The sequence below is a fragment of the Microtus pennsylvanicus genome, chromosome 8, assembly GCF_037038515.1.
Source record: "Microtus pennsylvanicus isolate mMicPen1 chromosome 8, mMicPen1.hap1, whole genome shotgun sequence".
NCBI lineage: Eukaryota > Metazoa > Chordata > Mammalia > Rodentia > Cricetidae > Microtus > Microtus pennsylvanicus.
The window spans coordinates 18379496-18451584 of NC_134586.1; the positions used below are offsets into that span (position 1 = coordinate 18379496).

General features: G+C 39.5%; 1 protein-coding gene across 2 annotated transcripts; it reads right to left on the reverse strand.

Moving 5' to 3' along the window:
* Nucleotides 1-9872: 9872 nt before the first annotated feature.
* On the reverse strand, nt 9873-51453 carry LOC142855954 (C-type lectin domain family 2 member D11-like). 2 transcript variants are annotated; one of them, XM_075982631.1, is made up of 5 exons: nt 51165-51453; nt 15326-15457; nt 13733-13911; nt 12878-12984; nt 9873-12014 (listed from the first exon to the last, which is right to left on the reverse strand). In XM_075982631.1, the coding sequence occupies exons 1-5, from the start codon at nt 51238-51240 to the stop codon at nt 11870-11872; spliced, it is 639 nt and encodes a 212-aa protein (XP_075838746.1). In that variant the 5' UTR covers nt 51241-51453; the 3' UTR covers nt 9873-11869. The 2 variants fall into 2 exon arrangements, with proteins under 2 accessions (XP_075838746.1, XP_075838745.1); XM_075982630.1 differs by lacking the exon at nt 51165-51453 and adding an exon at nt 20663-20863.
* Between the last annotated feature and the right edge of the window lie 20636 nt (nt 51454-72089).

A 72089-nucleotide genomic window follows, 5' to 3' on the forward strand; every position in this document is an offset into this window, starting at 1 on the left:
TCAATGACCAACCACAATCTCCTGTCAACTGATTCTTGACAGCAAAGCATCTATCCTGTGACAAATTGGAAATTAACTCACAATGTCGTTACTAAGGGTCACCACTACTGCCCTTGGATTTAGCTTCTATGAGATGGGAAACAGTGTCAGACTATAGGTAATAACTATGATAACTTGAATATCAAGGTATTTAGCATTAAGAAAATATTCTAAGGCTGGTGAGGGAGAATTTTTTGTATTTTTAGACACATTATGACTATCACAGGAGGACATGTCATCTCTGTCAACCAAGGACTCTCCTATTTGCCATAAGCATGGCGATGGCATGTTTTCTGAAGCTTCCACTTGCTGATATTTTTTTCTCTAATCGTGTCTTTCAGTTTGTAGATGTCTTCAGTTAACTGTGATTTCTTGGAACTATCAGATATCAGATCTTGCTATTTGATCTGTTAGACTGTGTCTTTTAATTGATTGTGTAAACCCATTTGCATTCTGGGTTATAATTGAGAAGTCTTTACTATTGTTAATGCCTTTGCTGTTCCTTGTTCACATTGGTTTACTTATTGGGAATTCCTTTCTTCCTTGCCTGGATGTGATAGATGTTTACTAATTTACTGCTTTGATTCATTTCTTACCAGTTCTCCTTTATTCATCTGTTGTTTTCATGGGTTGTCTTTTTTCCTGTGTTCTTCCTTCTTGCTCTTCCTTCTTGCTGAATAGAGTATTTCTTTAAGGATTTTCTGTGGTACTGACTTCACTGTCATAGATAAAATTAACTTGTGTTTGTCTTGAAGTAGTTTTATTTCTACATCTATTTTGATAATTTTTTGAAGTATAGCCATCTTGATCAACAGTAATTAGTTTTCGGAGCTTTGAAATATATCATCTGTGCTTCCCTAGCTTTTGTGATTGCTGACAACAACTCTAATGTTATTCCTGTATTTTTGCCTTTGCATGTTAGTTGGTGTACGTCTTATATCTTAACATTGTTCTTTTGAATGTATTTTTGAGATCTTAACGATTATATGTTATGGAGGAGTTTCTTTGGTCATGTCCTTTGTGGTTCTTAATATTTAAAGCATGTTTCTTGTGGCAATTTCTTGGGTCTGCTCTGCTTGCTAGAGGCAAGCAAGCACTCTCATCTAAGAGAGGCTTTCCTGACTCAGCTTCAGCTGCAAAACCCTGCAGCTCTTAAGAGGTCCTGCCACGAAACATTTAAATGGTGTTGATAAAAGCCTACTGAATGCTTGTTCGTTTTCAGCAGTAGCAGGAAAAAACTTGTGTTGTTTTAAAATGCCAGCTTTCTGGGCCATCCTGCCAGGGCAAACTCTGACTGTTTGAGGCAGGAGGGCCGACTACAGAGAGAGGACTTGTGTGTTGTCTGTGGACATAATGCTGCAACTTACTTGCTGGCAGGGACCTTGAAATGCCATAGAGTTGTGGCAGTAAACATGGCTACAGCCAGTACCTCAGCCATGAGGCTGGAATCTCCCTAGTGGGCCACCTCGTGGGCTACACAGATTATTAGAATGGTGCCCAGACATGTGGACAACTGAATCCATGACCCTGAGATTAAGAGTCTCATGCTCTCCTCTCCCGGGCAGATGCGATAGCTCTGCTCTCTGAGGCACACGCGATGAAGCTCCGACCCAGAATGGACATAGGCTAGAATCTTCCGGGTAAGTGCACCTTGGGATGCTACACACCTTATTAGAAATGGGCTAGTCCAGGTGTGAGAGTTAGCCGAGAAGAGGCTAGATATAATGGGCCAAGCAGTGTTTAAAAGAATACAGTGCCTGTGTAATTATTTCGAGGCATAAGCTAGCAGGCGGCTGGGGTGCTGGGGATGCAGCCCCTCCGCACCTATTACAACAAATATTCTCATGTTTGGATGTTTCTGCCTCTATGTTTAGGAAATTATCATTGAATAGCTAGTATAAGTCATTTGGCTTCATCGTTTATTTTTCTATTCCATGGAATCTTACATTTGGTCTTTCAGAAGATATCAGATTTCATGGACAGTTTAGTTATTATCAATGACTGTTTTTTATATATGAGTTTGTTTTCCATCATTTGAATTTGCAGGCATTAAGTTCTTGACCAAGGCTTATTTCTGGTGAAGCATACCTCTAGTGCATTCTTCACCCTGTTTACCAGTAGAGTGCCTACTTTGTAAAGCACATCCTGTAGAAGCTGTGAAGGATTGAGGTTGGCTTATCACACTTCTGTTCTCTGCCCTTGAGTTATGCACCCCACCCCCACCCATCACCCACATCCTCCCCACAGTTCTGTGGTTTACTGGCTTCCTGCACTGCAGGTGGGAGGATGTACTGAATTTAAGCCCCTTTAATCTTTCTTTGAATCTGCTAAGCATCTCTCCTTTGCTGAATTCTAGTAGGTAGAGACTAGATCCTGCCCAACTCTGTTCTTCCCTCGTCAGATTGTTTGGCTCGGAAGGTGACAGAGGAGGAGGATTGTGGGACATTGGATTTCAGATTTTCATAACCATCATCTCAAACTTGTACAAAGCTTTCTGGGGACCAGTTTTCCCTTCTCTACCTGAGTTCAGCCTCACACTTTAGTGTCTTCTGGTAGTGAGAACTGCTTCTCTGGTCCTGAGTATACTGGGTGCTTTCAGGTCACTTCCTTCATCTGGTTCCTTGAGACTGGAATTAGATCAACCCACCTGAGAAGCCAAGCAGAAATAACAAGCTCCAACTAGACTCCTCGTCACCTCTCCCTTGTTCCTTCTTCCTGATTATGAAGGAAAGGTGGGGGCAGTGTTTGCCAGGTGTGACCAAGCTCTGGAAACTTCTTAAGTGGAGGGTCCTGGGTGGTTAAACATCATTTTGTTTGTTTGTTTGATAGCTGTCAATTCTTTTCTCTCCCCCACCGAAAGTTCTTCCTTTATATCTCTCGTCTTCTAACTTTTTTTTTATTTTGACCCTCTCCTTAATTGGTACACTCTGAGGGGGTTTCTAGCTTATTATCTTAGGATGAAGCCCCCTCTAAATATATTATTAAGTTCAAAGTGGCAGGAAATGATAAGTCTATGAAGAATCTAAAAGGATTTTCACAAAAAGATGAATTATCTAGGTATGGAGCATTGCAAATGTTGCTGATTTTAGCTGTCATAGGCATTAGAAGGCTCAATTTAATATCACTTCTGAATGCACAGAGGTTTTGGTTGCCTCCTTTGCTTCATGTCAGACATACAACAGAACATATCTTCAACCATGAAGATCTCCTATGGCTCTTTTAGAGCATGCTCAATAAGGAAGATTTTGTCCCTGGGGAAAGCAAGCTCTATCTGATAAAATAAGTAAATAATAATAATAAAGACTGGAACATGCTGGAATAGCTACAAGATGATGAAGCATTAGAAACAGCAAGTTATCACCCCCCCCAGTAGTTTTAAAGATTTATTCTGTGCCTTCATGCATGCTTAATAAGGAAGTAATATAAAATTTATGCCTCTAGCCAGGGGGGAGCCAGATGGGCATTATCCAAATGTAAATAGGCTTTCTTTCAACTTCATATTTGGCTTTCAAACTTCAAATGCGTTGATGAGTAACTTTGGCTCAACGTTCATTCTGAGTAAATGTTTAATGTGAATAATGTTTAACTCAGTGATCTTGATAGGATTTCCCCTTAACCTCACCTTTTCCTGTAATCTAAGACAATGGTGGGGAGGCTGCCACCTACAATAAGGAAAAGAATAGCAAATAATTTTTAAGTCTTCTTCTTTCAATGAGAATATGTAGATACTTTACATATTCATAATGATTTAATCCAAGTAGTATGTTGATACAGTATATACATAATTGTTTCTTTCATTTCCTTTGTGCTGCAGCAAAGGATTTGTTTTTGTATCTTATATATTAGTAGCCCTTCACATCCCAGAATACTACAAAGTAGACCTTTTCTGACTGAGGGATCCTGCTTTCTTTGTGCTTCGTTTTTGGTGGTAATGAGGATTGATCTACTTATGTATGCTAGAAAGGTACTCAAGCCCTAAGCTATATCACTAATCTGTGGCAGGGAAAGGTTCTTCCAGAAGCTCACAATTAATGTTTTAGGAAATATTCATATTTTTAACAATATGCTTGTTATATTTTGTCAATAGAATATTTTGACCTGTCCTACAAATAATATCCACTCTATACTTAATGTACAGTTTAATCATTGTAGCAACCCTGGGAACTGAACAGCAATTTCATTTCTTGATATTATAAAACAGTTCAAATAAAAAGCCAGGACTCAGACCCAAGCAAACAATCTATCCTTATTCTGCCTCATTTGTGCTCCCCTATTCAGCACCAGCTATGTGATGAGCTATGAGGATGTTAACAAAGTAAGAGCAAGTATTTATTTAGTATGGAAATTATGAGAAATTCCATAGATATATCAGACTTGGGTATAGCTAGTGTCTTAGTGTTCTATTGCTGTGAAGAGACACCATGACTGCAGCAATTCTTATAAAGAAAAACATTTAATTGGGTTGGCTTACAGTTTCACAGGTTTAGTCCATTTTCATCATAGCAAGGAGCATGGAAGCAGGCAGGCAAATAATGGTGCTGAGAGGTTGAGAGTTCTTTATCTGTATATACAGGCAGCAGAAGGAGAGAGCCATTAGGCCTTGCTTGGACTTCTGAAACTGCAAAACTACCCCCTGTAATGTACCTTCTATCAGGAAAGCATAAAACTACAGCTTACTGCTACCCACTGTGCTACAGACATAAAATCACACATTTCAGTATATGTTGTAATTCAGCCAATAGGGCTAAGAGCAATAGTTTCACATTCCTAATGAGCTCTTGTGAAGAGGTTATTATGTCTAAATTCACTGTAAGTTATAAAGGTCATAGCTAAATGATCTGCTGGAAACTTCTGTAAAAATAAGGCAGGAAGAAAAGCAAAGGTCAGAAATGAATTTTTATGACTCTCAATGCTTATGCAAATGTAAAATAACTCAGTTTCTATATATCTCATACAATGAAACTTGTCTATACATGAGTTTTGGGGTTACAAAGATATGAATAATAGTTTAGCATCCATTTATCTCTAGACTCTGTTATCTGCCAATCTGCATGCCAGGTGTGACCACAGTTTGTAAGGAACTATGCTTGGAACTGAAAAGAATACCTGTGTTTGATTTGTCTTGGGAACTTAGAAAAGGTAATAATTTGCACCGTGAACACTAGTATAAGAAAACTGAGGGGACTGGAGAGATGGCTCAGAGCTTAAGAGGATGGACTGACTGTTCTTCCACAGGTCCCGAGTTCAATTCCCAGCAAACACATTGTGACTTGCAACCATCTATGAGTTTCTGGTGCCTTCTTCTGGCATGCAGCACACATGCAGGCAAGATGATATACAAAATAAATAAATAGATTTTTTTTTAAAAAAAGAAAGTTCAGAGGCAAGAACTCAGACAGGAAATGCTCCCACTATTTATAGCAGGAATATGTGTAGGAGTCATAACATTGTACAAGAATCCAAAGCCATCTGAGATGCCATGACTAGTGGTCAGAATGTCCACAGGAAGGTGCAGTGTGAAAGAAAAGAGCTGCATCGATGGCAATGTCACTTAGGTGATTTGTTTCTCCCTTCCAACATTTAAAATAAAGGGTCTATTTAGAAGACAGAAATTAGTACCTAACTGAATACAAAAGTAAAATGTCCTTTGAGCTAGTCATTACAATACCACAGAAGAATCTCCAGTGACTGATATCGAAGACCTGTTCTGAAAACTTGATTCTTTGCACTAGTTGAGCATAAAAAGGTTAAAAAAAAATAATGAAAATTTCTCACCCCAGTTTTTCTCTGCCCTACTGCCCTTGAACCCTCTGCCTTTGATAATAAAATGGGTAGAGATAATTCTCAGGACCCCATTGTCCTAGTTGGTGTCTGTGCTGATCAAAAGCAACTTGAGTAGAAAAAAGATGATTAGTTTATACTTTCCCATTACATTCCATCACTGAGCAAAACTAGGGAAGGAACCTGGATACAGAAACTGTTGCAGACCTGCAGAAGAACACTGACCACTGGCCTGCCCCTCATGGTTGGCTCAGCTTGCTTATTTATACAACCCACTGATAGGGGTAAGGCCAAGCACTAAGAACATAAAGGAAAATGTGGCATGACCTCCCTTCTATATAGAGCTGCAGTTCTCACATTGTAGAAGGTCAGTTCCTGAGCTAACAATCCTCACCTCGCTTGAGATAAGGCAGGGCATCTTACCTAATTCAAATATCAACACTGAATTGCCCAAAGACTGAACCCTAAGTGCCATGCAGCTGCCCTACCACCTTACAAATTGAAATATATTAACGGAAGTTTCAAACACCTGCTCAACAAGATTAGAGACAAGATTTCCATATGAGTAAACAGTACTCACCACCTGACTGTGGCTACATAGGTCCCTTACAAATGGGCAAGCATGAATAACCAAAGTACCAAGTCCCCATGAAAAATTAGTGTTTACAGAATAATGTCCTCCAGGAAAAGCAACTCAGGTGATGTACAAGACAATGATCTCAAAATAGCAATACTGAAAATAACCAAAAAACTCTAAGAGGGTATATGTAAATGCCAGAATGAACACCACAAAACATGGTTGAATGAAGTTACAAAAAGTCAAGAAATGAAAACAGAACTTAATACATAGAACCTCTGAAGAAAAGCTAAAAATGATATCATGTTTAAAATGAAAAATTCAAAATTTAAACAAAAAGATCAGAAAACAATATCATCAATAGATTAGATCATGTGGAAGAGAAAATGTCAGGTCCTGAAGGCAAGGTAGAAGAGTCAGATCATTTAGTGAAAGAAAATATCTAATCCAAATAATCCCAAAAGCCAAACAAGTAGGAACTCAGACATATGACAAAGACCAAACATATAAAAAACTGGGTACAGAAGGAGAGGCACAGGTCAAAGGTACAAAAGATTTTTGCAACAAAATCATAGGGGAAAAAAAAAATTCTTAGCCTGAAGTAAGATGTGCCTATGAAGATCTGACAGAAATATAGAACATCAAGCAGATATGACTAGAAAAAAAAACTGACCTCTACTATGAGATAACCCATTTGTAAATTGTAAATATGTTTTATTACCATTCGTTAATAAAGAAGATACTTTGGTCTACAGAAAGGCAGGATAGTGTTAGTCTGGACATCCAAGCAGACATACAAGGAGGAGAAGGGCAGATTTCTGGGGCAGATGCCAGCAAGCTATTGGAACAACAAGATGTACTAGACAGCAGGCAATGCCTGGAAGTCAGGTGGAAAAATATTGATTAATAGAAATGGGTTAATTTAAGTTGTAAGAGCTAGTTAGTAATATGTCTAAGCAATACACCAATTTGTAATTAATATTGAGCCCCTGAGTGATTAATTTAAAAGTGACTGCAGGACCAGGCAGAACAGAAAAGCCTCCATTTATACCTTTCATCATATCAAAATGCTAAATGCTCAGAACAACAACAACAACAGCAGCAACAAAATGATATTAAAAACAACTAGAAAAATCATGTCATATACAAAGGTAGACTCATCATAATAACAGCAGAATTTTTAATGGTGACTATAAAAAACAGAAGGGTCTAGACTAGTACTCATAACCTAAAGAACCAAAGCAAGTCTTAGCAAATATAGGAAAATTGAAATTACGTTTTGCATTTAATCTGGCAACTATGTAGTAAAATTTCACATCAACAAAAAAAGAACATGAATTCATGGAATCTAAGCAACACACTACTGAATCAAATTCATGGAAAGAAAAAAATCAAGAATGAAAATTAAGCATTTAAGGATTTCAAAAGTGAATAAAATGAAAAAACATAAGGCAATTTCAAGAATAAAACTTAACTCACTATATGCCTATATATAAAAAATTTTGAGAAATCTCAAATTAATAATTCATTGATTCATCTGAAGGCTTTAGAAAAATTTATAAATGTAATTAGCTTAAAAGATAGAAAACATATAATCATCTCATTAAATGCGGAAATGACCTAGAACAAAATCCAAAGCTTTTTCATAATAAAGGTCCTGGAGACACGATGGGTACAAGAAAAATATCTCAACATAATAAAGGTAATAAATAGAAAGTCCTCAACCAACATTATCCTAAATGGAGAAAAGCTCAAAAACATTTCCATCAAAGTCAGGAACAAGACATGAACGTCCACTTTCTTCATACATATTCCACAGTACTTGAAATCTTAGCTAGAGCAACAAGACAATTGAAGGAGATACAAATGGGAAAAGGAAGTAGTAAAAGTGCCTTTATTTGCAGATGATATGATACTGTGCAAAAGGCTAAAATATTCCACCAGAAATTCTCTAGATTTGATCACTATATTTAGCATTAGATCAATACATTGATACAAAACTATTATACAAAAATTGGTAGCCTTTTTATATGCAAATAAAAATCAAACTGAAAGAATTATGAAGAAAATATCTTTCATAATAGCCTCAAAATAAAATATTTCTGAATAAATATAACCAAGAAAGGAAGACATATAAGTGAAAACATTAATATATAAAAGAATCTGGGCTGTGGTGGTGCAAACCTTTAATCCCAGCACTTGGGAGGCAGAGGCAGGCAGTCTCTGTGAGTTTGAAGCCAACGTGATCTACAAAAACTAGTTCCAGAACAGTCTCCAAAGCTATAAATAAACTCTGTCTCAAAACAAAACAAAACAGAGAAAAAATATAGAAAGAAATTGAAGATACAAGATTGGAAAAGCTCTCTTGCTTGTGCTTTGGTAGAATTAAAATTGTGAAAATGATATTTTACTAAAAATAATATACAGATTCAATACAATCCCCACCAAATTTCCACTATGATTCTTCATAAAAATTGGAAAAATAATATTAAATTTCATATGTAAATGCAAAATATCCAGGATAACCTAAAAAATCCTAAAAAACAAAAGTTTGCTAAAGATTTTACCATCTCAGATCTCGTTATGTTACCAAGTTGTAGTAATAAAAACAGCATAAACAGCATGCTACTAGCATAAAACCAAACCCATTGATCGATAGAATAGGATAGCAGCTGCCTATGAACCCACATTTCTACACTCATTTGATTTTTGAAAGAAAGGCTAGCAATACACATTGGAGAAAATATAGTATCTTCAACAAATGTTGCTAGTCAGACTGGATAACTGCATGTAGAAAAATGAAACTTGATTCTCTCTTACTCCAAATGGATCAAGGACCTCAGCATAAGATCTGATACTCTGAAGCTGATGGGAAAAAATGGTGGGTGATACACGTGCCTTCTTTGACACAATAATGACTTTCTGAGTAGGGTCACAGTAGTGTAGGCATTAAGATCAACAATTAATGAATGAGACCTCATGAGACTAAAAGGTTTTGCACAGCAAAGGATACTATTACTCAGGAAGAGAGACAAGCTATAGATAGAATGAGAAAAATATCTTCATTGACCACATATTTGACAGAGGTTTACTATCTAGATTATAAGAATTCAAAAAATTAAATACCAAAGAACAAACAACCTTTATCTAGGTACTTTAAAGATAAAATACAAACAGCTGAGGAACATTTCTAAAAAAATATTTTACATACTTAGTAATCAGGGAAATGTAAATTAAAACTAATTTGAAGTTTCTCATCTCATCCTAGGTAAAATGGCTAATCTCAAAAGACAATAAATGACACTGATGGGGAATTGAAATCTGGTGTAGTTACAATGAAAATCCATTTGGAGTTTCCTCGATAAGCTAGAAATAGAGCTACTACATGGTCCAGCTCTGCCACTCTGGACATTTACCCAAAGGACTTTTGATAGTGCTTTTACTGCTGCAACAAAACACAATGACAAAAAGAAAATTGGGGAGGAAAGGATTTATTTGGCTTGTACTTCCTTATTATAGTTCATCATTGAAGAAAGTCGGGATAGGAAATGAAACAGGGCAAGATTCTGAAGGCAGGAACTGATGCAAAGGCACAGAGGGATGCTTCTTATTGTCTTGCTCCCCCCCCTGGATTGCTTAGACTGCTTTTTTTATAGAACCCAGTTCCACCAGTCCAGGGAATGACATGACCCATCATTGTCTGTGCTGTCCCCATTGATCCATTCCCAAAACCAACATGAGTTTACATGTCCAGTTTCGGGGTGATGATGCCTTCTGATCTCTGCCAGCTCAGGTGGTGTACATTTATCAGTTCAGTTCTGGAGAGCTCATTCCTTCTGAGCTCTGTCAGTCCAGGCAGTACACACACACACACACACACACACACACACACACACACACACATATATATATTTTGAATATTTTTTTTGAATAGAACATGTATTTTTTGAATAGAACATGGAGGAAAGGAAGAGATGAAGAGTTCAAGAGATGCTTCGCAACCTGCTATTTCGTCCTTTTTGGGACTCATCAGTACAGTGTAGCTGCTCTATAAAGATTTTAAATACCTTGATTTTAGGAGCCAATAGTACACACACTACTGAGAGATTAAGTTTTGAATGCCTGAGTTGTGTAACTCCCCTTTGATGTGACATAAATCCAAGCAAACCATTAAACAAAATGGCATTTGTTTTTAAGACGTACTTAGAAGAGAATAATTGGAAACAGAAACATTGAAAACTAAAATAGAGGAACAATTTGACAATGTCCTTAATGTTTTAAATTGGAAAGTATGAAGTAAATCTTAGTGTTAAATACTTTTTAAGTTCTTTGGCATGTTGGAACGACTTTTGAAAAAAATATTTAGTGTGTGTCCCCAAATTACAGGATGGTCAAATGGATTCTCATCTTCCTTATCATTTGTATTCTCATACTTTCAGATCCTATGTGTGACCCTCCTGTTTCAACCCTTAAGTACCTGGAGTTACAGGTGTAATTAATTATAGGTCCCAATCAAAAATACCCATTCTGCTTGCCTAAGTAACTGGATTGGATTTGGGAGTACATGCTTTTACTTTTCGGGAAACACAAGTAATTTTCTAAAAACACCAGCCCTTCTGCTTTTCATTTCTTCTTTTTCTTTTTTTCCCTGAAACAGGATGCCTAAGTGTAGTTTTGGCTGTCCTAGAACTTAATTTGTAGACAAAGCTGGCTTCAAACTCACAGAGATTCACCTGCTTATGGCTCCTGAGTGCTGGAATTAAAGACTTTTGACACTATTCCCTGCTGCTTTTCTTTCCTTCTTCTTCTTCTTTTTTAATTTTTTTGTTTTGGTTTTTGATACAGAATTTCTCTGGGTAACAGCCCTATCTTTCTTAGAACAGCTCTGGAGACCAGGCTGGTCTCAAACTCACAGAGATCCACCTGACTCTGCCTCCTGAGTGCTGGGGTTAAAGGTATGTATCATCACTGTCCAACTGTTTTTTAATTATTAAAGTCCAAGGGCAATTGCAATAAATTTAAAAGGAGGACTATCTGAACAAAAACTTCATTTCATAAAAGTAGTTCACTAACATTAATTGTACTTTTGGCTTAAGGTATGAGTGCCAAAAAGTATTTCAATCTAATCTATGTTCTTCTAAACCCTTGGTTGTACAGTTCTTCAATATGTTTCTCATTTGGATGTAAAGAAATATTCTCAATTATTTTTCTTTTAGATGGACATGCTTGTCTGTGTTTATGTGAAGATTTAAATCATGGCTGAATGTTTGATCCTGCAGAACACATACCACCTCTTGCCAAATACTTGCTGTCTCGGGAGCACTCTTGGACCTGTTGTCATCAGGGAGGCTGCATGATGCCTGGATGTTCATGTGACCCAGTTGGCAGTCAATTTTTTTATGACAATATTGGCAAACAGGGGATAGAGCAGCAACTGTAGATATTAGGTTGCAAAGCATCTCTTGACAAAGACTAGAAAGAGGCAAAAGGAATTTGGCATTCCAGGATATAGTTGTTGGGATTGCTACAGATCCATCTCCTGTCTGCATAGATCCTGGCACTGCTGATCCCATTGTTGTTCAGGTAGGCATAGTCTTCCACTCCTCGGATGGGAACCCTGAAAATAAACCAAAAACAGTAAATCTGCAGAGCCCAGAACTGCATTCGCTCCTCAGTGAAATCTTGTCTGTCTCTACTGCTTATTTGTAACATGATCAAAGGCAGAGTCCAGGAAACTCATCTGCACTAGTTTTGTATCTACTGTCTTTTTCATTCTCAGGGTTTGATTTGAACACAGTACCTTTGACATTCATCCAAGTTGAACCAACCCTTCAATTAGTGGACAAAGAATTTAACTAGTGCTTGCTACCCACTTCAAATGAACTACAGCCATAGCTGGCCTCTCTGAGAATGATTTCCAATTCTGTTTTAAAGCATTTCACATAGGGGAAAACCACTTCTTAGTAAATTTCTGAATGGACTTTAATAATGGACAAGACTGGGTCTATAATGCTCCATTCAAAGCATCTATGCCCACATTCAAAAATTGTCTTGGGTGCTCTCTAGTTAGATTTTAAAGGAGGTTTTCAAGGATGCGAAACTTCTGCTTCTCTGAACAGGTGCAGCCAGACATATGGTGGACTAATGGGTCTCGGGCTTGCCCTTCTGCAGTGGCTTCCTGAGGTCTCAGGACTCTCATTGCCCATCTAATATTATTTCTACATTACACACAGGACATTTATCAACAACAAAGAAATTTAAATTAGTGACGGAGAAGACAATAGCTACCCTAAATGCCATCATCATGCTAAAAATTTTGAGGAAAATCACACTAAGCAAAGGTTTTGGAAATGATGGCCAATATACCTCAAAGGCAGTACAGCTGGCTTCACATGACACAGCCATTCCTCTCTAATAGACACAACTCACATACTTCACAACAAATGATCACAGTAGTAGGAAAATGGTTTGAAAACATACGAGCTGTTATATTCTGTGTTGTCCATCCACCTCCAAGGGTGATCTGGTGACTCTCTGTGCAGGCCGATCCAGTAGTCAAAGGTCCCTTTGTATCTCTTCAGGAAATTCTGTCATAAGACATGGAAAGCAAAACTATGTGTCTCTCTGTTTCAGATGACCCTTGAGTGTCCCCAACCCACAACTTCCTCTTTTGATGACAAGAGGGTGTATCTGAGGGACACAGACTTTGGAGCTATAATAGCCCTGAGTTCTCAGTGGATCCAGTTGACAGTCATAATTCTTAAGTACCTCATTTGAATTAAAGTACCAAGTGTAACTACATATTCTTCATGGCTGGGTAAGTTCCTGGTTAAGCCTGCCCTTGGAGTTATTAACAGTTGTCACCTTCAGGATGCAGCATTTGTTAGCTTGGAGAAAAATGCTCATCACCAGCAGGTATCTCAGTAAAGTGGCATATCTGACCTTCCAGGTTGACTATGAGCACCACATGAGATAATGTTTCATGAATGTCTGAGGACTCCAATCAGGAATATTACCATCAGTAAATGGAACACAACCATGTGTTCCCCATGTCTCCATCTGCAAGGGGTGATCCTTCCTCATGCTTCATCTTTTAATAGTCTATCTCAAGGCAATACATATTCAATAGAACAAACTAATCAATTCTGATCCTTTCTTTTTTTTTTTATTTTTTGGTTTTTCGAGACAGGGTTTCTCTGTGGCTTTGGAGCCTGTCCTGGAACTAGCTCTGTAGACCAGGATGGTCTTGAACTCACAGAGATCCGCCTGCCTCTGCCTCCCGAGTGCTGGGATTAAAGGCGTGCACCACCACTGCCCGGCCTGATCCTTTCTTACCAGTTCCTCCATGTTGTCAAATTTAGCTAACTGTGCCTTTAGTTTCATGCAGAAATTCCAACTGAATGTCCAGTTGCTTGTGTCTTCAGAAAAATAAAAACATTTACTCCCAAATCCAATCCAGTTTCTTGGGCAAACAGCATATGTATTTTTGATTGCGACCTGTTCTGGCGTTTTTACTAAAATTTAGACAATAAAATGAGTTATAACAAGAATTGGCATACCCTACTGAGCTCAGATGTGAGGTGTGATTTTGACTATAGTTTTCCTAACTGATCTGTAGGAGTCTTCTCCTTAAGATGATGGACATTTAGCTAAAGGCATCCCAGCTTGGGCTTGTACCCCAATCTCCCTCAGGTGTTCAATGACAATAGGGGCCCAGAAAGTGAGTTCCTATAATATCATCACTTTTTTTGCTTTATTATTGTTCACTACAATTGGGCTGCTAGAGCAACAAGCACCCTGTATGGCCACCTACTTTGACAGTCAGCCTGATAACTTAGATAACAAGGAGGACTATTGGGAAGGCAGTGTATACAGTGTGGGCATGTTACACTAAGGGATTGCTCAGTGACTCATTAGAGGTCACAGTCTGCCATAGACGAGCAGCTTTCTCTCTAGCTTGACAATAAGGAATTTCCTCCTTCCCCAACAAAGTTCCTGCTCTCTGTCTAGTCTCATCTGGAGGATGTCGCTGGGCCTGGAGGACTGACATTATCTGAAATCTACCTCTGAACTAGATACCTGTTTTAATACCAGATGCTTGGTTCATCCTTAGCTTGCCCTTGATACAGAGCCCTGCTAAGAAGACTTATGCTAGAAAGTCTATTTTAAAGGACCCTACTGCCACAAACCAAGTCTTGTGATAGGACCACACTACAGTATGTCCCCAGACTCCTTAATCCTATATAAAATCCTTAATCTTTATACTTTGGAATAAAGTTGAGATGATCCACTTAAGTCTGTCTCCCAGAAGCCTCTCTTCATCTGTGCTCATGGACTGTATAAAAAACTTCCTGTCACCCCTTCTTTATTTTTTCCCTTTCAACTTGGTGGCCAACCAGCCAAGAGAGAAAGAGTACCACCTGCCATATGGCAACAGTACAAGTCTTTCATTACACTATTCTGAACAGTGTAGTTCTAAAACTCTATAAATTGATCACTTCAAAAACCTTTCATTGAATACTTTCAAAATATAGTTGAACATGGTAATTAACACCATGGGTACTAGGGGAAGGACATCATCCTGGACATAGTTCTCTTCTCTATCCTCACAGTTCCTTGAGCTTCCTTCTTTGCATATTGCTCCCCTTGTTTTCTATTTTGAATAGTTCCCAATGGTAGACATATGTCTCCTGCATCTGTCGAGAGGTTGCTCAATGCCATTTTCCCAGGGATGCTGAGCCTGGCCTCCTGCATACACCACAGCCTGTGCTGATCATTCATTGCACATTTCTGCTAGATCATAAGTTCCCAGAGAACAGGAATTTCCAGTGTGTTTTCTCTCCTGCCCCTCACACATTGCCTGGCTCACAGTGCTCACTAAGTGTGGATGTGGAAAAAATGCTGCAGGATCTGGAGAATGTCACTCACCTGACAATGACAGAGCAATAGAAAGTGCAATCACAGCTCCTGTGAGGACGATGATCACTGCATAGCAGCAGTAAAGCCTAGCAGGAGACACGGGGGAGACGATTTTGAGACATTTTCCTTGGAGCTTTTTATCTGAAAAATATAAGAATATCAATCTCAAGAATCTTTCATGGAAAAAGCTGCTTTTACTCAGACTCATTAGTAGATTTTGCTTGTACTCCTCCTCTGCAAACACTTACTGAAAGTCCTGGTCTGGAAATGATGTCTATGACTCACGGAGAAGTAGAAGAAAGGGAAGCAGAAGTGTTGCCATGTAGTCTTCCAGTTATTGAACTAAGAGCCAATAAACTGATTAGAAACAGAAAGAGTGGAGATCAGGATGAAAAAGAAATAACAACAAAAAGAACACCTGTAGAGTTAGTTTCTTAAGAATAGACTGGTTAGGAACTCAGGATGTCAAGGGGTGCACTGAGACAATGGGGATGTTCTATCGGAAACTCACCAAGGCCAGCTGGACTGGGTCTGAAAAAGCATGGGATAAAACGGAAATTGCTGAACATAGCAGACAATGAGGACTGCTGAGAAGTCAAGAACAATGGCACTGGGTTTTGATCCTACTGCATGTACTGGCTTTGTGGGACCCTAGGCTGTTTGGATGTTCACCTTACTAGACTTGGAAGGAGGTGGGAGGTCCTTGGACTCCCCACAGGGCAGGGACCCCTGACTGCTCTGGGGTGATGAGAGAGGGGGAGTTGACTGGGGGAGGGGGAGGGAAATGGGAGGCGGGGTGAGGAGGAGACAGAAATCTTTAATAAATAAATGAATAAATATATAAATAATTAAAGAATAGACTGGTTAGGACTGAGGGAAACATTGTGGGGGTTGGAGGTGGCAGGAATCAGCAAGAGGCTGGAGATATAGAAAACTGAGAAATTAGAAACAGTTGTTGCTCTTATAGAGGACCCAAGTTTGGCTCCCACCTTCCACATGGGACAGCTAATGACTGCCTGTATAACTCCTCTTCCAGTCAAAGAGACAGGTATGTGTGTACACTTCTGCAGTTCTAGTGTTAGAGATGCAGAAGTTGGAGAGCCATGGGTACGAGACCAGCCTTGGCTACAAAGGAGGTTTGAGGCCAACCTAGATTAGTTTCAAAAACCTTGTAGGTAAATAAATTAGTAAAGACATCCATAAATATAACAGAGAACATTAGAACCTAGTGAGTAAAAAAATTAGTAAACACACTTAAATATAGTAGAACACATTGACATAATTAATGGGTGAAATATGGGTAAATTTAAGATCTAAGATCAACTTCAAAACAAGCCTAAACTAAGGCCAAACTTTCATAATTAATAAGAAGTTTCTATGCCATCATTTGGGAGGTGGAGGGACAAAGAAAGACTCATTTTATGTCTGTGCATGATGTGCATGCCTGATCCAAAAGGAAACCAGAAAAGGGTACTGAATTCCTTGGATATGGAGTTACGAATAGTTGTGTTGGCCATGAAAGTACGAGAGACTAAATCTGGGTTCTCTGCAAAAGATATCAGTGCTTTTAACTGTGTTTAACCATCCTGCACAAGATAACCTTCAAATTGTATGAAAATACAAAAGTATTAGTCTAGCTGAGCAACTTAGAAAAATCAAGAGGTCAAATTTGCAGAAATGACACCACCTAATCATAGAGGGGCAGAAACAAAGATTTAAGTATGTTTTGGATTCTGCCTACCCTCTGAAGCAATCTGTATCACATACTAAAACTCACTTCTCCTACCTTCTATAAAATGCTACCCAAGAATGAATCCTAGGACTATAAAACTATCTGAGGAAAAGAGTAAAAAAAAAATCTTCTGTGACCTAGTGGTGAATAAAAGTGTCTCAGGTATAATACCAATATCCCAATCCACATTATAGAAAATGGAACACTTGAGTTTTGGCCTAATTTTAAAAATCTCTCTTTTCTGAGTCTTTCAAAGGGAATTCAAAAAACAATATTTGCAGGACATAGATCAAAAAGGAGTTGTATCCCGAGAGTTGTGAGAACTTATTGTTTTAAGAGAGAGAGAGAGAGAGAGAGAGAATAAAAAAGGACCAAATACTTGAATACTGGCCAATTAAGATCATGTATTAAATATGTTCAGCTTGATCAGGTTTGAGAAAAGACAACTGGAAACAGATCATCAGTTTATATAAATGAGAATATACTTACTATAAGTCCTGGCCCTGCTAGCCACATATTCCCCCAAGAGAAATAAAAACCCATATTTCCACTAAAACATAAAATATACATATAAATATTAACAGTAACTCTAGAGAATCTTAGAAAAAATATAAAATACTTTTTAAAAATCACATCTGGAATCAACACTGGTCTGCATGTGAGAAGTCAATTTTCATCAGTTTTCTATTCCTCTTGTCACCCCCATCCCCAAGATTACTTCTTTAAAAAAATATCAGATTTCTAAACACCTTCAAACTTGAAATGTTTACACTTACCTATGATTGTTGAGTTTAGAACTGTACTGAAAAATCTCTCCCAAATTGTGAATTAATAGTCCATACTCCTAGCCATTCCATCTAACTGTCAAGCAGTGTTATGCCCTCTGTGCCTGATTAATTTAACTTAGCATGTCACTCAGGTTTATGCATGCTGTCACAAAAAAATGTCATCTCATCTTCTCATTTGTATATGACACAGTTTTCCCCATTTATTCACTGATAGATGAAGGTGGGTTCCATGGGCTGGTTATTATGAACAATGTCACAATACATACATGGGAATTAATATCTCTTACAGGTCTTGGGAGAGTAAAGAGGAAAAGGGGCAATATTTGCTACAAAGAGGTATTAGCTCTGGCATCAAAGGCACAGTAGGATAGAGTTCACAATAATGTATAGTGTTCCTAAAAATAGCTGAGGGAGTTTTTAATGTAGTCACCTTAATGAAACAATAAAATTTTAAAATTGTAAAATATCAATTTAAAAAGAAAGACAGAAAAGATTGTGTTGAAGAACAATACGTGATATGTCTTCTAGTAGAGATTTCAAGCATCTAATCACCCAGATTTCAGTAGGACTTTACACCAGACATTTCATATACATTATCAACAGCAAGATTTACTGATAGTCTTTCATGTTTACAGTTGAATAAAATCTAATACTGTCTGTTTCATCTTGGTACATAAATGGTGTGACTTTTTCCTTTCACTGGGTTCAAACAGGATTTCATACCGGACATTTCATATATGATATCATCAGTAAGATTTACTGGTCATCCTCTGTATTTACAGTGGTATAAAATGATACTACTTGTTTCATTTTGATACATAAATGGCAATTTTTTGTTCATTTTCTCATACTGTATATACATGCATCTCCTTCTAAAACCTAACGCCTCCCATAGCACAGTTGTAGCATAGCTTTCGTGTCATATTAGGAAACAATATTAGAAATGATCTCTCAAAAAACAAAGAAATGAAACGTTGCTGATCTGGTTTTTAATTTATTTTTTTAAAAGTGGCAGGAATCTTTAATCCCAGCACTCAGGAGGCAGAAACAGGTAGTCAGATACCTGCATTTGAGACCAGCCTGGTCTATAAGAGTGAGTTCCAGTACAGCCAGGGCTACACAGGGAAATATTAAGAATATTTCTTAGATGAGCCTCTCCATGAAAGCAAATAAGTCCAATCAGACGAAATCAGACCAAATAATAAACGTCCTCGTTTAATGCAATGCTCCCTAGTGGCACCAAGAAAGCTTGGTGAGGGGAGAGAGAGAAGTGGAGACCACGTGTACAGTCTCTAGGGGGCAGTTTAAGTAGCCTGAGGGCGTGGTCTTGACCTTCCCTGGGGAGGAGTCACCATTTGGCAGGCCTTCTTCACAAGCTCTGGGGAGGGGTAATTCTTGGCAAGCTTTCTCAGAGGCGGAGTTTGGACTAAGGCAACTCCCAGGGGATTGAGCTTGAAATGGAGTTTCTGCCCAGTATTTCAAAATGGGTGCCGGGGGCTGGGATGAGGCCCCCGATTATAATTTTCCAGAGTCTTTGAATAAAGGGGTGTTAGGGAGCTAGGAAGCTTTTGACCAAACAAGAAACCCTGTCTTGAAAAACAAAACAAAGCACAACAAAACAAAAAGCCTGCTTCACTAACAGAACCAGCTATGGTTTCAAATGAGAGACAAGAGACAAATTACAAGTTGCGAAATGCCTCCAGTTACACAACATTCACCCTTTGGACAGAGTCACCACATTTGTAACAGGTGTGTTCCTATTGGGTAAGTATTTATTTTCAAAAGTCAACCTTGCTGGGGCAAAGGGAACAGGGGTTATCAGTCAGTTGGAATAAAGTATGAGACTGTCTCAAAGAATTAGTCAATCAGCAGCAGACAGAAACAGCAGCAGCAACAAGAAGAAAATAAATAATAATAATAATAATATAATAGCTAATAATAATGTTTCAGTTAGGAGAATACTCGGCTTAAGTGATAGGTGTTAATATTTTGTCATTAATTTTAAATTTTGGTAAATAACAGTCTTGTTTTGCCAAAATCCAGTATCTTTTCCTAAATGAAAAAAATTAAGGTGAAGGGACAGGGATGAAGAAAAAAAAAGATAAAAGAGTGAAATATAATGAAGCATAGACATTTTCAAAATTCAAGAAACACAAATTCACTTTCTTTCTGAATACTAAAGTAGAAAACCCATTATATTCCCTAGTATAATTTCCTAGAAGCTTAAAATGCAGAAGATTTGTTCCTAGGTGGGGTCAGCCTGGACCCCAGGCCTCCAGCCTTCTCCTTACATCCTTTTCCATCACAATGGATCTGCAAAGCAAAAGCTTCAGCTTCCCAGGCACCTTTTGTCACTGTGCACAGAGCAAAGCTGTTGTATGAATTTGCCCTTGCTGTGATACTTAAAGAGCAAGCATTTTCCACAGGGACTTGGTGTGATTCACCAGAGTGTAATTTACCAGATCCCTGGGAGAAGAGTGGACTAGCAAGCTAAGAACAAAGAACAACAACAAAAAAAAAAAAAAAGAAAGAAAGAAAAAAGAAAAAGAAAAGCCTTCACTAAGGCTTTTGTATAGCAATTCACTGTTCATTTCTCTTGTGTGAGAACTATGTAAGTGTTAAATATTATATGCTCCAATAGAATAACTAATGTAAAAACCTCTTAGCTAACTAAACTCCTGTCTGCGTTTTCTGGTTCTGCAGAAACCCCCTGTGGCAGGCTCACAGTCCTGAGGTTCAGCTCCTCTGCCTTCTGCTTCTATTCCCGTCCCTGACAAGCAGCTCTCTGCTCTTGTAGGTCCATTCGAATATGCATTAAATACATACCGATCTCGCCTTCCTGCAGTCTGTCTGTGGTACTGAACATGCCCAGAAAAGGCTCTGCAGGCTTTGCAGGCTCTGCAGCACTCATCTCAGAGCTGACAGGCTGAGTTTCAGCTACAACAAGAAACTGAAAACGTTGAGAGGGAAGAAATGCCATTTATGCTTGGGGCGGTTCCACTCGGTCTGGTTGTCGTCAGCAAGCTTTATGCCTTGGCTCCCACACAAAGGGGAGGTGATTCTCTTGAGTGGTGAGCCCCATATTGCTGCAGCTGTGAAGTTTGAGGAAATCATTTAAGAAGCAGGCACATAGCCAGGACAGAGGATTCTGTGTGCTAAAGATCCAGAGACTGAATGTATGGGAGACAAGAGTCAGAATGGAGAGAGCTGGAGACACACTGTCCACAGTCAATGAACACATTTCTCTCCTCTCCGGGAATAAGAGATCGTTTTTTTCTGGAGGCAATTATGAGTCATTCAGGCTGTCTCAAATGACAGTTTCTGATATTTGATTGGTGGCTTGGGGACAGAAAGACACATCCCACTGTCACCTTCACCAGTCCAAAAAATGCCTCTAGATCAGTGGTTCTCAATCTTCTTAATGCTGTTCCCCATTAAGACAGCTCATCATACTGCAGTGATAGCCAATGATAAATTTATTTCATTACTACTGTAGTATTGCTATTGCTCTGAATCAGAATGTAAATATTGCTATGCAGGATATCTGATATGTGACCCCTGTGACATGGACATTCAATCCCCTCCTGCCAAAGAAGTCACAACTTACAGGCTGAGACTGATTTCTCTAGATTTTCAGGAACCTTTGACTCAGGCCAAACCAAGATTCATAGCTTTGATGCCAAGAAGAATTACTGGGATAGACAGTTTATGAAACAGAGTTGGAGTTTTTCTAAAATTATTTGTGTTGGTTTAATTATATGTGTGTGGGTATGCCTTTCTGTGGGTCTGTGTCTGTGAGTACAGCTGCCTGCAGAGGTCAGAAGCGCATGTTAGATTGTTTCAGAGCTGGAATCACAGGCTTGAAAAGTTTGGATTTATAATGCAGGTGCTCCAGAGATATAGCAAAGGAATATCATCATCCTAAAAAAAAAATCAAAAACCAAGCAACAAATTTGCATTTTTTTTAATATTTATTTATTTATTATGTATACAATATTCTGTCTGTGTATATGCCTGAAAGCCAGAAAAGGGCACCAGACCCCATTACAGATGGTTGTGAGCCACCATGTGGTTGCTGGGAATTGAACTCAGGACCTTTGGAAGAGCAGGCAATGCTCTTACCCTCTGAGCCATCTCTCCAGCCCCAAATTTGCATTGTTTTCATCATTTAGAACATATGCCAAGGAGAATTGTATACATCTCAGGAAATTTTTAAAATGCTAGAATAAAATATTTGGGTGATGGGTACAGTGGCATATGACCCTGACCCCAGAACTGGGGAGGCTGTGATAGATGGATCTCTATGAGTCCTAGGCTAGCCTGGTCTACAGAGGGAGCTTCAGGCCAGCCAAGGCTAAGTTAAAAAGTACTCCAAACTTAGGGGCCGGAGAGATGAATCAATGGTTAACAGCACTGGCTGCTCTTAGAGAGGACCGAAGTTCAATTCCCAGAACCCAGCTCACAGCTTTTTAACTCCAGTTCCAGGGGATCTGACACCCTCACACCAATGCTTAAAAAGAAATCAGTTAAAATAAATGTTTTAAAAAGTACTACAAATTTAATATATTAATTATATAAAATATGCCAATAACATGTAATCAATATAGTAATATAGCATTATATATAAACATATTATATATACTACTAGTATGAGTTAATAGATATGTAGTCAGAGAGGCTTTGAATTCAGGTATTTGGGGCACTCAACTATCAATGTAGTTGGAGATGAGTGTCACCCAGATTTTCTTATGTCCAGGTATGCTGCAGGATATTTGTTTATACTACATAAAAATATGTCCGTTTTGCCTCACCTGCCTAAGACACCTGATTGATTTAATAGAAATCTGAATGGCCAATAGCTAGTCAGGAGAGGATAGGCAGGGTTTCTGGGAATAGAGAGGAACTCTGGGAGTAAGAAAGGAGGAGATGCCAGTGAGACACAGAGGGAATTGGACATACAGAATGGACAAGAAGTAAAAAGCCACATTGCAGAATGAAGACTAATAGAAATGGGATAAGTTATAAGATCTAGTTGGGAACAAGCCTAAGCTAAAGGCAAAACTCTCATAATTAATAATGTCTCCACGTCATTATTGGGAGATGGCAGTCCCTCAGAAAAAGTCTGACAGGAAAGGAAAGTCTTGTTATAAAAGTAATTATTTCCCCAGACATTAGCACAAGTTTGAGGTACAAAACGAAAATATAATAGTATATCTCCTGAGGTTTTATAGTATAGGAGGTAGCTAAATGTAACCCAACACCAATTTTTTTTTCTGTATAAGCTGAAGGCAATCTTTCATTAGTGTCTATAGTAGACACTAATGAAGTCACCTGGCTTTGGACCTCATTCATTTCTTCCTCATCCTCTTGGCCTAAGACAAAGCCTGGTATCTTAAAACAAAGTCATAGAAGGCTTTCAATCTAGCTAGTAGCACACCATGTCTTCCATAAACCCACACAAAAACTTCAAATCCTGATCCTTTTCCCTGTCATACTCTGTATAGCCTCTTCTGCTTCTCTTCTTTCTCTCTCCCCTTCCATTCTCTCTCAATTCTGTTTCTCCCTCTCCCTCTCTATATCTCTTTCTGCTTCTCCCCCTTTCTCTCTTCCCCTTCCACTCTCATCCCTGTGCCCTCAGCTCCCTCTCTTTTTCAATCTCTGGATCATAAAATCCTGCTGGAACACGACAAGAGTCCACGGCAGCCATGGTGGCACCATCTGAAGACTGACTCCTGTTTTAGTGATTAACTTTGTGTTTCGTTTCTCTTCAGAGCTCTGACTTGAAGTGAAACTGTAACTTACTAAGCCCCAAGGACTTTCAACTTTCCCCTAGCTGGAGGCCACTTCCTCTTACCCCATGATTTTGAGCCAGAGATAATAGATCATAAGTTTAGCCTGACCCAGTGATCAGGAAAGCCTGGCACAGGGATGAGGACAGAGCGAAATCTAGCCCAATGATAAAAATCTACAGTCCTCTTCTTATGCCAGGTCTGCAGCAGTTCTTGGAGTTGGGGAGCCCAAAAAAGGCATAGGAAGAGCCAGACTCCTATTCTGGGTTGGGGAGACATAGCACTCGTATGGGATACAAAAGCCATCTTGGGATACATACTTTTGGGATACAAAAGCCATCTTGTATCCCAAACAGGATCCGGTGATGGGTTGATGAGGGAGACAGGAAAGTAAAGGAGGCTTGAAAGTGTGGACTCCATTACTAATGACATTATATGAGCTCATTAGTTAGACTAATATATCCCATTAGTGTGGGATGTTAATGATATAAAAACTGGCTATGAGTATATGGAAACATGCCTTCCTCAAAGTTTTGTTGTTATTCAAACACTGATCTAAAACAAAAGGGGAATTGTCTGTTAGAGTAGAGGGAACTACAGTCAATGCCTGTTAAAAGAGGTGAGAATTCATCTCCAGGCTCTAACATGTTTCTATCTTTGAAGCCTCAATATCACAGAGCCATCAGACAAAGACAGATGAGCTGTCCTCAACTGGAAGTGTATATTCTGAAGGATGTCAGTACTTACTTAAATGAGAATGAATGAATTTTCCATACTATGGTCTAACATGTGAATTTAACCCTGAGAAAAATCACAGCCCTTTTAGAGAATTGAAGTTTTCCAATTCAAATACATCACTGAAATTTAAACACTATTTTGTATTTGTGATTCACAGAGATTCCATCTCTGACACATATTTGCCTTTCATGCTGTCCTTTGACATCATGGTCGATCCCCTCAAGAATGCTTGTGTTCTATAACTCTGAAAAATAAGAATCACATGACTGGCCTCAAAGTCGTCCACCAGCACAAAGTGTCCTTTGACTAGCTTGAACCAGAGCTTCATGGATGTGGAACATAAAATTAGCTATCACAAGTCCACTTTGTCTAGTACCTTGTGACTCTTATTAAGGGGTATTTAGTCTCTAAAGTTAAAAATCAAGCAACAGCTGTGCTGCGTTTCCACAAGAAAAAGAAGCAAATTCCTAGAAGGATGTTGACCATTCTCTTTGCATCCCATAACCTGTATACTATGACATAAAATTAATAGGATTTCAATGCTATGTCTTATATTTCATGATAAAATAAGGAGAAAACAAAAGAAAGACATTCATTCAATGTATTTACATTTGTTTACAGACAATACAAGGCCATGCCTGTTTCTATGGCATATGGTCATAGCCACTATTTACAACTCACTTCTTTTACTGTTTAAAAATATAGAAAGATGTATGCACAGCCTAAGCAGTATTGTCAAGGTGTGTTCCATCACTGATCTATCTTTGTATCCAGCCTCCCTTGCAATGTGGTTGAATAACTTGCCAGACCTGCCTGAAATCCCCTCCTAAGAACAAGTTCCTCCACTGGAAGTTCCCAATGTCTCAGACTTCTGTTTCCATATATTATGGGATTTCTGGGGAAGTTTAATTGTTTGTATATTTGGTGTCAGTGGTATGGTACCTGATGGAAAGGCCACCAGGTGTTTTTCTTCAGAAAAATCTTCTTTTCTTGTAAGAAACAAGGAACACTAAGAAGAAGCTAATTGAACAACAACACTAGAAAGATTCCAGTTAAAATATCCTAACTGTATCTGTCATATGCACCTACACTGCTAGGTCATACTTTTTAAAACAAAGTTCCCTGCTATAAGGTCACACATGATGATAAATAAAAGGCTGCACAGAGTGACACCCAGAAAACTATGTGTCTGCTTCTATGTGGGAACCAAATATGGGGATTGCACTCAGGCACCTAGAACTATTAGGCACTATGCAAGACAACTACAGGCAAGATCAAGCACAAGACAGAAGCAGGAGTAATCCTATGCCTTCATTTGGAGTCTTCTGAGGTGTAGAATGGTAATTTATCACCAGAATGAATGAGGGGGAGGTAAAACTCAGAATGATAAGTGTTGAATCCAAGCCAGGCCTATTCCTACCTCAAAAGCTGAACCAGGAGAATCAGAGTTCAAGGCCTGCCTAAAGTACAGAGTGAGCACAAGGCTAGCCTGTGCAACTTAGTGAAGCCTTTTCTAAACATAGAAGGTAAAACAAAGTCTGGGAATATAGGTCTCTGGAACTATACTCACCCAGTATGTACAAGGACCTAGATTCAATCCATAGCACTATAAAAAGAAAGAGAGAGAGAGAGAGAGAGAGAGAGAGAGAGAGAGAGAGAGATCAGATGGAAAGAAAATGCTGGCTCCATACCACATCAATCTCTGAAATGGGTTCTCAGAAATTATGGGAAAGTTAGATCGTCTTAGCTATAGTTCACATAAGATAATCTTATTGAAAATATTCTTCACAACACATACGATCTATTACCCAAATTTATTTCAAAAAATTACATTGTTTAATGGAATGAAATTGCTGTTTAGTCATTTATGAGCCAATCTCTTAATACAATACTACTACAGATAAAGCCTGTTTCCTCTGCTAAGCTATGAGTTACTGCATGCTTGTGTTGGCTTTTATTTTGCAGACATTGAAAATTAGCAGAGTGTGATTAGTGAGTGATATTGGACACATACTCATATACCTGTCAGCCATTTCTATGTCTTTTGTATAAAAATCTATTCAAATCCTCTATCCACCTATAATTCAGGTTACTCATCCTTTGCTGTGTCATCTATGCATAGAGTATTGTGATGGTTGGTGTTTGGCTGTTATTAACTTGACTGGATTAAGAGTTATCTAGGATTGAAGAAACATACCTATGTTTGTGGGAGTGTTTTTCCAAAGTAAAATGTTTTGCACAGTAACTCGGGCAAAGAATACGCCTTCTGTGTGCACATAATTACATCCAGGTGACTGCATGGAAAAACAAACACAGAAGGAATTAGCCACACCTACAAGTTTTTTCTTTATGAAGAAGTGTATCTACTGCTGCAGCTGTTGATGTTGGTCTTCATGATTGATGTGGGATTCCTCTCTGTATGTTGTAAATACCATTGGTTAAATAAAGAAACTGGTTTGGGCTGATAGGGTAGAACAGAACTAAACTGAATGCTGGGAGAAAGAAATGGCAGAGTCAGAGAGAAGCCATGTAGCCTGCCAGAACTTAACCTGGTAAGCCACAGTCATGTGGCAATACACAAATTAATAGAAATGGGTTAGATAAATATGTAAGAGCTACCCAATAAGAAGCTAGAGCTAATAGGCCAAGCAGTGATTTAATTAATACAATTTCGGTGTGGTTATTTCACGAGTCTGGGCAGCTGGTAAATGAACAAGTGGCCTCCATAATACAAATGATAATGATGGGGTAGTGGTGAAGGTGATGGTGATCAAGATTATCTCTAGTTTCTTTCATCTGACTCTAGGTAGTTTTCCAGTCCTTTGATACCATTCTGAGAATGACAAGTTTCCTGGATTGGGCACAACCTAATTCTCTGCCTCTCCAACATGCAGCAGGCCCACTCATATTGGACTTCCCAGCTGATACTGAGTAAACCAACACAGTAATTCCTTACTGGGACTCTCTTCAAAGGGAATTCTAAGTTTGTCAAGCTGAGAGTTTAAGTTAGCCATCATGATTTTCTTTATAATATATATTCTTTTGCTTTCGTTTCTCTAGAGGACTTTGCCTGATGCAAGTGCCTAGTGCTATCGGCACTTTTGTTTCTCAAATAAATATATGCTCCTCTTCTGGCCTGAACCTACAACAGAAGAAGCAGAATCATTTGGCTACTGGAAATTTCTTAGCTAAATTAGCCAAAATGAGAAAATCAGGAACCTAGTATTAACTGAGTCTTTGCAAAACATATATAATTTACTTCGATTTAATAACTACCACAGGAAGATGAATGAATCTAGGGCTACATTCAGAAAGACAAGTCTCAAATGTCCATCTGTAGAACCTAGAGAGAAATGAAAGACTGCAAACATGAGTACAGTAAGGGGTCTATCAGAAAGCATAAGGGGTTTCGTGACAGAATATAAGGGAGGTTTATCAGATTTCAGTGGCAGCAGGTAAAATTGCTCCACACAACTGGTTGTAGCAGCCAGAGTGAACTTCAACGTTGGTGAAGCTCATTGTCTTGATTTCCACTGCAGACAAAACACATCAGGATGATTTAATAACAAAAAAGTTGGAATTAATTTTTAAAAAATATTAATTGAATATAAGCATGGGTATTGGGGTATAGCAATGATACACTTCCTACGGCGAAGCATGACCTGACAAAAAAGGTACATCAAGTGTCTCTACCAACACTTACATGATTATTCAAGAAGGTTGACTTATGTATTTATTTTTTAAGTGAATGACTGTTTTGCTGCATGTATGTTTCTGCACCGTATGCATGAAGTTCTAGTGGAGGCCAAGAGAGGTCATCAGATCCTCTGAAACTGGAGTTATAGATATTTGTGATCTGCCTTGTGGATGCTGGGAACTAAACCTAGGTCTTCAGCAAGATTAACCAGCACTCTTAACCTCTGAGCCATCTCTCCAGCTTACAAGTTTTTGGAGATATTACACTGCTCAAAGCATTTAAAATTTTTAAATGGTTTTATCTCAAGAAATTTCTCTAGTAAGTAGGTCATAAGTTGTTTCTTTTCTGGGGTGCATTGTGTTAGAAATACACAGTGAGAAGTAACCAGGAAGTTCTCTGCCTATGTTGTAGCTATAAACATGTCTAATCTTGATTGTGGTGTTCTCAGAAACTGTTTGTGGATGAAAGAGAAGGTTAAACAACATGGTGACTTATGTTTTGTTCTAATGTGGTTCCTACCATTTTAATATGGCTATTTGAGCAGATCTATTGGGTAAAAGACTATTGTCCATATGCAGGTAGTATTCACAGCATGTTTTTGTTGTGCTGAAATTCTTGACTCTTAGACACTGAGAGATTTGAGTCCAAGGTGAGATGTCATTTCCTTGCTGTACCTCTTTCTGTTTCCCTGTCTGCCTTGACTCACAGTGGATGGGAAAGGCATGACTTCATGCAAAACTCAGTGAAACCACAGTGAAACACATTATCTCGAAATATGCTAATAAAAAATAGATACACCCAGTGTCCTACGTTTATCACATATGTTTGTGATGTTGAAATTGTTCTTGTGCACTTCTCTCTCCTATTGACTCTACATGTCATCTTCCCAATTCAAACATTAGTTTCCCTTTTTTCTTCCCTGGGAAAAACCTCTTCTGCTTTCTTGTCACATGCATTCAATGGTGCTTCTGTTAAACCTGAGACTCTCAAAGAGAAAAAACCAAATCCACAATTGTCAAATTAAAGCAAACTCTATTTTGGGGTACACCTGGGAATGGTCAAGAACAGCCATCTTGACCTCTTTAGGTGCTTTTATAGATTACATAAGGTGTACACACAGGCAAGAGAGTCAATTGTTGTACATTGTTAGAAAAGACAATGAAAGGGAAGGAACAAATGTAAAGATATACATCATATGAATGGGGTCACAAGTTTGGTGCAGATTGAAAAACATGCTTTGCAGTTTATACCAGATCTAAGAAACAGGAACTTATTTTTAGTTGCAAATAGAAACTTTAGCCTTTAAGGATTAAACAACACAGGACAAATGGGAATATATTCTTTAAATGTAAACAGAAGCCTTAATCTGCATGGGATAAACAGGAACTTATTCTTAATTGCAAGCAGAACCCTTAACCTGCAATGGATATTGTTTTTGTTGGTCTCAAACTCCTACTTCCTCAACTCTTATGTTTGCTTTCTCATTGTTTATGACTTGTTGTATATGATTTTTTTCTTTCCCTCGTCACCACTTTGTTTTGTTTGTTAGGCAAAGTATCTGTTGAAAGAGGCTGCTTGTTGGTTCTGGCAGCCCAGTTAGCTTAGACCCAAAATAATCATACAGAAACTATATTAATTAAATCACTGCTTGGCCCATAAGCTTTAGCTTCTTATTGGATAACTTTTACATATTAATTTAACTCATTTCTACTAATCTGTGTATTAATAGTGGCTTACCGACAAAGTTTCAGCAAGTCTGACTCTAGCAGTGGCTCCATGGCATTTTTCTGACTCTCCCTTTTTTCTCCCAGCATTCAGCCTAGCTTTCCCTGCCTACCTGAGTTCTGCCTTGTTATAGGTCCAAAGCAGTTTCTTTACTCATTAATGGTAATCACAGAACACAGAGGGAACTCCCTCATCAAGTCTTTTCATGTAATCCCTGCTGTCCAGGAGATGACTGTGTATATCAAGATGACCTCAAACTCACAAAGATCTCCAGTCTTGGCCTCCTGAGAGCACTAGAATTAAGGCTGTGTATATACACCCACACGCCTAAAGCCATTTCTTTCTTCTGGTCTTTCTAGATTTTCATGGTCATTAACATGTATCTCCAATTGTTAATTTATGTATTTCAGTAAAACAAATATATATATATATACATGCAAAAATGTATATATAAATATTTGTATATGTTCATTTATACATATATATTTGAGTTTTAGAGAGAGGATTTCTTTGTGAAACAGTGTTAGCTGGCCTGGACAGAGATCTGCCTCCCTTTGCCTCTGAAGTGCTGCGATTAAGGCATGCACCGCCACCACCTGGAAAGTAAATTACATATTTAAAACAGAGAGGTGGTAAATGTTGCCAAAATTCTTTTTAACCTGCATATATTGGTAAGATTATGATCATTTTGTGCTACAAGTCCACATTATGACCTGTGTCCTGTCCATTGCTGGGAAAATTTCCATTAGTATTTCTCAGAGAGCAGATCTACTGGCAGTGTCTTCCTATGTGGATTATCTGCAAATTATTTCATCTCCTTCATTTTTTAAACAGATGCTTTGGCCAAGTATAGCATTCTTAATTAACATGGTTACAAAACTGCAGTTTTGAAGGATCCTGGAAGGTCTATGTGCTAAAGCATTTTTGTCAGCCTGTGCCTCTTTTGGGAGTAGTGGAACCTTTACAAAATGAGGTCATGCAGAGAGAAGGTGGTTCTATCGAAGGATGCCCTTTAGGAGACTTGAAATTGGAACCCCCACCACCACCATGCTCTGGGTTTGGACTGCCATGAAGTGAACGGGAGCTGTCCACCATGCACTTCTGATATGGAGCACCTGCCCCAAAGCAACAGGACTTCTGATTGCCCCTTAGAAGTCGGCAGGAAAAGAAAATTTTCCCCCTAAGTTGATTCTTTCACGCATTTTGTCCCTGCAATGCCAAGTTACATCTCAAACGTGGTAGCACATATGTGCAGCCTCAGCAACTGGGAGGCTGTTGCAGGAGCAATGCTGTAAATCTATAGAGTAGGCTACAGTTTGAAACCTTGTCTCAAACACTCAGAACTACAACAGTTCTGGTTGGTCCTCCTCCTCCTCCAAATAGGTCCTCCCACTGTCTCTAGAGTATCTGCAGTTTCTCATGAGAAATCAGATATTTTTAATCCAAGGATCAAATTATCTCAGTCCGTATACTTCTCTGGTCTGAGTTTCTGTTTGGTTCCTTTTCCTTTCTCTAACTCTTTAATGATATTCTTATTTGGTTCATACATGATTTTTTCCCAGCCTCTTTCCACTCTTGTCTTGTTGTCTTTAATGCATTGTAAATATTTAAGAAGGCTGATTCAGTATCCTTAAGTAATAATTCTAGTCTCTAAGTTTCAGGGCGGGGGTTATTTCCCAAAAATACTTTGTTTTACAAAAGAGCCATTCGTTGTGCATTTTCAATGTTTTGTTGAGGACCGGATGTTTTGCGGTTTATATTAGGGTTGCTCTGATACTTTTGCTCTCCTGGGACTGTGATAGATCTTGCTTTTGAAGAGGTGTAACTATCTGTAACTTTCCAAACTATTTTTGAAGAGTCTACATTTCTGCTTTTACATAGCCATTAAAATTTGTCTGTTGTCTCTGCCGTTAACCAACTATCTGACAAAGACTTCATGGAATGCTTCCATCCAGAGTGGAGAGGGAAAAAAACCACCAATGTAATTCCTTTTAAGATCCTAATCCACTTCAGTCTATTCTGTTTCTGATATGAGAAAGCAAATGCTTCGGAAATCAGATATTTGGTACTGATATTCCAATAAAGTTCTCCATTGCTTATTAGACTCCAGCAGCTACAACAGAACCACAGCCAACCCAGCTCATAGCACGATGGGATGTTGACGAATAAGCTTAAATGTGATCAAAATTTATCAAAGTCTCTTCATCAAAATATTTGTTTGGTGACATAAGTGTTCAATTAAGAGTTACGGCACAAATTAGACTCAAGAAGTCCAAAGCATAGGTGATCATTAGCTCAAGATGACTTAACTTATGACTTCGGACTTTATGGTAGAACAAAACAAATGGGCTTCGATAGAAACTACATTTTGAATGCTGAATCTTTACATTGGTGGGCTAGTTGGTGCCATACGAACTTTCTCATGGCACTAGGCATTGCAGTCACACCTCCTCATCAGGCACACGGTCAGCAACTGATACTCTATTGTATACTGCGTGGCTAAGACATGACGCTCAGCATGTAGGGTCAGCATCCCAATCCAATCATCACATATTGATCAGTGGACTTATTCAAGTAGATTATGAGACATGAATTGTTGTTAGACCGAAAGACAGATTCCTGAAGTTTCCAACTCCATCATCACTCCTGCTTGTCTTAGCTTGAAATGTTCCTGGCTTCATACACAATGCTGGTATGTTCTTCAGCACTCCTAAATATTAAATATGTTTTCCATAAGGAGAATGGTGAAAACCCTTGCAGACACGTTGTACAAAAAAGCAAAGCTTCAATCTAAAGTGAATCATCTGTGTAGTCTAAACTCAAAAATAAGTTAATAATGTTGTAGATGCTGGGCCTTCATTTAATCTGCTTCATCTGCTCAGCATTAGTACTTGGCAGCAGTATGCACAGTAGGGTATCAGCTGCTGATCATATGTCTGGCTCAGAGCTGTGTCTCATTGCTACAGACCTTGGTCATAAGATATCCTAACCCATATTGCCAGCCTAGCAGATCTAAATTCCACTTTCAAACTTTGCCTTCTTGGATTTCAGCTGTGTTACATTGCCTTAAACATCAGACACAAGGAAAGCAGCAATTAAAGCATAGTCCTCAAATGCTCTCGTTGGTAAATTAGGCAACACACATGCCATAACACCCTCTGAGGGAAATGCTTTGCTGTGTATGGGAAGTCCTGCAAGTATAGAATCTGTTGTACTCGAAGCTTTCATCTATTAAGGGTTAATTAGCTGCCCTATAGTTTAAAGGTGGTAATACTCTATTAGCTAAGTCTTTCTCCCCTATTCCTTTTATAACCAAGCAAAAAGTTCTGTTAAATAGAATCCAGAATGAGAAAAGTCTCTCCAGAGATGCCCGTTGAGGTTCACTGACCAGCCACCATCTCCTGTCAACTGATTCTTGACAGCAAAGCATCTATCCTGTGACAAATTGGAAATTAACTCACAATGTCGTTACTAAGGGTCACCACTACTGCCCTTGGATTTAGCTTCTATGAGATGGAAAACAGTGCCAGACTACAGCTAATAACTATGATAACTTGAATATCAAAGTATGTAACACTAGGAAAATATTCAAAGGCCCTGAATACAAGACAAACTATGACTATCACAGGAGGGCGTGTCATCTCTATCAACCAAAGACTGTCCTATTTGCCATAAAAATGGTGATGGTAGGTTTTCTGCAGCTTCCACTTGCTTGACGTTTTCTTCTCTAATCATGCCTTTCAGTTTGTTGATGTCTTGAGTTAACTGTGATTTCTTGGACCTATCAGATAGTCAGATCTTGCTATTTGAACTATTAGACTGTGTCTATTAATTCATTATTTAAAAGCATTTGCGTTCTGGGTTATAACTGAGATGCCTTGACTATGGTTAATGGCTTTGCTGTTCCTTGTTCTCGTTTGTTTATTTATTGGGAATTCATTTCTTCCTTGCCTGGATGTGATAGATGATTGCTGGTTTACTGCTTTGTCTATGTGTGATTCATTCCTTCCCAGTTCTACTTTATTCATCTGTTACTTTGATGGGTTGTCTTTTTTTCTTTGCTCTTCCTTCTTGCTCTTTCTTCCTTCTTGTTCTTTCTTCTTGCTGAAAAGAGTATTCCTTTAAGAATGTTCTGTGGTAATGACTTCGCTGTATTATCTTGTATTTGTCTTGAAGTAATTTTATTTCTACATCTATTTTGATAATTTTAAAATTAACTTGTATTTGTCTTTAAGTAGTTTTATTTCTACATATATTTTGATAATTTTTTAAAGTATATCAATCTTGATCAACAGTAATTAGTTTTCAGAGCTTCGAAACATATCATCTGTGCTTCCCTAGCTTTTGTGATTGCTGACAACAACTCTAATGTTATTCTTGTATTTCTGCCATTGTATGTTAGTTAGTGTTCCCCCTTATATCTTTTAACATTGTTATTTTGAATGTAGTTTTGAGATCTTAGCTATGATATGTTATGGAGAAGTTTTTTTGGTCATGTCTTTTGGTGTTCTTAATATTCTTATGTTTTGATGTTTTTCTATGTTTAGGAAATTATCATTGAATAGCTTGCATAAGTCATTTTGCTTCATCTTTTATTTTTCTATCCCATGAAATCTTACATTTGGTCATTAAGAAGATCCGATTTCATGAACATTTTAGTTATGATCAATGACTTTTTTATATATCAGTTTGTTTTCCATCATTTGAAATGGCAATCGTTAAGTTCTTGACCAATGCTTCTTCTTGGTGAAGCATACATCTCGTGCTTTCTTCACCCTGTTTACCAGAAGACTGCCCAATTTGTTACGCACGTTCTGTAGGAGCTGTGGGGGATGTTGAGGTTGGATTATTACACTTCTGTTCTCTGCCCTTTAGATATGCACCCCCACCCCCACCCATCACCGACATCCTCCCCACAATTCCATTCTGTGGGTTCAATGGCTACCTGCAGTGCAGGTGGAAGGATGATGTGCTGACTTTAGGCCCCTTTAATCTCTCTTTGAATCTGCCAAGCAGCTCTCCTTTGCTGAATTCTGGTAGGTAGAGACTAGATCTTGCCCAATTCTGCTCTTTCCTTGTTGTCAGATTGTTTGGCCCAGAAGGTGAGAGAGGAGGAGGATTGTGGGACATTGGTTTTCAGGTTTTAATAAACATCATCTCAAACTTGTTCAAAGTCTTCTGGGGACCAGTTTCTCCTTTTCTGCCTGGGTTCAGCCTCACACTTCAGTTCTGGTAGTGAGAACTGCTTCTCTGGTCCTGTGTATACTGGGTGCTTTTCGGTCACCTCCTTCATCTGCTTCCTTGAGACTGGGATTAGAGTTAACCCACCTGTGGAGCCAAGCAGAAATAACAAACTCCGTCTAGACTCTTAGTCACCTCTTCCTTGTTCCTTCTTCCTGGTTATGAGGGAAAGGTGGGGGCAGTGTTTGCCAGGTGGGACCAAGTTCTGGGTGCTTCCTAAGTGAAGGGTCCTGGGTGGTTGTACACCATTTTGTTTATTTGTTTGTTTGATAGCTGTCAATGTCACTTCTTTTCTTTCCCACACCCAAAGTTCTTCCGTTTTATCTCTCCTTTTCTAACCTTTTCCCCCCCTCTCCTTCATTGGTACACTCTGAGGCAGTCTCTAGCCTATGATCTTAGAATGAAGCCCTCTCTAAATATATTATTAAGTTCAAAGTGGCAGGAAATGATAAGTCTATGGAGAATAATAGAAGGATTTACACAAAAAATAAATTATCTAGGTACTGAGTATCACAAATGTTGCTGACTTTAACTTGTCACAGCCATTAGAATGCTTAATTTAATATCACTTCTGAATGCACAGAGGTTTTTGGTGGCCTCCTTTGTTTCATGTCAGATGTCTAATAGAACATATCTTCAACCATGAAAATCTCCTTTGGGTCTTCTAGAGCATGCTCAACAAGAAAGATTTTGTCCCTGGGGAAAGCAAGCTGTATTTGATAAAATAAGTAAAATAATAATAATAATAATAATATAAAGACTGGAACATACTGGAATAGCGAGAGATGATGAAGCATTAGTACCAGCAAGTTACATTAATAACCCGCCTAGTAGTTTTAAGGATTTATTCTGTGCCTCCATGCACGCTTAATAAGGAAGTAATATAAAATATATGCCCCTAACCAGAGGGGAGCCAGATGGGCATTAGCAACTATAACCAGTCTTTCTTTCAACTTCATATTGCAAAGTTCAAATGCACTGAAGAGAAACCATCATATTTTTGTTCAATGATCATTCTGAGTAAATGTTTAATCTGAATAATTTTTAACTCAGTTACCTTGATAGGATTTCCCCTTAGCCTCACATTTTCCTGTAATCTTGTAGTAATAAGAGCGGCGGGGCTGCGTCCCCAGCACCCTGCTGCCCGCAAGGCTACCTTTACCTGAAATAATTACACGGACACTGTATTCTTTTAAACACTGCTTGGCCCATTTCTATCTAGCCTCTTCTAGGCTAACTCTCGCACCTGGACTAGCCCATTTCTAATCATCTGTGTTGCACCCCAAAGTGTGCTTACCAGGGAGATTCTAGCCTACGTCCATCCTGGGTCGGAGCTTCATCGCGTGTGCCTCAGAGAGCAGAGCTATCCCCGCATCTGCCCAGAGGCCGGGAACATGGCATCTCTGTCTGTGGCATCTTACCTCACTTCCTCTTCCTCCCAGCATTCTGTTCTGTTTACTCCACCCACCTATGTTCTAAGCTATGTGCCCAAGCAGTTTGTTTATTACTTAACCAATGAAATCAACAGATTGATATATGACGCTCCCACATTATAATCTAAGACAATGGTGGGGAGGCTGCCAACTAAAATAAGGAAAGCAACAGCAAAAAAAAAAAAAAAAAAAAAAACAATTGTCTTTTTCTTTCAACGGCAAGTATGTAGATACATTGCATATTCATAATGATTTAATCCAAGCAGTATGTTGATACAGTATATATATAATTGTTTTATTCATTTCCTTTGTGCTGCAGCTAAGGATATGTTTTTGTATCTTATATATTAGCAGCCTTTCACATCCCAGAATACTACAAAGTAGATGTTTTCTGACTGAAGATCCTGCTTTCTTTGTGCTTTGTTTTTGGTGGTAATGAGGATTGATCTACTTATGTATGCTAGAAAGGTATTCTAGCCCTAAGATATATCATTAATCTGGGGCAGGGAAAGGATCTTCCAGAAGTTCACAATGAACATTAATGTTTTAGGAAATATTCATATTTTTAATTATATATTTGTTATATTTTGTCAATAGAATATTTTGAGCTGTCCTACAAATAATATCCACTCTATACTTAATGTACAGTTTAATCACTTTGGCAACCCTGGGAACTGAACTGCAATTTCATTTCTTGATATTATAAAACAGTTCAAATAAAAAGCCAGGACTCAGATCCAAACTATCTATCCTCATTCTGCTTCATTTGTGCTCTCGAATTCAGTGCCAGCTATGTTTTGAGCTATTAGGATGTTAACAAAGTAAGAGCAAGTATTTATTTAGTATGGAAATTGTGAGAAATTCCATTGATGTATCAGACTTGGGTATAGCTAGTGTCTTAGTGTTCTATTGCTGTGAAGAGATACCATGACTGCAGCAATTCTTATGAAGAAAAACATTTAATTGGGTTGGCTTACAGTTTCAGAGATTTAGTCCATTTTCATCATAGCAAGGAGCATGGAAGCCGGCAGGCAAATAATGGTGCGGAGAGGCTAAGAGTTCTATATCTGTATATACAGGCAGCAGAAGGAGAGAGCCATTAGGCCTTGCTTGGACTTCTGAAACTGCAAAGCTACCGCCTGGGGTGTACCTTCTATCAGGAAAGCATAAAACTACAGCTTACTGCTACCCACTGTGCTACAGACATAAAATCACACATTTCAGTATATGTTGTAATTCAGCCAATAGGGCTAAGAGCAATAGTTTCACATTCCTAATGAGCTCTTGTGAAGAGGTTATTATGTCTAAATTCACTGTAAGTTATAAAGGTCATAGCTAAATGATCTGCTGGAAACTTCTGTAAAAATAAGACAGAGGAAGAAAAGCAAAGGTCAGAAATAAATTTTTATGACTCTCAATGGTTATGCAAATATAAAATAACTCAGTTTCTATATGTTATTCTTTCCGTCCCTGCCCTAGCCACGCCCACTCCTTTTAACCTCTAACCTCACCCACCATTGCTCTCTCTCCCTGTTCTCTCTTCCTGTGTACACATGGGGCTTTGCCTCTCTCCTCCTCCTCCTCCTCCTCCTCCTCCTTCTCTCTCTCTCTCTCTCTCCTCTCTCTCTCTCTCTCTCTCTCTCTCTCTCTCTCTCTCTCTCTCTCTCTCTCTCTTTCTCTCTCTCCCTCTTTCTCTCTCCCTCTTCCTTAATAAATACTTATGGCTATTTCCTGTGTTTATGTGTCTGTTACCTGCTGCCAGAGTGGCGTGCTGATGGGAAACTGTATCTGCTTGCTCGGGTGCCGGACTCTAGAGCCAGTGCCCAGCACCGCTGGGGACCAGAACAGAGTTTGCTGCTACTCTGTGAGCCCACCGGGCGGGGGAACGCCCCATTAATTTTTTAAGAATAACACTATATATCTCATACAATGAAACTTGTCTATACATGAGTCTTAGATTAGAAAGATCAGAATAATAGTTTAGCATCCATTTATCTCTAGATTCTGTTATCTGCCAATCTGCATGCCAGGTGTGACCACAGTTTGTAAGGAACTATGCTTGGAACTGAAAAGAATACCGGTGTTTGATTTGTCTTGAGAACTTAGAAAAGGTAACAATTTGCACTGTGAACACTAGAATAAGAAAACTGAGGGGACTGGAGAGATGGTTCAGAGCTTAAGAGGATGGACTGACTGTTCTTCCAGAGGTCCTGAGTTCAATTCCCAGCAAACACATTGTGACTTGCAACCATCTATAATGGGTTTCTGGTGCCACTTCTGGCATGCAGCACACATGCAGGCAAGATGATATACAAAATAACTATACAGATTTTTTAGAGAAAGAAAGTTCAGAGGCAAGAACTGAGACAGGAAATGCTCCCACTATTTATAGCTGAAATAGGTGTAGGAGTCATAACATTGTACAGGAATCCAAAGCCATCTAAGATAGCATGACTAGTGGTCAGAATGTCCATTGGGAGGTGCCGTGTGAAAAAACAGCTGCATCGATGGCAATGTCACTTAGGGGATTTATTTCTCCCTCCCAACATTAAAAAAAAGGTATATTTAAAAGACAGAAATTAGTACCTAACTGAATACAAAAGTAAAATGTCCTTTGAGCTAGTCATTACCATACCACAGAAGAATCTCCAGTGACTGATATCGAAGACCTGTTCTGAGAATTGATTCTTTGCACTAGTTGAGCATATAATGGTTAAAAAAAATCATGAAAATTTCTTACCCCAGTTTTTCTCTGTCCTACTGCTCTTGGACCCTCTGCCTTTGATAATAAGATGGGTAGAGATAATAATACTCAGGACCCCATTGTCCTAGTTGGTGTCTGTGCTGCTATGACAAAACACTGATCAAAAGACTCTTGAGTAGAAAATGGATGATTAGTTTATACTTTCTCATCACAGTCCATCACTGAGCAAAACTAGGGAAGGAACCTGGATACAGAAACTGTTGCAGACCCGCAGAAGGACACAACCCACTCTCAGCTTGCGTACTTATACAACCCACCGTCAAAGTCAGGAAGAAGACATGAACGTCCACTTTCTTCACACGCGTATTCCACAGTACTTGAAATCCTAGCTAGAGCAAGAGGACAACTGAAGGAGATACAAATGGGAAAGGAAGTAGTAAAAGCACAATTATTTGCAGATGATATGATACTCTGCAAAAACGGCTAAAATATTCCACCCGAAATTCTCTAGATTTGATCACTATATTTAGCATTAGATCAATACATTGATACAAAACTATCATACAAAAATTGGTAGCCTTTTAATACACAAATAAAGAGCTAACTAAAAGAATTATGAAGAAAATATCTTTCATAATAGCCTCAAAATAAAATATTCTTGAATAAATATAGCCAAGAAGGAAGACGTGTAAGTGAAAACATTAAGATATAGAAGAATCTGGGCCGTGGTGGTGCACATATTTAATCCCAGCACTTGGGAGGCAGAGGCAGACAGATCTCTGTGAGTTTGAAGCCAACGTGATCTACAAAAACTAGTTCCAGAACAGTCTCCAAAGCTATAAATAAACTCTGTCTCAAAACAAAACAAAACAGAGAAAAAATATAGAAAGAAATTGAAGATACAAGATTGGAAAAGCTCTCTTGCTTGTGCTTTGGTAGAATTAAAATTGTGAAAATGATATTTTACTAAAAATAATATACAGATTCAATACAATCCCCACCAAATTTCCACTATGATTCTTCATAAAAATTGGAAAAATAATATTAAATTTCACATGCAAATGCAAAATATCCAGGATAACCTAAAAAATCCTAAAAAACAAAAGTTTGCTAAAGATTTTACCATCTCAGATCTCGTTATGTTACCAAGTTGTAGTAATAAACACAGCATAAACAGCATGCTACTAGCATAAAACCAAACCCATTGATCGATAGAATAGGATAGCAGCTGCCTATGAACCCACATTTCTACACTCATTCGATTTTTGAAAGAAAGGCTAGCAATACACATTGGAGAAAATATAGTATCTTCAACAAATGTTGCTAGTCAGACTGGATAACTGCATGTAGAAAAATGAAACTTGATTCTCTCTTACTCCAAATGGATCAAGGACCTCAGCATAAGATCTGATACTCTGAAGCTGATGGGAAAAAATGGTGGGTGATACATGTGCATTCTTTGACACAATAATGACTTTCTGAGTAGGGTCACAGTAGTGTAGGCATTAAGATCAACAATTAATGAATGAGACCTCATGAGACTTAAAGGTTTTGCACAGCAAAGGATACTATTACTCAGGAAGAGAGACAAGCTATAGAATGAGAAAAATATCTTCATTGACCACATATTTGACAGAAGTTTACTATCTATATTATAAGAATTCAAAAAATTAAATACCAAAGAACAAACAACCTTTATCTAGGTACTTTAAAGATAAAATACAAATAGCTGAGGAACATTCCTAAAAAATATTTTACATACTTAGTAATCAGGGAAATGTAAATTAAAACTACTTTGAAGTTTCTCATCTCATCCTAGGTAAAATGGCCAATCTCAAAAGACAATAAATGACACTGATGGTGAATTGAAATCTGGTGTAGTTACAATGAAAATCCATGTGGAGTTTCCTCGATAAGCTAGAAATAGAGCTACTACATGGTCCAGCTCTGCCACTCTGGACATTTACCCAAAGGACTTTTGATAGTGCTTTTACTGCTGCAACAAAACACAATGACAAAAAGAAAATTGGGGAGGAAAGGATTTATTTGGCTTTTACTTTCTCATTATAGTCCATCATTGAAGAAAGTCAGGATAGGAAATGAAACAGCATGATTCTGAAGGCAGTAACTGATGCAAAGGCACAGAGGGATGCTTCTTACTGTCTTGCTCCCCCCTCTAGATTTCTTAGACTGCATTTTTTATAGAACCCAGTTCCACCAGTCCAGGGAATGACATGACCCATCATTGTCTGTGCTGTCCCCATTGATCCATTCCCAAAACCAACATGAGTTTACATGTCCAGTTTCGGGGTGATGATGCCTTCTGATCTCTGCCAGCTCAGGTGGTGCACATTTATCAGTTCAGTTCCGGAGAGCTCATTCCTTCTGAGCTCTGTCAGTCCAGGCAGTGTGTATATATATATATATATATATATATATATATATATATATATATATATATGTATGTATGTATGTATATGTATATATATATATACATATATATATGTATATATATATATATCCTTAAGCACAAGTAATAGATACAAAAAATGTAGATATAAAAGTATTTTTTGAATAGAACAAGGAAGAGAGGAGGAGATGGAGAGTTCAAGAGATGCTTCACAACCTGGTATTTCGTCCTTTTTGGGACTCATCAGTACAGTGTAGCTGCTCTATAAAGATTTTAAATACCTTGATTTTAGGAGCAAATAGTACACACACTACCGAGAGATTAAGTCTTGAATGCCTGAGGAGTGTAACTCCCCTTTGATGTGAAATAAATCCAAGCAAATCATTAAACAAAATGGCATTGGTTTTTAAGACGTACTTAGAAGAGAATAATTGGAAACAGAAACATTGAAAACTAAAATAGAGAAACAATTTGACAATGTCCTTAATGTTTTAAATTGGAAAGTATGAAGTAAATCTTAGTGTTAAATACTTTTTAAATTCTTTGGCATGTTGGAACGACTTTTGAAAAGAATATTTAGTGTGTGTCCCCAAATTACAGGATGGTCAAATGGATTCTCATCTTCCTTATCATTAGTATTCTCATACCTTCAGACCCCATGTGTGAACCTGTGACCCTCCTGTTTCAACCCTTAAGTACCTGGAATTACAGGTGTGATTATAGGTCCCAATCAAAAATACCCATTCTGTTTGCCTAAGTAACTGGATTGGATTTGGGAGCACATGCTTTTACTTTTTGGAAAACACAAGTAATTTTCTAAAAACACCAGCCCTTCTGCTTTTCATTTCTTCGTTTTCTTTTTTCCCTATGAAACAGGATGTCTAAATGTAGTTTTGGCTGTCCTAGAACTTACTTTGTAAACCAAGCTGGCTTCGAACTCACAGAGATTCACCTGCCTATGGCTCCTGAGTGCTGGGATTAAAGACTTTTGACACTATTCCCTGCTGCTTTTCTTTCCTTCCTTTTATATTTTTATTATTTTTTAGTTTTTTGGTTTTGGCTTTTGATACAGAATTTCTCTGAGTAAAAGCCCTATCTCTCTTAGAATACCTCTGTAAACCAGGCTGGTCTCAAACTCACAGAGATCCACCTGACTTTGCCTCCTGAGTGCTGGGATTAAAGATGTGTACCATCACTGTCCAACTGTTTTTAATTATTAAATTCCAAGGGCAATTGCAATAAATTTAAAAGGAGCACTATGTGAACAATAACTTAATTTCATAAAAGTAGGGTTCACTAACATTAATTGTACTTTTGGCTTAAAGTATGAGTGCCAACAAGTATTTCAATCTAATTTATATTCTTCTAAACCCCTGGTTGTGCAGTTCTCCAATATGTTTCTCATTTGGATGTAAAGAAATATTCTCAATTCTTTTTTTTAGATGGACATGCTTGTCTGTGTTTATGTGAAGATTTAAATCATGGCTGAATGTTTGATCCTGCAGAACACATACCACCTCTTGCCAAATACTTGCTGTCTCAGGAGCACTCTTGGACCTGTTGTCATCAGGGAGGCTGCATGATGCCTGGATGTTCCTGTGACCCAGTTGGCAGCCAATTTATTTTGATAACAATGTTAGCAAACAGGGGATAGAGCAGCAACTGTAGATATTAGAGACTAGAAAGAGGCAAAAGGAATTTGGCATTGGAGGATATAGCTATGGGGCTTGCTACAGATCCATCTCCTGTCTGCATAGATCCTGGCACTGCTGATCCCGTTGTTGTTCAGGTAGGCATAGTCTTCCACTCCTCGGATGGGAACCCTGAAAATAAACCAAAAACAGTAAATCTGCAGAGCCCAGAACTGCATTCGCTCCTCAGTGAAATCTTGTCTGTCTCTACTGCTTATTTGTAATGTGATCAAAGGCAGAGTCCAGGAAACTCATCTGCACTAGTTTTGTACCCACTGTCTTTTTCATTCTCAGGGTTTGATTTGAACACAGTACCTTTGACATTCATCCAAGTTGAACCAACCCTTTAATTTGTGGACAAAGAATTTAACTAGTGCTTGCTACCCACTTCAAATGAACTACAGCCATAGGTGGCCTCTCTGAGGATGATTTCCAATTCTGTTTTAAAGCATTTTAGATATGGGGAAAACCACTTCTTAGTAAATTTCTGAATGGACTTTAATAATGGACAAGACTGGGTCTATAATGCTCCATTCAAAGCATCTATGTTCATATTAAAAAATTGCCTTGGATACTCTCTAGTTAGATTTTAGAGGAGGTTTTCAAGGATGTGAAACCTCTGCTTCTGTGAACAGGTGCAGCCAGACACATGGTGGACTGATGGGTCTCAGGCTTGCCCTTATACAGTAGCTTCTTGAAGTCTCATTGCCCATCTAATGCTATTTCTACATTCCACACAGGACATTTATCAACAACAAAGAAATTTAAATTAGTGATGGAGAAGACAATAGCTACCCTAAATGCCATCATCATGCTAAAGATTTTGAGGAAAATCACACTGAGCAAAGGTTTTGGAAATGATGGCCAATATACCTCCAAGTCAGTACAGCTGGCTTCACATGACACAGCCATTCCTCTCTAATAGACACAATTCACACACTTCACAACAAATGATCACAGTAGAAGGAAAATGGTTTGAGAACATACGAGCTGTTATATTCCGTGTTGTCCATCCACCTCCAAGGGTGCTCTGGTGACTCTCTGTGCAGGCCGATCCAGTAGTCAAAGGTCCCTTTTTATCTCTTCAGGAAATTCTGTCATAAGACATGGAAAGCATATGTGTCTCTCTGTTTCAGATGACCCTTGAGTGTCCCCATACGACAGCTTCCCCATTAGATGACAGGAGAGTATAAGTGAGGGACACAGCCTTTGGAGCCATAATAGCCCTCCGTTCTCAGTGGATCCAGTTGACAGTCATAATTCTTAAGTACCTCATTTCAATTAAACTACCGAATTTAATAACATATCCTTCTATGGCTGGGTTAGTTCCTGGTTAAGCCTCCCCTTCCAGTTATTAACTGTTGCCACATTCAGGAGGCAGCACTTGCTAGCTTGGAGAAAAATGCTCATGATCAGTAGGTATCTCAGTAAAATGGCATATCCAAACTTCCGTATTGACTATGAGCACTACATGAGAAAATGATTCTTGAATGTTTCAGGACTCCAATCAGAAGGGCTACCACCAGCAAACGGCACACACTCACAAGTTTTCTATGTCTCCATCTGCAAGGGGTGGGATCCTTCCTCATACTTCATCTTTAACCAGCCTATCGCAAGGCAATACATATGGCAATACATATTCAACTGAACATAAGAAAAAAAAAACAATTCCTGATCCTTTCTTACCAGCTCCTCCATGTTGTCAAATCGAGCTAGATGGGCCTCCAGTGCCATGCAGAAGTTCCGACTGAATGTCCAGTTACTTGTGTTTTCAGAAAAATAAAAACATTTATTCCCAAATCCAATCCAGTCTCTTGGGCAAGAAGCATGGGCGTTTTTGATTGAGTCCTGTTCTTGCCTTCTTCCTAAAATTTGGACAATAAAATGAATTATAACAAGAATTGGCATAGCCTACTAAGCTCAGATGTGAGGCTTGATTTTGACTGTAGTTTTCTTAACTGATCTGTAGGAGTCTTCTCCTTAGGATTATGGACCTTTAGCTAATGGTGTCCCAGCTCAGGCCTGTACCCCAATCTCTCTCAGGTGCTCATTGACAATAAGGCACACAGAAAGTAAATTTCTATAATATCCTCACTTTTTGTACTTTATGATTATTTACTGCAATAGGGGTTGCTAAAGCAACAATTACTTTGTACAGACACCTACTTTAACAGTCAGCCTGATAACTGAGATATCAGTGAGGACTATTGGGAAGGTAGTGTATACAGTGTAGACCTGTTGCAATAAGGGATTTCATATATGTTGAAATACATGCTGGCTCATTAGTGATCACAGTATGCCAGAGCCTAGCAGCTTTCTCTCTAAGCTTGACAATATGGAGCTTCCTCCTTCCTCAACAAAGCTTCCTGCTTTCTATCTATCCTTATCTGGAGAATGTCCCTGGGCCTGGAGAACTGACCTTATCTGAAAATCTCTAAACCAGAGGCCTGTCTTTAAAACCAGATGCTTGACTCATCTTTAGCTTGACCCTTGATACAGAGCCCTGCTAAGAAGACTTATGCTAGAAAATCTGTTCTAAAGGACCCTACTGCCACATACCAAATCTTGTGATAGGACCACACCACGGTTTGTCTCCAGGTTCCTTAATCCTATATATTCCTTATACTTTGAATAAAGTTGAGCTAATTCACTTAAGTCTGTCTCCCAGAGGCCTCCCTTCATCTCTGCTCATGGGCTCTATACAAAACATTCTGTCACCCCTTCTTCATCTTTTCCCTCTCAACTTGATAGTCAACAGGCCAAGAGGAAAAGAAGACCCCCACAGACAGATGGCAACAATACAAAATTTTTATTACACTTTTCTGAACAGTGTAATTCTAAAATCCCATAAATTGATCAGCTCAAAAACCTTTCATTGGATACTTTTCCAAAATACAGTTGACCATGGGAACTGGCATGATGGGTAACGGGGGGAGGTGCTGTATCATCTCTGTCCTCACATTTCCTTGAACTTTCTTTTTTGGGAATTGCTTCCCTTGTTCTCTACTATGAATAGTTCCCCAAGATAGATATATGTCTCCTACATCTCTCTAGCGGTTACTAAATGCCATTTTCCCAGGGAAAGAATCATTTCCTTATGCAGTGCCTGGCCTCCTGTGCACACCACAACCTGTGCTGTTCCTTCTCTATGTCTTCCTGCTCTACCCTAATATCCCACAGAACAGGAACATCCAGTGTGTTTTCTCTCCTGCCCTTCACACAGTGCCTGGCTCACAGTGCTCAGTAAGTGTAACTGACAGTGTGGATGTGGACAGAATGCTGCAGGATCTGGAGAATGTCACTCACCTGACAATGCCAGAGCCACAGAAAGTGCAATCACAGCTGCAGTGAGGACCATGATCACTGCATAGCAGCAGTAAGGCCTAGGAGGAGACACGGGGGAGATGATTCTGAGACATTTTCTTTCAAGCTTTTTACCTGGAAAATATAAATATAAGAAGATCAATCTCAAGAATCTTTCAGGGAAAAAGCTGTTTTTACTCAGAATCATCTGTAGATTTGACTTATACTCCTCCTCTGAAAACACCCTTCTCTGAATGTCCAGACTTGGAAATGATGTCTTTGAAAAGTAGAAAAAAGGGAAGCAGAAGTGTTGCCATGGAGTCTTCTAGTTATTGAACCAAGAGCCAGTAAAGAGCTAAGAAACAGAAAGTGTGAAGATCAGGATGAAAAAGAAATAACAACAAAAAAACACCTGTGGAGCTAGTTTCTTAAGAATAGACTGGTTAGGACTGAGGGAAACACTGTGGGAGTTGGAGGTGGCAGGGATCAGCAAGATGTTGGAGATACAGAGAGCTGAGAGGTTAAAAGCAGTTGTTGTTCTTCTAGAATTTGGCTCCCAGCTTCCACATGGGACAGTATAACTGTATAACTCCTGTTCCAGTCAACAAGACAAATATGTTGGTACACTTTTGCAATTCTAGTACAAGAGAGACAGAAATTGGAGAGCTAGGTGTCCAAGACCAGCCTTGCCTACAAAGGAGGTTTGAGGCCAACCTGGACTACATAAGGATCATCTACAAAGCACACATATAAATATAATAGAAGACATTGACATAATGGGTGAAATATGGGAGCATTTTAACACGTTTACCAAAATTGTGAGAACAAAAATAATAGTACTTAAAAATAACAAAACTCTCAACAGGATAGGAATTGAAGGAACTCTTCCCAACACATTTATGGATATAGGGCATTTAAAAGAAATAAGCAAGGTCTGTCATTCTTTTTCTAAAAAAATTTTTTTGCATTTTTTTTAGATTTATTTATTTATTATGTATACAATGTTCTGTCTGCATGTATGCCTTTAGGCCAGAAGAGGGCACCAGATCTAATTACAGATACTATGTGGTTACTGGGAATTGAACTCAGGAACTCTGGGAGAGCAGCCAGTGCTCTTAGCCTCTGAGTCATCTCTCCAGCCCTCTGTCATTCTTCTTAATTTTATTTTTCATTTTATGCATAAGGTTGATTTGCCTGCATATATATCTGTGTTACAGAATATTTGTACACTGTGAAGATGTGTCTCTGCCAAGGCCCTTTCTGATTGGTTTAATAAAGAGGTGAATGGTTAATAACTATGTAGAAGAGATAAGTGCGAAGACTACAAGACTGTAGGATCCATGGGAACAGCTTGCGGAACAACAAATGCCAGGTTAGAAGAAAGAAGTGACTGGGAAGAATCTGCAATGTGCATCAGAGGAATTTGAGTGAAGTTATAGGTCTATATTTCACGGTGATGGAGACATGAGATTATGTCTGACATGAGTATACATCTCCACGTCAGGAGAGAACTGGTGCTAAAACTAAGAAGAAAGGTGATACTTAGGATTAGAGGATTGCAAGCATTTTATAACGTCCTGTGGATTTGACTACATACCACACTCTCAACCTTCATTTATTGTTTATATTAGACAAAAATGTCTTTATAAACTCAATTATCATGATTTCTATTTTTTTCTTCGTACTAAGGTGATAGTAAAAGTGTCCTTTAGTCTCCCCAATAATGACCCGTTTGTTTCACTGGTCTCCTTAACATCAGTTAATCTGTAAGACATTTCTCACTCTTTCTTCTTTCTATTTTTTTTATCATCTTAAAACAAGGCATTTACTGGTGGGAATTGTAAGCTTATACAAAAATAAAGAAAAATATGCTAAATTCTCATGCAGTCACTACCCAGATCCAACACTGGTCTGCATGTGAGAATTGATTTTCATCAGTTTTCTATTCCTCTTGTCACTTCCATCACCAGATTTCTAAACACATTCAAACTTGGAATGTCTAGACTTACCCATGATCTCCCAGTTTAGCATTGTGCTTAAAACCTCTTCCAAACTCTGAACAGACAATTCATACTCCTAGTTATTCCTTCTGCTGTCAAGCAGCATCAGGCTTTCCATGTCTGACTAATTTTTCTCAACATGTCATCCAGGTCTACCCACACTGTCACAAAAGATGTCACCTCATCCTCTCTTTTATATGTATCACAGTTTTCCTCATTTATTCAGTGATGGATGTAAATGGATGCAGGTGGGTTCCATGTGCTGGTTATTGTGAACAGTGACGTAATACACACTAAGTTATAAATATCTCTTACTGGGCTTGGGAGAATAGAGAAGATGGAGGCAATATTTGCTATAAAGAGTTATCAGCTCTGGTATCAAAGGCACAGTAGAATAGAGTTTACAACAATGTATAATGTTCCTGAAAATAGCTGAGGGAGTTTCTAATGAAGTCACCTCAATGAAACAATGAAAGTGTGTGGTAAGTGTAAAATGCCAATTGAAAAGAAAGGAAGACAGAAAAGAAAAATAAACAACCTTTAAAATTTTGCTTGTGTTAAAGAACAATACCTGATATGTCTTCTAAAAGAGAATTCAAGCATGTAATCCTGGCTTCTAGCAGGATTCCACATCAGACATTTCATATACATTATCAGCAGTAAGATAGATTTATTTATTTATTTATTTGGTTTTTCGAGACAGGGTTTCTCTGTGGTTTTGGAGCCTGTCCTGGAACTAGCTCTTGTAGACCAGGCTGGTCTCGAACTCACAGAGATCAGCCTGCCTCTGCCTCCCAAGTGCTGGGATTAAAGGCGTGTGCCACCACCTCCCGGCTCAGCAGTAAGATTTATTGATAGTCCTTCATATTTACAGTGGTATGAAATCTGATACTGTCTGTTTCATTTTGGTTCATAAACGGTGTAACTTTTTCCTTGCACTGGGTTTCAGCAGGATTCCATACCAGACATATCATATACGTTATCAACAGCAAGATTTTCTGGTCACCCACTGTATCTACAGCAGTATAAAACCTGATGGTGTCTGTTTCATTTTGATCCATAAATGGTAAATTTTTGTCCACCTTTCTCATACTGTATATACATGCATTCCTTCTAAAATCTAATGCAGTGTTAGAAATGATCTCTCAATAAACAAAGAAAGGAAGCATTGCTGATTTTTAACTTTATTTATTTATTTTTTTTAAAAGTGCCAGGTAATCCCAGCATTCAGGAGGCAGAGGCAGGCAGGCAGGCAGATCTCTGAGTTTGAGGGCAGTCTGGTCTACAAGAGTGAGTCCAGTACAGCCAGGGCTACACAGGAAAACCCTGTCTTGAAAATAAGCAAACAAAAACCTGCTTCACTCACAGAACCAGCTATGGTTTCAAATGAGAGACAAGTTACAAGTTGCACAACGCCTCTAGTTACATAACATCTGCCCTTTGGACAGGAGCTCCACATTCCCAACCAGCTTGTTCCCTCCCCCCCCCCCCCCCCCCCGTAAGCATTTAATTACAAAATTCAACCCTGCTGGGGCAAAGGGAGCAAGAGTTATTGGCCAGCCTGAAAAATAGTAGGAGACTGTCTCAAAGAATTAGTCAATCAGCAGCAACAGCATCAATAGTTAACGATAATAATAAATAATGATAATAATAATAACAATGTTTCAGTTTGGGGAATACTTGGTTTAAGTAATAAGCATTAATATTTTGTCATGAATTTGGTATTTTGGTAAATATGTCTTGTTTTCCCAAAATCCAGTATTTTTTCCTAAATGAAAACAATTAAGGTGGAGGGGCAGGGAAGAAGGAAAAAAGAAGATAAAACAATGAAATGTAATGAAACATAGACATTTTCAAAACTCAAGAGACACAATTTTGCTTTCTTCTTGAAGACTAAAGTAGAAAACCCATTATATTCTTTTGACTAGGATCTCAAAATGCAGAGGATTTGGTCCTGGGTGGGGTTAGCCTACACCCCAGGCCTCCTGCCTCCTCCTTACATCCTTTTCCATCTGAGTGAATCTGCAAAAAAGAGGCTCCAGCTTCCCAGGCTCCTCTTGTCACTGTGCACTACAGAGCTGTTATTGTTTAAATTCCCCTTTGCCGTTGGACTTTGTAGAGCAAGCATGTTCCACAGGGACTCACTCGGCATGATTGACCAGAGTGTAATGTGCCAGATCCCTGGGAAGAGAGTGGGCTAGTAAGCTAAGTGAGCCCGCGCGCGCGCGCGCCCGCGCGCGCACACACACACACACACACCAAAACAAAACAAAAGAAAAAAAACAACAAACAAACAAAAAAAAAAAACCCTCCAAACCCCCAAAAAAACGTGGCTCCGGCTTTTGTATGGCAATCCACTGTTCATTTCGCTTGCACGAGAACTATTTAAGTGTTATATGCTCTAAAAGAATAACCACTGTTAAAAAAAAATCTCTTAGCTAACTAAACTCCTGTCTGCATTCTCTGGTTCTGCAGAATCCCACTGCGAGAGGCTCTCAGCTTCAGGTTCAGCTCCTCTGCCCTCTGCTTCCTTTCCGGTCCCTGGCAAACAGCTCTCTGCTCTTGTAGTTCCGTTCGCATATGCATTAAATACATACCCAGCTCGCCCTCCTGCAGAATGTCTGTGGTACTGAGCATGCCCACAGTAGCCTCTGAAGGCTGTGCAGCACTCATTTCACAGCCGACGAGTTGAGTTTCAGCGACCAGAGGAACGGAACTGTAAACGCGGAGACGATGAAACACCGTTCTCTGCTTCAGGGGCGTTTCCCACGGCGCTCCGTACGTGTACGTTTCATCACACGTACTCTTTCCTGCTTTGTCTCTCACACAAAGGACAGTGATCCTCTGAAAAAGTCGGCCCCATACTGCAACTCTGAGTTTTGAGGAGACTGCTGAAGAAAGGGGGCACCAGCCAGGTCAGAGAATTCTATGTGCTATGAGCTAAGGATCCAGAGACTGAATTTTTTTTTTTTTTTTTTTTTTTGTGGTTTTTCGAGACAGGGTTTCTCTGTGGTTTTGGAGCCTGTTTTGGAACTAGCTCTTGTAGACCAGGCTGGTCTCGAACTCACAGAGATCCGCCTGCCTCTGCCTCCCGAGTGCTGGGATTAAAGGCGTGTGCCACCACTGCCCAGCCAGAGACTGAATTTCTGAGAGACAGAGTCAGAATGCAGAGAGCTGGAGACACACTGTCCACAGTCAGTGAATACATTTCTCTCCTCTCCGGGAATGAGAGATCGTATACTCTGGAGCCAATTAGGAGTGATTCAGGCTGTCTCATACAACAGGTTCCAATATGGAAATGTTTGGTTAGTGGAGTGGGGACAGAAAGACACATCCCACTGCCATCCACACCAGTTTAAGAAATGCCTAGACCAGTGGTTCTCAACCTTCTTAATGTTGTGCCCTTTAAGACAGTTCGTCATGCTGTGGTGACTTCAACTATAAATTTATTTCATTGCTACTGTAGTTTTGCTATTGTTCTGAATCTATTGATTAGCAGGACATCTAATATGGGATCCCTGTGACGTGGTCATTCAAGACCTCTCCTCCCAAAGAAGTCACAACCCACAGGTTGAGAACTGCTCAGATTTCCAGGAACCTTTAACTCAGGCCAAACCAAGGTTCATAGCTTTGATGCCACGAAGACTTTCAGGACTAGACAGTATAGGAAGCAGAGTTGGAGTTTTTCTAAGATTATTTGTGTTGGATTTAATTATATGTACGTGGCTGTGCCTGTCTGTGGGTCTGTGCCTGTGAGTGCAGTTGCCTGCAGAGGTCAGAAGAGGTGTCAGATTGCTCCAGAGCTGGAATCACAAGCTGAAAGAGTTTGGATTTAGAATGCAGGTGCCCCAGAAAATATAGCAACAGAATATCATTGACTTCAGAAAACAAAACAAAACAAAACAAACAAAAATTTAGCATTGTTTTTATCATTTAGGAACATATGCCAAGGAAAATTGTAAACATCTGAGAAAATTATTAAAATACTGGAATAAAATATTTGGGTGATGGGTACAGTAATGCATGACTCTGATCCAAGAACTGAACAGGCTGTGATAGATGGATCTCTATGAGTCCAAGATTATCCTGGTCTACATAGAGAGCTCCAGGTCATCCAAGGCTATGTTAAAAAAATACTACAAATTTAGGGGCTGGAGAGATGACTCACTGGTTAATAGCATTGGCTGTTCTTCCAGAGGACCCAGGTTTAATTTCTAACACCCACATGGCAGCTCACAACTCTCTGTAACTCCAGTTCCAGGGTATCTGACACCCTCACACCATGCACATAAAATGAATCAGTTAAAATTAATGTTTTAAAAATTACTAAAATTTTAATATATTAGTTATAGAAAACATAACTGTTAGGAATTTTCCTAATGCGAGCTCTCCTCTGCCAACACAAAAATTCCAATCAAGCCAAAGCACAACAGGCCAAATTAAAAAAAAATCCAGGTTTAATGTGATTCCTGCACTTTAGACTGAGAGTGGGCAAGATTTTGGCAGGTTCGTCCGGGGAGGGGTCGAGGCTTGGTGGGCACAGGGACAGGACCTCCAAAGATGGAGGCTAGAGACTGGGGCTTACAATAACAATAACATATAATCAATCAACCTTCCCCTAGCTGGAGACCTCTTCCTCTAACCCCGTGATTATGAGCCAGAGATAATAGACCTATTCCTGGATCCTAAGCGAAGCCTGACAGTGAAGCCTGGCACACGGATAAGGACAGAGTGAAATCTAGCCCAATGATAAGGACCTGCAGTCCTTTTTTTTTTCAATTGATTTTTATTGACCTCTACATTTTTCTCTGCTCCCCTCCCTGCCTCTCCTCTTCCCCCTTCAACCCTCCCCCAAAGTCACCATGCTCCCAATTTACTCAGGAGATCTTGTCTTTTTCTACTTCCCATGCGGATTAGATCTATGTAAGTCTCTGTTAGTGTCCTCATTGTTCTCTGGGATTGTGGTTTGTAGGCTGGCTTTCTTTGCTTTATGTTTAGACACCACCTATGAGTGAGTACATGTGATAATTGTCTTTCTGGGTCTGAATTACCTCACTCAAAATAATGTTTTCTAGCTCCATCCATTTTCCTGCAAAATTCAGGATGTCATCATTTTTTTCTGCTGTGTAGTACTCCATTGTGTAAATTTACCACATTTTCCTTATCCATTCTTTGGTCAAGGTGCATTTAGGTTGTTTCCAGGTTCTGGCTATAACAAACAAAGCTGCTATGAACATAGTTGAGTAGATGTCCTTGTGGCATGATTGAGCAACCTTTGGATATATACCCAAAAGTGGTATTACTGGGTCTTGAGTAAGGTTGTGTCCTAATTTTCTGAGAGATCACCACACTGACATCCAAAGGGGTTGTAACAGCTTGCAGTCAGACCAGCAATGCAGAAGTGTTCCCTTTTCCCCACAACCTCTCCAGCATAAGTTGTCATCAGTGTTTTTGATCTTGGCCATTCCTACAGGTGTAAGATAGAATCTCATATTGTTTTGATTTGCCTTTCTCTGGTGACTAAGGATGTTGAACACTTCCTTAAGTGTCTTTCAGCCATTTTAGATTCCTCTGTTGAGAGTTCTCTGTTTGGGTCTATACTCCATTCTTTTTTTATTGGATTATGTTTTCTTTTGGTGAACCAATTTCTCGAGTTCTTTGTATATTATTTGTATATTATCCCAAGCCAGCAGCATTTCTTAGAGTGGGGGAATCCAAGAGAAGCATAGGCAGAGCCAGACTCCTAGTCGGGGTTGGGGAGACATAGCACTGGAAGCTCAGGGACTGTTAGGCAGTGAGGCCACAGTGTGTAACAAAGTAAAGGTGAACACAAGTGTGTGTCCATGATTCCAGACCTGTTGTAATTAGGAGCCGCGGGGCTGTGTCCCCAGCACCCCGGCCGCCTGACTAGCTTATGCCCCGAAATAACAACACACAAACTGTATTCATTTAAACACTGCTTGGCCCATTTCTATCTAGCCTCTTCTAGGCTAATTCTCACATATTAATTTAGCCCATTTCTAATCATCTGTGTAGCTCACGAGGTGGCTTACCAGGGAGATTCTAGCCTACGTCCATCCTGGATCTGAGCTTCATGTGTCTGCCTCAGAGAGCAGAGCTATTGCCTCTCTGCTCCAGAGAGCAGAGCTGTTGAGTCTGAGCTCACTTCCTCTTCCTCCCAGCATTCTGTTCTGTTTACTCCTCCCGCCTATGTTTTAACCTATGAGGGCCAAGCAGTTTCTTTATTGCTTAACCAATGAAATCAACAGATTGATATATGACACTCCCACATCACAGACCCACAGAAGGCATACTGCCAAGAGCAGACTGACTCAGGTTCATAACAGAGTCAATATTTACTCCTACACATGGCATGTCTGCTTCTTACTTACTCACTGTAGGATGTTGACCTTAGGGAAATGGATCTAGGAAAGAACAGCAGATGCAAAAATCTCTGTACTTTCCACTCAGTTTTCCTGTGATGCTGGAACTACTTTTTATTCCCCATGAAGGAAGACAGAGAGCTTTGTGTGACATTGTAATTGCTGGAATTGTATATCTCCAGGCAGGTCAGAGGTTCTATTCTTGGACAGGAGTTTTCCCTTAAAGGGCCTTTGCTATCATTGTAACGATTTCAAAAGTAGCTGCAGTTCCTCTGCAGTGACTCTTAGAAGCTATAGGAAGTAGTGATGGGACAAACCAACTTTCCTCCTTGAAAACATATTTTACTGAACAATAAATAATTATATCCACTAGCCATATCCACCTATTTGAAACAAGGAAGAGTTACCTATTTGTAGTAATAGGGGCGGCAGGGCTGTGTCCCCCAACACCCCAAGCCACCTGCCTGGCTAGCTTATGCCCCGAAATAATTACACAGACTCTGTATTCTTTTAATCACTGCTTGGCCCTTAGCTCTAGCCCTTATTGGCTAATTCTGATTTCCCAATCAACCCATCTCTAATAATCTGTGTCTGTGAGCACCGGTCTTACCGGGAAGATTCTAGGTCGGAGCTTCATTGCGTGTGTCTGCCTGGGAGCGGGGCATGGCGTCTCTGCCGAGGCGTCTGCTCCGGAGAAGGGAGCTGTCGAGTCTGACCTCACTTCCTCTTCCTCCCGGCATTCTGTTCTGTTTACTCCACCCACAGGGCCAAACAGTTTCTTTATTGCTTAACCAATGAAATCAACAGATTGATATATGACACTCCCACATCACCTATTGGCCATTAAAAGTTAGTTTACCTACTAGTGATGGGAGGCACATCCATGCCACAGTATATGTGAGAGGTCACGTGGCCACAGGAGCCAGTTCTTTCTGATTCCTTGGATTGTACTTTCTGTTTTATTTACAGATTTGGAAGAAAATTGCCTACTCTTTATATAATATATATATAAATACAGTAGTGAGTGCTTCTTTATGATTTATTAGGAATTCTTCAACTTCTGAGTACAAATTACTTTTTCAGAACTAGGACTTCCTGAACTGGAGAGATGATGACTGATCAGTTAGGATATTTACCTGAGCTCTGTCCCCAGAACTCACACTGGGTATCTCATAACTGCCTATAACACCAGTCCCAGAGGATCTGTTACCATACACATATGCACATAAGTCTTTAAGACAGAAAGGAAGAAGGAAGGAAGGAGGGAGGGGAGAAAGAAAAGAGCTCCTTGAATATTTTTGGTTATTGCCCTCCTACCTTACCCCATTGCTGCCCAACTCCCCCAAACTCCCCCTTCAGCCAGAGTCCTGGAGTTTCATACTCACAAAAAGGGACAGGTAGAACCTGACAAAGCAGTACTCTGGAATATGCATAATCAAAATCATAACAAGGGACAGGGACAGTTAGAACCTGAGGAAGCAGTACTCTGGAATACACATAATCGAAGTCATCAAAACGGACAGGTAGAACCTGACAAAAGAGTACTCTGGAATACACGAAATCAAAACCATAAAAAGGGGTAGGTAGAACCTGATCAAGCAGTACTCTGGAACTTGTGGCACCACCCAGGAAAGAGTCAAATTCAAGGGGAAGTATTGATATTCCAAACCATTAGATAAAGTTACTAAACATCCCTGAATCCTGGATTCACCCATTCTCCTCATGTAATCTCTTTTGTGATAACCAGATTTGGGGACAAGTAGATTTGTATGTTAGCAAAGGCGGGGCGTGCTGCCGTCCGGCTCAGGGCCTGTCTTCTATAGCAATTTCCATGTGGTCTGTTGGTGGGTAATTTTGTGGGACTGATTCTATGTAAATTTGACTGTTAGAACAAAGAATGAATGTTATCTCTCTAAGGTCTTGTGGTGTGGGGGAATGGAACAGGGTCACTCCATTGCCATGCAGAAGTCACACTGCTGAGGTGTTTTGGGAACAAATCCCATTTCAAAGTGAAGAATCATGGCTTCACAAGATTTTTGTAGATATGACAGTGACTTTTCCAAAAGACAGTGTTCCTGCAGCTCTGCAAAATGGGTTATTCCATGTGGATGTGGATGTACACACTTCCTGTACATCGGTCTGTCAGCTGTGCATTCACTGTGTAGTCTTGTGGGCTCCAACAAAATAGGACACACCAAATGCTGTGACACAATAAGGCTCTTTCCTTAGTGTCAGTCCATGTATAAAAATTGAAAACCATTTACATGACTTTTTTCAATGTACTGAAAGTGAATCACGTAAAATCATGACATAGCCTGTTATAAATGGGTATCAGTGAGGATTTTGAACATACAATTTAGCATATCATTTTATATACCACTAAAATAGCATTTAAAAATAAAAATCTAACCCTACTAAGAAATCTCACAATGTCTTCATACATTCTCTAGAGTGTTTGTCACTGAAACCAGCTGATCTTATGAAAAACATTGAAATGAAGAGCAAGCTGGAGAGATGGCTCCAAGGCTAAAAGTTCACAACCAGAAGAGCTAGGGTTTAGTTCTAGTTCCCCGTGCTTGCCTCTCCAGCCTCCTCTTGGCCAGGCATGATGGTATCAAATAAGGAAAGTAACGAATAAACAAGTAAAAGTGGGGGCCAGCCATAAGCTAAGTATGGTCACCCATAGGAAGTTCTTTACTTCCAACCATTATCACCTGCCAGAGTAGAACTTGGCCATCCATAAATTCCTCTGCATGGCATGCCTATCCATGTCTCTGTCTCTTGCCCCCCTGCCCGCCATGACTGGCTGCTCTCAGGGCCCGCTGCGTGCTGCCACATGGTCCACTACCACCACTTGGAGACCTACTGCAGCATTTCTGCTGCCTACTGCTGCTGGTGATCCTGCAGCATTTTTAATTTTTCCATTACAGTAACCTTACCTGGTATTTTAAACTGGGCATATAAGCTAAATTTTTGGAGCTGTTGTATTCTGGACGCACACATATACACAAACTCAAATTTACAAAAGCTTAGTTACACACTTACATAAGCACATTGTAGCCACATCATTTTAACAGAGAAACATATAGCACAGCTGCCTTAGGGAACCTGCGTCAGCTGACCAGTTGTTGCAAGAGAGAGCAGAAACAGAAGAACAAAACATTTTTGTAGAGTTTTAGAGTGGAAGGATAAGGAAAAGACGAAATTTGTTGTCAGCAGGGAAGGGTGGGGCAGCAGCGGTCTGAGCATGGATGGCAGAAACCAGGGAGAGAGCTATAGAGAACATAAGGTCAAGCGACTGGCCTGTGCCGGGCCCAGGCAGAAACCTGTGTTGATGCAGGCTAGTAAAACTGATGAGCAAGTACCACTCTCCAACTGGGCACATCCAGAACAGGAGCCACTAGCTCTATTGGGTTGGTGGTGTTGGAGCACTTTGGAACAGAAGGTCAGAACACGGGGCTAATGTGGAATTGGCCACTTTTTTTGGGCACACAGCAGCATGTGGCTTTGAAGCAGAAGTGAAGGCAGCAGCCACTTTTATGAGCATGCCCTGTAGGCTTAGATCTCTGAGTGGCTGAAGGCAGTGAAGTACTCTGGAGGCTACAGAGGGGCAGAAGTGTGTGTGAAGCAAAATGCTGATAACAAATCAGCAAAGGGAGAGGCAGAAATTGGGGCAGGACAAAAGAACTGTAGGCAAATGTGTTGAAGGAGCTGCAGGCTGCGTTCCTGCCACCCAGCTCCTGGCTGCCTGGCTAGCTTATGCTCCAAAATAATGACACACAAACTGTATTCATATAAACACTGCTTAGCCCATTTCTATTAATGTGTGTAGTACCACGAGGTGCACTTACCAGGAAGATTCTAGCCTACGTCCATGCTGGGTTGGAGCTTCATCATGTCTGCTCCAGAGAGGACAGGAAATGACGTCTGTCTGAGGCATCTTACCTCACTTCCTCCTCCTCCCAGCATTCTGTTCTGTTTATTCCACCCACCTAAGGGCTGGCCTATCGAATGGGCCAAGACAGTTTCTTTATTAGCCAATGACCTTCCTCCATCACAAATGAAAACATAGAGATGGAAGAGGAGGCAGGACAAACTGCAGTCACCAATGAACAAAGAAAAAACAGTGGAAGAGGCAGGACAGAAACACCAAACTTGAAAAACAAAGGCTTTCAAGCATAGTTTGCTTTAAGTTAGTTGTTGCAACTTAAAAGGTTTTTAAGTGCCCACTTAAGGGCATTTGAAATCTGCTAGGAATTGCAAGAAACCCACTTTAAATGCATGCCTCTGACACAAGCCCTTTGCAGTCCGTCCACAGGAAAGTCGCAGAGTCAGCCGTTTATGTACAGAGTACATGCGAAATTGGCTGGGAACATCTGCAGGCACCCAAATCTCGTCTCAGCAGGAAGAGAGCAGCCTCTGCTGTGTGTGTCAGGCTTTAGGCATGGCCATGACTTCAACAAAAGCCCAAAAAAGCAAATGGGTCACCCCCAAACCCTAGCCACATGCAGTTTAAAAAGGGGAACTCACCAAGTGAAGCCGAAATTTTGGTGGAGAGCCTGCTCAGGAAGGCCCATTTTCCAGCGTGGCTGGGGTACACAAGAAAAACTAAGGCCTCTTGGTGGGAAACCTCCATATAGTATGAAAAAAATTCTAAGAGGGACAGCTTCACCAGTGCAAAGAAACCCAATTAGGTCAGATCAAACCAAATTAAAATGCCCATCATTTTATTAAATACAATGTATTTAATAATGTGCATGGGGAAGACAAGAAAACGGGAAATACATGCAAACCTGAAACCATGTTTTATGGTTTCTGTCTCTTTAAGAGGCAAGTCACGCCCACTCCAGGTGACCCCTGCTCCCCCCTCCTCCATCTTAGAGTTCTCACTGTCCCCTCTTGGCATGTGCGTCTCTTCTCTCAGGCCCTTCTCTGTCTCTCTGCTTTCTCCTTCCTCCCCCACACTCTCTCTTCTCTAAGTAATAAATATTCAATTCTATTCTGCACAATGTGTCTGCCAAAGTCTGTTCTATTGGCCACTTGCTCAGCCTCTCGCTGCTGGGAAATCACATACCGGGAGAGATCAGCCTACCGGGGACCACTGCCTGCTGCTACATGGCCTGCCGCTGTCTCTGCCTTGGGAATGGCTGCTCCCAGAGCCCGCTGCTTGCCTACTGCCGCCTGGGACCTACCAGCATTTTTAAAAAATCATAAAAGCGTGTGTTTCTACTCTGAGAGCCCACTTAAACACACTGTGGGAGTGGATCAGGACCTGGCATGCTGTGATTCAGAGTCCAGACTTCCAGGCCAGGGGGCTGGGATGGAGGCCAGGGGCTGGGGCTATGCTGCAGACTTAACAAAGCCTAAAGTGCATTCTCTAGGAAAATATTTTCAAAATAAATGACATATATTTTATTGACTGACTTTCATTTCTTATTAGTGTGTGTGTGTGCCTGTGTGTATGCCTGTATGTGTGCTTGTGTGTACACACACACCTACACATGTGCAAACATGTAAATGCACATGATGTCAGGGAGACCAGAAAGAGGTGTCAGATGTCCTTTTTTTTCATCACCTCTCCATTTTGTTCGTTTGAAACAAGGTTTTTTGTTGATCCTGGAAGTTGGCTGGCAGTAGCTCCAGTTATACTATTATTTGCAGATCACCCCCTCCTCCCATACACACAGAACCAACACATGCATAATCACAGTTGCATGGGCAGCTGTACCTAGATTTTTTGATGCAGGTGTTGGGACTGTTTTAGTTTTTAAGAGAGGGTCTCATGTAGCCCAGGTTAGCCTCAAACTCTTTATGTAGCTAAAGATGACCTTAAACTCCTACTGCTCAGGCCTTTACTTCTGAGGTGTTGGGATTATAGTTACAGACCACCACTCCTGGCCGGAAAGTACTTTTGAGGCCATCTAGTCCTAACAGATTTTTCCATGCATGCTGTTTGGAGTTTAGTACAAAACCAAATGATATTAAAGGTTTTTATGGTGGGAATTAAATAAAAACGCTCATTCCCTGTTTTTCTTCATATTCATGCCCTGTGTAATGTGACTTGAAACTCCTTCCATCAAGGAGATGTCAATTCCGGACATCTTGAACTTGGATTAAACTTGGCGCAACCATTAGAATGTGCATGAGTGTTCACAGAGCTGCATGGAAGGCAAAGTCTTGTTGTGTCTTCCAACTGTGTCCAATGACCATGTAAACAAGCTGTTGAAACCTGGAAACATGTGGTGTGTCAGCAGGTCCTCAGATGACCACTCAAGATCCCATGTGTGTGTGAGTTAGCCAAGGCAAAGTCATCAGAGACGTGACCTGTGGAAATAGCTAACCTAAGCACATGACAAAACTGAAGCACTGTTTACTAAGCTTCAGAATGTGGAGATGATTGTCATGCTGAATAGGGCTCCAGAGACAATCCTATTTACAGTTATTTATTCCATTGTAATTCTAGCTTAGTGTTTTGTAATTTCATGAGATAAGTCTTAAATGAGTATAAATCACTTGCCACTGATTTGTTTGCTCTGGTTAAAGTGATTAGTGTTTTCAAGCATTTTTTAGTTGTTCTTGTTGTGTTGTTGTTATTGACCTGGGTTATTTCTGTTTGTGTACAACTGGTTATCACTATGGGTTCTAATTTAGAAAAACATATAGCTAAACCAAGTAGATTATGTGCTAAGCAAGTGGTAAGTATTGTAAAAATGTTCAAATACATATAACATATGAGTCACATTTCACTTAGTGTAATAAGAAAATAGAAATAAAAAAGTATTCAGAATATATACGCTACAAAGTTCATGGACAAGATTGGACTTGCAGTGTGAATGAACAGAAAACAGAATTTCCTGAAGTCGCCAGTTACCATAGGCCCCACCCTAGGGTACAGTATTAGACATTTTTTCCTAAAGATTTATTTCTATTTATAAGTTTGCCAAATACCTGAGGGTTCCCCAAGAGGCCAGAAGAGGGTGTCAAATCCTGGAAAATTGCAAGGGATTTGAGTTGCCATCATGGCTACTAGGAACAGAATCCATGTCCTCATGAAGAGCAGTAAGTGTTCTTAAACATTGAGTCATTGCTCAATTTCCTAGACTTGGATTTTTAAACAATTATTTAAAGTCTCCAGTAGGTGAAGAAGAAAAGAACGATATCAGAAGAAAAGTGGATATGAACGATTATATTTCTTTAGACTGTCTCCAAAACTAATTAGACAGCAAAAAAATCTTAAAATTCCTTTCCATTTTCTCATTTATTTGTATTTTCTCAGCACTGCACACTAAGCAGTCCTGCCATGCTGTTTTGATACATTGGTGAAAAAAAATTAGAAAAGAAAGATGCTGTTGAGAGGTTTACATTTTACACTTGAGTGCAATTCTTCACTGCCCCCCCCCCAAAAAAAACAAAAAAAAAAACCAAACAACAAAACCAAAAAAACAAAAACATTTAATTACTGCATCTAAATCTTTTGGTAAAACCCAAATAAGAAACTGACATAAGGCATTAATAATGATATATTTTCAATGCTTTAATCCTAAAATTACTGCTGGTGGATATAAAAAAATAATAAAAGTAGGCTAAAAATAATTATGGCCAGCCAGGTTGCCAAGTGGTGTTGGTGCACAGCTTAATCCCAGTACTCAGGGTGGCAGAGGTAGGCAGATCTCTTTGAGTTCGAGACCAGCCTAATCAACAGAGTGAGTTCCAGGACAGCTAGGACTGTGGCACAGAGAAACCTGTCTTGTAAAGAAAAAATCATGGCTAGCAAGAAAATTCCAAGAGAGCTCCATAGAAGATGTATAAAGGAATGTGTTAGCCTGAAGATGAAGACAAACAGACTTGTGAGACCAAAGGGAAGATAAAATAAAGTTTGAATATAGTTATGAAAGGAATGGGGAAAAAATCAAGTAATCTGTAGTGACAGAAGATAATATACACCTTTCAATAATAACTCAAATATTAATGGTGACCATTACTCCGTAAGAAAATCGACTGGCAGACTGAATTAAAAGATGGAGCCTGACCATTATTAATCCAAGAAATACACTTCGTCATCAAAGACGACACTAACTTAGAATAAAAAGATGAAAAACTATAATCCTCCTACATCCTCCATCTTTTAATATTAAATTTTAGTGTATCTTAGATTGTATCTTTTTATCAGGATATATGGTGAGAGGAAGATAGTTTGATGATACAATGGAGGTGTTTTAATTTTTAAGGAGAGTAATCTCTTGCTGCTTTTTATGGCGACAATGTTAACTTTCATTCCTACCAAGGTGGACAGTTTTCTTTTGCTACATAACCTCCACATTTTCATCTCTTGTGTTGTTTGGTAATTGGTAGAATGCAGGGTTTGAACAACAGACTAAATGTAGACTTTTGCCATCAATTCAAGTAACATTTAGGTATATCAACAGATACGGACTCAGATGAGCCAGACGAGGGTGCACACCTATAATAATCCCACTAGTTAAAGTTTTATAAGGTAGAAGTTAAAGGCATCTCAGTTATATAATAATCCTAATTTATTTTTTCTATTGAGATACAGGCTTGAAGACATGGCTTTCTAGTGGAATTTCTCTTTTCCAGTCTAAGGAGGTCTCAGTAAGATCCTATCCAATAGAAAGTTAATGCTGGAACAAAAGTGACAGAGACAAGAAATTTACTTTCTTGGGGTAAGGGTCATGGGAAAACATTCATATGAGTATGCCTTTAGGATTACTTGATTTCAGATATAATCCTCATATATGGCGAATCATGATCCATCAAGAAGGACTCCGCTATGGAGCAGAAGAGATGGGTTGGAGGTTAAGAGCACTGACTGCTCTTCCAGAGGTCCTAAGTTTAATTCCCAGCAACCACGTGGTTGCGCACAACATCTGTAATGAGATCTGGTGTTCTCTTCTGGCCTGCAGGCACACATGCAGACAGAACACTGTATACATAATAAATATTTTATATATAAAAAAGAATGGCTCAGCTTATCTTGAAAAGCACCAGAAAGCTGGTACCAACACTCTCCCAAGATGCAGTGTGCACATTATCAATTATGGGAATATTTTCTTCTGATTTGCTTTCTGATGCTGTCATTGTTACAAGTGAGAGTTTCTTCTCTATTGCCTTCTCACAGAAATTGGTCAAAATATAGTTTAGGAGAATATTGTTTAAGAGGGCAAAGTAACTAAAAGTGAATATACTCTCCAGAGCAAGATTAGAGCAGGCCAACCTGGAGGTGGTCAGTTGCCCACTGGACTGTGCATGGTGGAATTTAGAGAAGTTTCTTATAGTCTCAACTCTGTGATGTCATTGTTAAGTCAGAGTCAGAAGTAAAGACTTTAATCAAGGTTCTACAGCTCAGACGTGAGATAGCTCAGAGTGGAAGGTAGAGTCAGAACTTTGCAGTTGACCTCATGCACAGACATCAACAAAGGCCACACAAGGCCTCCAGTGCCCCCTGCTGTCCTAGGCTCCCTCCTACAGAACACCTCTGTTAGAATGACACATCTGTGTCTGTGTACACGTAAATTTATAATTAGTTATATATACACTTATAGTTATACAATAAAGAAATTGTAAGGGAAGAGCCAAAATGATTTTATAGTCCATGCTTTGTGCCACTAACTGTGCACTGGGAGGGCTACCAACTTTGACAGTTCAATGCAGAGATCTCCTGTGGAAGGTAAAGTAATAGAGAAGACAATCACAATCAAGACTCAAGACATGGGATTTCAGGGACATATCTGCTTCTTTTGGCAGACCCCACGGTTGTCTGCAGAAGTCAGTAAATACTTCTGCCCCTGAGATGATATCACAGCTGTTTTCTTCGTCTTTGTCAATGATTCCTGAACTAAAGAGCAAATACCAGCTGCTTCAAGAACTTAGGAGTTTCTTCCAATTATCACATCAGGCATGTATACTTATTTCTCTTGGGACTTTTAAGAATGCTGCAGATTACATAGTATTTAAGCATAGTAAACACACAGTAACAAATATTATAAGCACATAGAATCATTAAAGATATACTTGATAGAAGCTGTAATTTTTAGTTTCATCTTCAGTGGAGAAGAAATTGTCCCACAAGAACATTCATAATTACAAAAAAAAGAACATTCATAATGATGTAAAAAAAGGAGAAAGTTTGTGAAAACTCCTCATGCTACTATTAACATGTCATGTGATCATGTGAGATGCATCTGCATTTTGCTGAGTTTCCGTTTCCTTAAACATACAGTGTATTACCCGCTGATGTTTACAGAAGCTATCAAGGTATGCATGAAAGCATGACAGCAGTTACACACAGTAGGTGTTCAGTAAATCTACTCAACCTACAGAGTATACACAGTGGGTTAAAGTTTCTGCACCCGACAAGCCTTTCTGCCAATGCAGAAATCCAATCAGACCAAATCAAACTGAAATACAAAAAGCCCAGGTTTAATGGGCAACACACACTGCTATAATTTTGCCCACCCCTTCCCCAGAGAGGACACAGGAAGAGAGACAAAAAACACATGTCTGTTTTCTGGGGTGAGGGTCACAGTTTAAATACCCTGTGGAAGTGGTCTTGAGCATCTCTGGGGGATAAGTCATCATTTGGCAGGCTTTCTGAGATGAGGCAGAGTTTGGAGAGAGTTGGGGGAGGAGGTTTGAGCTGAAGCTTCCACCAGAATATTCCAGACTGTTTGACTCTATGGATCCCAGTGGCTGGGGTGGAGCTTCCACCAGGACATCTCAGACTGTTTGTGCATATAGATGCTGGGGGATGAGGAGAGCTTCCACCAGAACATCTGGTCTATAGAATTGGATGCAGACAGAAAAAGAACCTCAACTCGTTTAGAATAAAATCTGGTTTCTTCCCTTCTCATCCTGGAGTTGGTAGTTCTCTGCTTTATCACAACACTAGTCCCACACCCAGGGTTCCTGGGATCACTGCAGGTGGGAATGAGACCAGAAGTCAACACCAACACAGACATCTTCTGGAGTGATTACAAGGAAGGGGTGTGTTCAAGAGCAGTCAGTCTCTAGCAGAGGATGTCACACATCAGGCAGTGGGCAGGGCTCCCGCACAGCTGTCTCTTTGCTTCTATTTCTTTATTGAACTCCTTGGGTCTTAGCAGCAATGTGATGCCTCCCCAGTTACCAGCTAATCAGACTGTGAACTTCCCCCAGCTGGACTTCTGTAAATGTGCCTACATTCTATTCTTCATCCTTTAGCTTCTTTCTTCAATCTTCAAGATCTTTTCCTTAAGGTGAATCTGTTCAAATTAATGACTTCTTTTCAAAAAACCTTTGATGGATTCCCAGGGCTTCCCCAGCCAGACTTCTGGTGAGGGATCTAACATTATCTCATTTAACTCCTGTTTACAAAATTTTCACTTTGTGCCTATTTCTCCTGGTTTCCTTACTTGAAAACCTGGGCTCAGGGTGCTAAAATAAACATTTTCTTGTGTTTGTGTGACAGAGTAGGGGAAGGGAGTAGAGAGGAAAAATTAGAGCATGTGGAAGTCAGAGGGCGATTTTGGGGACCCTCCCTTTTTACTTTGTTTCTATCACTGTGCTGTGTGCTTTAGGCTCACTGGCCCAGGCACTTCTGGGTCCATCTGGCATCTCTCTGCAGGAGTGCTGTGATACAGATGTGGACTCCTGAATCTGGCTTTTTTATAAAGGTTCTGTGGTTTGAACTCAAACTGTGAGGTTTACATAGCCAGAGTTTTTACCCAGTTCCGTTCCTCAGTCCAGTTGGAAAAAGAGCTGGGTTGACTGACACTTTCTATTGTAACAACTTTAATTACAGCTTATGAATTTCTGTGTAGGGTCTAGAGAGATGGCTTAGGTGTTAAGTGTGCTTACCGCTTTTACAGAGGACCCAGATTCAAGTTCCAGCACCCACAGGGCAGCTCACAACCAACTGTAATTACAGCTCCAAGGAATCTGATGTCCTCCTCTAAACTGTGAACTCCTGCATGCACATGGTACACATATATAAAATGAATGAATAATTTAAAAAGAAATCCTAGGTTAGTGTGTATATGTGAAAAAAGAAAAAGAGAAAAAAATCTATGTAGAAATGACAAATAGGTACTGTGCTGTAACATGACATGCACTGTGTCTATAGCAGGTAAGGGGTATTGCGGTGTAACACTGGCGGAGTCTTTGTGACCATGATAGCCAGCAGTATCTAGAGGCTAGAAGACAATTCAGTCCAATAATTCTAAGCAGCCAGTGTTGGTTCAGACACCTGGAGTCTGACCACAACTGGTTTATTCTAGGAATATTTAACTCCAGCACAATTTGGTGAAAATGTCTCTGGTGATAACTAAGTCAATCCCATGTACACAACAAAGCTTACAATGTGAATACATCAAAACTCTAGGTAAAGTACATGTGACATCTTCCATAGAGATGGGTTCTATATTAACATGCTCATGTTAAGTGTCTGGGAGGATTCACTGTGGACTCATCTACACAGTGCAAAATTCGCCCATTAACCATGTCTACTCCCTCAGATTATGCATCCTTTCCCTTGAAGGAACAACCCTGTGTGGATTTCCTAGTGCTTATCTGTGAGCACAAGGACCTCCAAGCCTCCTAAATAACATGGCAAACACTATGTGACCACACTGCATGGCTAAACACCATGTTTAGTTTAATATCTCAGCTGTCCTTTGTAACTGTATTACTACGGATATCTTCTGTTTATTAGACAGTGAAATATATTAATTTTTGAAATGTGGTTATCATGTATCATATATTTGTCAATTTAACTTTCTTCCAGACAATTAAAAAATGGGAGTTTCATATGGAAAGCAATAGTTTTGTGTATAAAGTCAATATCGAAGCTGGGCGATGGTGGCACATGCCTTTAATCCCAGCATTTGTAAAACAGAGGCAGGCAGATCTTTGTGAGTTCGAAGCCAGCCTGGTATACAAGAGCTACTTCCAGGACAGTTACGGCTGTTACACAGAGAAACCCTGTCTCAAAAAACCAAAAAAAAAAAAATTAAAGTTAATATGGAGAAACATTAGCTGGCTCTTCCCTCTCTATTTAAATCACGATTCCCTGTTTGCTCTCATTTAGGTTCAAGCAGTTCCATGTGTGTTACCATTTTATGAATGGTTTCTAGATTTAATTTTTAGATCCAAGTACCATACCATTCTTAGCAACATTTTCCTAGTTGCATTCTGTTTTGCTTTATTCTGCTTCTGAGATTGGGTTTCCTGTAGTTTCAGTTGTTAGGATGACTTTGAGCTCCTGATGTCCCTGGTCTCCAACTCTCAGGAACTGGAATTACAGTTGTACCTCACCATACATGGTTAGAATTTCTTAACTTGTACAGATGCATATTTATGCCTGTTTCTGTTAGTTTTCTATTGCTTTTAAACATTTCTTAGTATAAATGATAGCATTTTTTGAGTTACAGGTTAAAATTTTGAACCAGATGTGCTAAAAAAAATACTTTCTTTTATTCTTGTTTTATGGTCCTGAATTATCTGCCCGTGTGTCTTCTTCTCCTCCTCCTCCTTCTCCTCCTCCCTCTCCTTCTCTTCCTCCTCCTCCTTAACATCATCATCATCATCTTCCGCCGCTTCCTCCTCCTCCTCCTCTTCCTTCTCTTCCTTCTTCTTCGCCTTGTCTTTGGTGACTGTACTATATAATTCAGATTGCAAACAAATACAAGTAGTCTCAGGACTGCAGACTAGTTTTAGGATGCTGTCAATCATTAAGTAAGTCAGCTCATTTTAAAATCTTCTTGAGGAAAAACCAAATAAGAAAGGAGGTGAAGAAGAAAAGGTAGAAATGTTCCTAGAAGATAAGAGACAGCTCCCTTAGCCTTAAAGTCCATCCAAATCTATAGACACAGTTCACTGCTGAGTAAAATTTTGCACACACATATATAAAAATAAAATAGCTAAAAATACAAAGAAAAGGTGGCATGAGCAGAATGGCTCACCAGGAAGCTAGGACACCTCATTCTCCACAGAGGCATTGCTTTAGGCATTGCCATACAGGGCACAGCACCTCTGTGGGAAGTCTGGAGACTGGCTGGGAAGTAGCAACTTCAGCTTACTTTAAAACCAAGGAGTGGGAGGAGGGGGAGGGAAATGGGAGGCTGGGAGGAGGTGGAAATTTGTTTTTTTCTTTCTTTATTGTCTTTTTATCAATAAAAAAAAGAAAAAAAACCAAGGAGATTCATTACAGAGAAGGGGAGGGCAATTGCAGCTGACTCTCACCTAATCCTGGAGATTAAGGTAGAAATCTCCCACACTGTTGAGAGCCAGACCTATCCAAGACTTTCTCAGAAGCCCGGCTAGAAGGATAAATAAAAGTAACTTAATACTTTTCCTTGCCCAGGGCTGAACTTGGCAAGACCAGTCTACAGTTGGGGCAAATCCCTGAAAGAACTTAACATTTTGGTCCTGGGACCATGGAATTTTCCCTCATAAAAGGGGCAGTTACCAGCCCGTGGCCACTGTGTGTTTGTTCTGTCATGCACTTTAGATGCTCCGTGTTCCCTTTGTGCATGACTGCTTACTTCATGCACTGGTTAGTATCCTGCTGACTTCATCCCATTGTGTGATGGCTTTTTCTGACTCTGTCTCATTTCTTCCTGGGAAATAGTGCATAAAATGCTGTATTTTTTGATAAACTTGATTGGCATAAGATGTAGCTACTGCAAGACATCTCAGTCTCGCCTGTTCTACCTTCTTTTTCTCTGACCCCCTGGACCTTCAATCCCAGGACCTGTCACTGAAGGATGACCTGGTAGTCATGATCATCACAAATAAGCCACTCTTTTCAAAGAAACAAATCAAACCTTATGACATTAATGGAATGTTCAGGTTGGTTTCTGTATATCTGAGAACTGTTTCTGTCTTACCCTATCTGTATTGCCTATGGGCACCTTCCCAATTTGGAGTTCACAGATAAGAGAGGAATGCAGGGTGTTTTATGTACAGTTCATTAGTAGGCACCAAAAGAGGAGGCAAGAAACTCAATTTGAGAAATAAGATAACCTCACACTAATGAAAATTTACCAAAGATGAAGAGCCCATAAAAAGAAGGAAAGAGGTAGAACTGGTTTTTCAGATGCCCTAATTTTAAAAAAAAATAAATAAATAACAAATTATGGTTCAACAAGAGAAAGGGAAAGAATACAGAGAGTAAAGCATCACAGATGTACGAACTGCTTGATACATAATTTATTTCTTTTTTGTTTTGCATGTGTATCTGGTATATTTTAGTGTGAAAATGAGTGTTCACATATGTGTAGGTTCACAACGTATGTGTGCACATGGAGATAAGAGTTTGATACCAACTTCTTGTTTTATTTTATTGACTGAGTAGGGTCTCCTAATAAACCCAGAGTTCATTGATTTCATTATTCTAGTTAGCCAGCTTGCTCCACGGGTCCTCTGTCTTCACCTCATATGCACTGCAGTTGTAGATGGGCTGCCATACTTATCCAGTATTTATGTAAGTGCTAGGATTCTGAAGTCTGATCTTCATGCTTACATGAAAGCAATTGACTTAGTGAGCCATTTCTCTAGTTCTTGGACACAGAATTTTTAAAACATGCCTTAAAGATATTCATTGACACCACAGAGAAAAAAAAAAACAACTGTAGAGAAGAAAGGCATGGGTAAATTATTCCAGCGAAGACAGGGAAACTGTAAATAGAACTAAACGGAAATTCTGGAATAAAAAATACAGTAACTGAACAAAGAATCATGATAGTTTAAAGAAAGGATGGGGCTAGAGCGTTGGGAGCAAGAAGAGGTAGAGAATGGGTTAGCTGAAACTAAAAATGCATGTGGAAATCTTATGGAAGCACAAAAGTTTGTAAGTCAATTTGAAATCGATACCTTTCCAGTTATTCTTCATAGCTGAACAGTGGAGGTCCTGATTAGCTCAGTTCCAGGCGTGGGACACCCTACAAGTTAGTGGTCAGGGAGGATGCAGACTTCCCCAGAACAACACAAGCTATTGCTGTTGTCTTGATTATCTACAATTACTATTAGGCAAGCCCTAAGATGAAGCTATCACAGGTCTTCAGAACATAAATAAACCATTCTCGAATTGACCAGGAAACCTCCAAGTTGCTGTTCAGCTTTTTTAACACTGGAAGGTACATTCAGGCTACTGAGGGGGAAGCCATCAATAGTCTTGTTCTACAACACTAAGGAGCCACACAAGGTGATCCCTGGGGTGATGCTGGTATGAAGGTTATGGTATAAACAACTGATTTCCAATTGGATTTGAAGTCTTCTACTCCACGGGAGAGAATTCATGCCTGGTATTCTAAATGTATTAACACCAAACACCGACAGCTATGGTGATCTGAGGTCTAAGGTAAGAGTGCATTGCTGTTTTTCTTGTAAATGGCCATGATGCCATACTACTTTCTAAATAGTTATCCTTATCTGCATAGATTAATGGCGCTCTTTGCCTTGGTCAGAGAAGATTTTTTCTTTTGAGTCAGCAATGATAAATACAGTATGAATGTAACTGCTCAGTGTACTGAGAATAAGTAACTGTGAGTGTCGAGCCTTAAATGGGATATCTGTATTAATTCCCACACAGGGAATTAATCTTGGGAAAAACATAAAAAATGCAAAAATACTCTAAAATTCTGTCTCTGGACATGATATAGTCATTGCTATCACAAACTCACAGCTAGTTATCTCCACAGAATCAAGCCAGTCAAAATTCCAGCAAGGTCCAGGTGTGTTAACTATGCCCTTAATACTAGCACTTGGGAGGCAAAGAGAGGAGGTTCTCTGTGCGTTCATGGACAGCCTGTTCTACACAGTGAATTCCAAGGCACAAGATTAGAGAGTGACATTTTCTCAAAAATACAAAAATTATCAGCCTGGTTGGATGAGAGACTCACAAGGCTCCACCCCTACTTGAGGAGCTATTAGCAGCTGATAGCTTTTTAGGAAAGGGAGAATCAGCTTTCCTTGTGGGTGTGGTCATTGGTGGGTTGCTCATTTTCTAGTGATTGCCCTATAGCTGTGCATGTACAGGTAGCATTCACTGAACTCAATAGGTTACAAATAAGAAAACAGAAATGAAGGAAGGGACAAAGATTTGGGAGAGGGGTCTGGAATGAGTTGGAGGAGAATGATGTG

Coding starts and splice junctions, on each gene's coding strand:
- LOC142855954 (XM_075982630.1), bottom strand. CDS start 20,816: ATGGCATTTCTTCCCTCTCAACGTTTTCAGTTTCTTGTTGTAGCTGAA. Junction 12,985..13,732: donor TTGACAACATGGAGGAACTG/GTAAGAAAGGAT, acceptor GTCTTATGACAG/AATTTCCTGAAGAGATACAA. Junction 12,015..12,877: donor AACACAGAATATAACAGCTC/GTATGTTTTCAA, acceptor GTTTATTTTCAG/GGTTCCCATCCGAGGAGTGG.